This window comes from Polypterus senegalus, chromosome 8 (genome assembly GCF_016835505.1).
Source record: "Polypterus senegalus isolate Bchr_013 chromosome 8, ASM1683550v1, whole genome shotgun sequence".
NCBI classification, from domain to species: Eukaryota; Metazoa; Chordata; class Cladistia; order Polypteriformes; family Polypteridae; genus Polypterus; species Polypterus senegalus.
Window position 1 is genome coordinate 91,029,143 of NC_053161.1, and position 60,948 is coordinate 91,090,090.

At 37.5% G+C, this 60,948-nt stretch overlaps 1 protein-coding gene across 1 annotated transcript; it reads left to right on the forward strand.

Moving 5' to 3' along the window:
- Nucleotides 1-28,626: 28,626 nt before the first annotated feature.
- si:dkey-5i3.5 (uncharacterized protein LOC565091 homolog) lies at nucleotides 28,627-58,842 on the forward strand. Its single transcript, XM_039761448.1, has 3 exons — nucleotides 28,627-28,724; nucleotides 49,124-49,607; nucleotides 56,177-58,842. Exons 2-3 carry the CDS (start codon nucleotides 49,142-49,144, stop codon nucleotides 56,539-56,541), a joined length of 831 nt encoding a protein of 276 aa, XP_039617382.1. The 5' UTR covers nucleotides 28,627-28,724; nucleotides 49,124-49,141; the 3' UTR covers nucleotides 56,542-58,842.
- The last annotated feature ends 2,106 nt before the right edge of the window (nucleotides 58,843-60,948 follow it).

Sequence of the window (60,948 nt, forward strand, 5' to 3'; positions counted from 1 at the left end):
AAAGTAATCTTTCTCTTTCTCTCTACCAGCCATATGGGACATCACCATTCCTTTCAAAGTTACAGTAAATGCAATTTTCATTTTATTATACCGTATTTAAATATTTTATGTATTGTTTTCATGTTTTAATTTATTATTTAGGGCATTTAATTGTGTTATTTTGACCTTAAATTATGTGTATTTGATGTGTAATTTTATCAAAATGGGCACTGTTTAGGGTCTGGGAATGGATTCATTCACTTTCCATTATTTCTAATGGGGAAATTCAATTCAATTCAGAGTTCAAATGACCTCCTGAAACAAATTAAATTTGAAGTATGAGGTACCACTGTATATATATTTTTAAATGCTATTCCTCTTTTAAGAGAATATATGGATTATATATGGTTCTCTCCTGCCCTCTGGAGGAGAGGAAGAAAGGCATCTGGGTAGCAGCCTGTCAAATGCAGGACAAAATAAGCAGTAAAAGAGAGGGTCACAGAGCAATTAAATGGTGCTCTACAGAGGAGCTGCTCTTTTAATGCCATTCACCTCTGTTCATTGCTTTTGTGGAACAACCAAAGATTAGCCAAAAAACAATTAAAAAACAAAATCTCTGGGAGTAAACTTAGCCCTGTGCAATAACAGTCATGACAATGATTCTTGTTTGCTACATTTTACACTGTGGAATCATTCTAAATGTAAGGCAGGAAATCTAATTATATAAAGCCTGTTAGCTCATAATAAAGAAACTGATTGTTATGAAAGCCCACCACCTCTACAGGGTCTGGCATGACTACGTTAGGATGGTAATCTATGGCATTCCAATGTTTCCATCAGTATATGGTGTGAAGCCCAGAGCGGGTACAGCCACCCTTACCTGACACAGACAGGCATGACAGAAGTTTCACCACACAGCACATGATTTATTTACAGTTGGGGAAGCATGTCTTTTTCGCTTCCCCAAAGTACCGCACAGTCCAGACAGCACCACAGTCCTTTCTCTTTCCCAGTCCTTCCGCCTCCACACCTCCTCACGAGCTCCGTCCACTTCTTCCTGACTCAGGCTATTAAGTGGTGGTGACTGGCTCCTTTTAGAGGTCCTGGGAATGTTCCAGGTGGCTCATTAATCAGACCTGGAATCACTCCCAGGTGTGGTAGAAGTCCATTATAGGGCTCTGTAGCTTCCCCTGGCGGCCCCCACGGAACCCAGCAGGGCTTACTAAACTCCATCTCCCAGTGTGCCCTGCGGGAATCCATGGCGCCACACCCACCCAGGAGGGCAGCCCTCTAGTGTCCCAGTGGAAGTATTGCCTCATCGATGCTCTCTCCCCCCGTTCTTCCATTCTGTTGTCATCTCTGCCAGGAAATGACCATGGCTGCCTGTCACAATGGTTAACATATAAATATGAATAAGGAAAACTGTTCTCTCATTTTTTTTCTGTTTTTAGGACATTTACTTTCCAGTTGTATTCCATTTTTAAACATCTAGATAAGACTTTCATGTATCTGCTTCAGTTGCTGCTGTCAGTCACTCTGGCTGGTGGCTCAGTGGCTCAGCCTTGTGGCAGCACAGTTTGAAATGAGCAGATGCAGAAGGAAGAAAAAAATTACAAAGCCAGGTAATTAAAAATATTATAATATATTTACTAATATCCATAATCAAAAGGAAAAATCCAAAATCAGGTCAAAACATATGTAAGGCAAGCAGAACACTTGGCACTAGGATTAAGACAAAATCCAAGGAACAGGTATAAGGACAGAAACACTTAAAATCTCAGTTCAACTTCGGTATTACTAGACTAGAGAACTTTCACAGAGGTCTTCTGACACAATGTAACAGCATTACTTATTAGCAGTGCTCTCTTTCTATTTATCTTCCATCGCTCATCACATATCTGCTGCATGATTAGTTTTGCCTGGCAATATAAACAAATGGGTGGGACAGAAGAAAAGTGACTGCCTGCCACTGGCTGCTCCAAGCAAACACTCAGTGAATAGCTAATGGCATTCTGAGAAATCTAATTGGTGAAGGTTATTAGAAACTTAAGGAGTAAGAGAATGAAATCATCAAAAAGAAGGCATAATAAAATGAGATCATAAAATCAGGTTAATGACATGGGCATATCATTTATGCATAGCAGATGCCATAATAAATGGACAGTCATCTCGTCTGAGATGATGAATTAATACTTTTCGTGGCTGGGAGGCCATAAAGGAAGGACAGCATTGATAGGGTACACCCTAGTTAGGATGATGTCTATTTCTAATTCCAGTGGGGGACAAAGACTAATGGGTGGACTGAGGGAGTTCATATACCAAAGGCAATTCGTCCCTCAGTACAATAGGTGGCAGAATGTCTCTGGCCTGGTCCCAGGTTGGACATAAGAAGGGCTGCATGGGACCTGTAATTCTGAAGAGTAGCTGGGTTGGGGTCCCTGGGTGCCACCAGAGGGCACTAGCAGCAGAAGACCTAGAAGTGCTTCAGCAGTGCAATGCTATGGCATTGGAAGTATTCCTGAGTCCAACATACCTTGATCAGTGAGTCAGAGTCAGGAAGAAGTGAATGATATTCACTTGGTTTAGCAGGAGAGGGAAAAAAACAAGCATTGCTTGTAGTCATGTTTTGTAGCTATGCCTACTGAAAAAGGTAGTGTGTTGCAAATTAAAGAATGTTTATTTGAACTTGGAACTGTGTCAGGTCCAATTGTATCTGGATTTGGTGCTTAGCAGCTCCCCCATTATGGTTACAGCCAAATTAGCATAAAGGCTATTTCATCTAACTACACGAAAAGCAATAGGACAGAATTATTGTTGAAAAACACAATTACAAAAATATTCTATTAAAAGCCAAACTAAGAAAAATGAGTCAAAAGTCACAGATTACCTTGACACATATTGAAAAAGCAAAATTTAGTTTCAGACCTCTTTGTTGCCAATCTCTTTATTTAGATAAATTAATGACAAACACATCCACTTTTCCATAATAAAAAGTGTGTCATTTTTTGGTTTTATTTATTCATGGGTGTCATATTGATAATATAAACACTTAAGACTGAATAAATAAACAGGCTGTGGTTTTCAATTGAGTCAACCTTGTTGTTCTGAGGAAACTAAAAATAGCTGTGAATAGACATAAAATAATTGATGCTGTAGACTGTAAGCAGCTATAAAAGACTAAAAACACACAATCATAGTCAAAATTAGGCTTGGGTCTGAGAACCAAAAAGTCATCCAAACTGATTGTCAATGCCAAAACACTAACCAAAAATCAAAGTCAAAAATAATGCTACGAAAAGGCTTAATATCCACTTGTTTTCTTTTCCCCTAACCAGTTTAATTATTCAAAGAGTTTTTTAAAATTTGTTTTCCATTTCAGAAATGAATGCAGCACTACGGTAACAAGTTCCTGCACACCACCATGTTATATAGGAAGAGAATGATGTGATTTCTGTGTCATGTGACTGGTAACAAGTATAAAAATAATAAACAAAACTTTGCACAATGGCTGCCCCATAAAAACAACCAATTCCAAAGTAGCTCTGAGATGATATCACTACTAGAATTATGAAAGTCTTAAAAAATGTTAGACATTTTTCAAAAAATATATAATAATGCAATTTTCTGAGGAGCCATAATGAAATCCATCATATAAGCTGTCATTGAGGAATCAAATAATTAATACCAAAAGTCATAAGGATGAGAATTAATTTTTAATTTTTTATATTCAGAAACTCCATTCTTCTTTTTTTTTATAAAATACTTTTTCTTTTTTGCACGATTACATTTTGTGGATTAGTTTGCTTGTGTAATTGCGCACCATATAATTTATTCCCTGAACCTGTCTTATTTTAATTTACTTTATTAGTGTACTTTTTATTTTATTAGGATTCAATTATAAAATATTGTTTTTTTAGAAATTACAAAATAAAATGAAGTTGCTCCATTGATAGTGAGAGAAGTGAGGAAAGCATCTCGAAATATTTGCTTGCAACTAGGTTTACAGTGCCTATAAAATTTTTCAAACCTTTGGAATAATTGCAATCAATTACTTTTTGTTTTATATCCATCCATCCATTTATTTTCCTAACGTGATTATCCAGGGCTTGGTTATAGGGTAGCTGGAGTCTATCCCAGCAGTCATCGAACACAAGGCAGGATGAACACATGGACAGGGCTTGTGTTTTATATTTATAATTCATTTTCACCACTTTTCAGAGATCTGCGTTCACCTTCACATTCAAAAGTGATTTTTTGTTGATCAGTGTTGAAAAGCACAATTAAATGCGCTGTGATTCAATGTTGTATAACCAGAAAATGTAAAACCTCCCAAGGGCCTTCAAAGTAGCCTAATACACAGTATCTTTCATAGACACTATACAGTATATAAGGCACAATATTCTAGTCATAAAACACTGTTTTACGTGAAGTAAATTTTAATTAGCTGTTATTCAGAACTCCTCAGTGACCTTTAACAGGGACAAGTCAGCTTAAAAAATTATGCTACATTAGTGTCTGTTATTTATTCACGGATTAGGACACTTTTTTATTTTTTATATCAAAAGAAACATTGCACGCCAATTTTTAGCTTACCTTTTCTCTATTTATCTTTATTATTGCTTTTACTTAACATTAAAATAGCTGCTAATATGAAGAATATTATTTAGAACTATTCACAGTAAATAGTATAGATTAATAATATCGAGTGGCACAACCTCTGATCGGATACCTTCATTTTCCTGCTTTTATAAGTATTTATTTATTCTACTGCACATTTAGTAATATGATATTCTTCACACTTGAATTTCAATAAAGTGAATTTTAAATTCTGCTTTATCATCCACTGCCACCTCCAGTCAATCTCTCCAATTACAGTTAAAATGTGCCATCACACTTCTTAGTACAATTTATGTTTTCGACATATCAGTTATCTGTCTTATAATACTTTCAGATCTGATTTGCAGACTATTAGGCAATGGTAAGAAGTCTATGCATTTCATAATGAACTGAATAAAATCTGATTAGAAAAATCAGACATAAAATAAGGATTCTCATACCAACTTAATCCAGTTCATGATCCTATCCTGGCAAAACCTTGCATGAGGCAGAAACGAACCATTGACTAAACACCAGTCAAATGCAAGACACACTTTTAAATACATCCACACAGGTCCAATTTGAAATCAGCAGTTAGTCTAGCATGTGCAAATTTAAGAATATGGAAGGAAACCAACAGCAGACAAGTGGAGAACTCCACACAGACAAAAACTGCGAGCTGGATTTGAAGCAACAATGTTGGACCAATGAATCAGCAGCACTAGCCACTCTGCCACAATAACACAATGCATTTCAAATCTCTTGATAAACCAACAGTTATGTTAAGAGCACAGCCATCTCACACCTCCATGGACTGGCTATATGGAGTCTTCACATTATCTGTTTTAAATGATATAAAAAATTAATGGAGAATGACAAAGGTTTGGGCTTCAGTCGAAAACCCATTTATTGGCCAACAAGATGGCAGATGAAAATGTTTTAAAAGTCTCAAAACTGTTCTCAGCTGCTGGTATTCAGAATAATGCCTGCTTCCTGTCTGAAAATGCACACATAAAGACACAAATGATGAAAGCAATCAGGATAATAAAGAAAATGACATCTCAAGATAATCTAATTCTCTTGATAACCATGGAAACAGTACACCCTTCCCTAGGTTGCCATGATCACATCTTCTTCTGTTAATATTTATTAAACCTCCATGTGTTACCGTATTGATGCTTTTGTGAGCCTCTGTGCTAGTGTTCATTCACATGCTGAAATGGATTAAGTAGTTTTGATAAATGATAGATGGATAGATGGACTTCTAAGTACAAATATGTTTTTGTTATAGAATGTAGGTCTACATTTTGGATATTGCTTATTATAGCAGTCTTAAGTGCCCGTTTAAAAAGAGTGAAGTTTTTACATATTCAATATATCTCCAATCCTGAGGATCTTTGGTGATTGAATCCTTTTATATTTTCCCTGCAGAATAGGTTGGATATATACATCATATTTCATAATGTAGGTTTTTATGGATATATACAGTACAAATATCTATTGCTTTTAATTTGAATGAATGTCTGTCGGGCTAACTAGATCATCAACTGGGCTTAATAACCAGTTGGAGGAAACATGTAATCCACCTTGTAAGGAGAGGTACCACACAATAGGTTTGTAGGGTCATAATCATCATGAGTACAGAGAACAGTGAAAGTCTTACTTATGTATGAAAATAAATTAATAGGCAATACATCACCACTTTTTGGGACCATGATAAATGAGTAGAGCAACCTTACCTTGAAAATCTCAGAGACATTTGTCATTAGCAATGCAAATTAAACCCAACAAGACTCCCTTTACATTACATTATTTTATTTCCTACATGTAACAGCTTATTTGTAATTCATTAAATTAATGTACCACATATGTCACAATTTATCATCAGGAATTGGAAAATTTTAGTCCTGTTTAATATTTTTCATTTTTGGAATGTTTTATATTCTAAGGTACGGGTTCCTGACCTGGGGTGTCTGCACCCTTGGGGGTGCGAGATGGCATTTCCGGTGGTTGTGATTAAAAGGAAGGCTGCGTGTTGATTTGCCAAAACTGAGTGAGGTGCATCGTCCGACTTTATCGTGGTAGCGCTATTTGTGGGACATTTATTAGTTAGTGCTCCTGTTCTATGTTTGGAAAAGAATCAAGCATTTTGTACATAATTGTCACCAGTGAATAAGCCGTATAAATTCACATTCTCAGGGGTCCATTGCTGCAGGCGGAGGGTTTGTAAAGGTGAATAACATTTTTTAAGAGAAAAGAATTTAGACTTTGCAATGATCAGTAGGGAAGAACAAGGTCTATTATTGATCTCTGTGCACGCTCTAAATGTGAAACGTCACTGATTTTAAGGTTTGACTGACATTTTTGCTGGTGAGGTTAAGGGGGACTCAATTAGATGCAAAATGTGCTGCTTACACTCAGCTCATTTCTCCTGCTGGCGGCCTTTTCAGTAATGTGGTAATTTTAACTGTGCAGCACATCAGAACTGCAGCGCAAACACTAAACACCTGTTAATTGTTTTCAAGACATTTGCTTACAGACATTGAAATGTACATCTGGACTTACTTGCTAATGATGACATGTTGACAATTGATTTTACAAATTTCACACACTTTTAACTGCCAATTTAGTGTAATTGCTTTAGGCAACTATTTTCTAATTTAAAAAATCTCTCAACAGCTTTTATGAATTTGAAGGCATTTGAGCAGATGGTTTGAAGAAGTTAGATTTTTATTATGGACAAATAATTTCGGATTTCAGAATATAATTATCAGACATCGGATTGATATATTTTACACACACAGATCACACCTTTGGTTGCAAAAATATTTCACTTATTTAAGATGTGTTTTAGTAAATAACTAATATAATAGGCTGAGATCAGTGTAGTCAATAACTTTTTAATAGCAAACTATATAACACAGCAGCCTTATTCATTTCAAAATATAATCAGAGTAGTGAACATGTAGCAATAAAAATATGTTGACTTACTTTCATAAGTTTGAATCTCAGCGCAGAGACAGAGAATACCAGGCACTTTGCAATTTACTGTTTATTTGGATTTTGGTTTAAAAATGTAAATGTTTTCTTATGTTGAAATCCAGTACAAATCCATATACAAATAGATGGCACTGGATCCTTTTGTCATATTTGTTCTATGTTTTGAATTTTTTCCTTTAATTAGTCAAACTTTAATTGAAAATTTGATAGCTGTCGTTTTGCAGGTCAGGTTTTCTACTGAGTTCATCTACAGTACATGAAAACAATTTTTTAACAAAGTTGGTATCACTTTACATTATGTCCCTAAATATGCTGTACTTACCATGTAATTATAAATACATAGTAACTAGGTGTTATTACCTTGTACTTACTGTGTAACACAATGTACCGCTAAAATTAAGCACTTAATTGTAATTGTTATTCCCTAATTTATAAACATATGTACTTTGTTTTATATCCACATACAACAAATACAAACAGAGTGCCAAGGACGGTGTAAGCAAACAGGTAAGCCACCTGTCAGCTATAACTTTGCAAATTTAGAAAGTGCAGCAAGTGGCAGCTTCACATACAGAGTACAAAATACTATGCAATAGCTAACAACATACAGTATGGAGCAGTCAAAATGAGGTAGAATAAAGTGAAATTAAGTTGACAGTCTAAGATTCAGTAATAAAAAGAAAGTGCTGTGGCTGAATATGATGTAATGAATTATCACAGCAAAAGCATATAATGAAAATAAAATATTTACAAGACTATTTTTTTCATAATGACCATTCATACTATGGAAAGTTTAATGGGTTATCACCACCCTGACATAAAGAAATGCAAAAAGTGAAAGTCGTTTCTCTTTTCACTGCTTTCATCTCATGCTCTACTGTTCATTTTTGCTTTAAGATATTCAGTTAAAGTCTTCTTCTTCTTCTTCTTCTTTCGGCTGCTCACATTAGGGGTTGCCACAGCGGATCATCTTCTTCCATATCTTTCTGTCCTCTGCATCTTGTTCTGTTACACCCATCACCTGTATGTCCTTTCTCACCACATCCATAAACCTTCTCTTAGGCCTTCCTCTTTTTCTCTTCCCTGGCAGCTCTATCCTTAGCATCCTTCTCCCAATATACCCAGCATCTCTCCTCTGCACATGTCCAAACGTTCAACGCAATCTCGCCTCTCTGACTTTGTCTCTCAACTGTCCAACCAGAGCTGACCCTTTAATGTAGTCATTTCTAATCCTGTCCATCCTCGTCACACCCAGTGCAAATCTTAGCATCTTTGACTCTGCCACCTCCAGCTCTGTCTCCTTCTTTCTGGTCAGTGCCACTGTCTCCAACCCATATGTTAAAGGCACTTGTAAATAAAATCTAATTATAAATAACCAATGAACACACCAGCACCTCATGAAAATAATCATATCTGTCCATTTGAGCATAACAAATAAACTGGGGATGGGGATACAACAAATAAATGCCTGTTTAAGAAGTGTTTGTGCAATTAAATTATGTTGCATTTTGAAAGCAATATAATGCACATACACATACAGTGCAGCAATCATGGCCAAGCATTAGGGGAACATTCTCCTGACATTATTTGAGAGGTTATGTATGACTGGAGCAACATAGTTATAGTATCAGTGCTCTATTGTAATTAACAAGATAGTATTAATTCAATTAAAGAGATTCATAGCTTACTAAAGCAGCAACAAACCTAAACAATCAACTTTAGTTGAACAGAAATACTAATATATTTATTTTTATAAATAAAACTTTTTACATGGTGTAATCGTAAGCAGTTCAATATATCCATTTCAATGCAACTTATATTCTAATATATTGAACCCCCTTCATACATACATACATACATACTGTTTTCAGCATTGTGAGTATATTTATAATATAGTGACTACTGTATAATTTTTGCATAACTGTAGCTCATGTGAAGCTATTAATGTCACCTTTACTTGCCTTTTACCAGTGACGTGCGGTGAGGTTTATGGCTGGTGAGGTACTGACTCCTTCAAAGTCAGATTTACAAATATATGAACCCAAAAGAGTTGCTTATTCACTATTCATTTGACAGCTTGCACTTTGACTACTGGTTATGTTTCATATCTCATCAGCATTCTTTACACACACATAGGTAAGGCACATATTTGGTTAAGAAAGAACGTTGCATTTATAGTAGCTAGAGTGAGCGGAGGGAGCACATTTGTTCTGCACCCTCCATGTGTTCTAAATTTGCCGTTGCTGTTCCGCAATTCATACTCATTCAATACAAATGAAAGTATAGAGTGGTGTACAAAAAAACTGATTTCAATTTTGACCTTTATTGAAATATTTACTTGTTTTTAAAAGCTTTTAATTCTGATGTTTTAATCAATTTTAATACAGACTGTTCAATAAAAGGATAAGAAGAAAAACAAAAGAATATTTTAATTAAGGTCAAAATTTAGTTTTTAAATATTGGATTGTTTTTTTCTTATTCTGATCCCATTTTTAATAAAATTGAAAAACGTTTATTGTCTTATACTATACAGTGCAGTCCTCCTTTCTCCTCTGTATTTGAACACACAATGTGCAAATTCAGCAATTTTGACTATAAAATTGATCAAAATTATTGGAATCATACAGAAAACAAATTTATAGCACAGACCAGTGGAAAAATTTATTTTATGTTATCATTATTGTTTTTTTTACTTTTCATGATGACAGGTGATGTGCCTCCCCTGACTGCATGTCCCTGCCTTTTACTAGCTTGTCAATGACAACCACTGCTGGTGAACCTGAGTTAAGGTAATATACCAAGATGGTCAGACCATGTGTGATTTCCCTGAACAGGAGTATCAGTCTCCCTGCACTCATCCTGGGAACTGTTACATTTGTATAGGCTTCTTCTCCTGCTATCTGTAGTGCGTTTTGAACAGTCTTGGAGGCACTAAACAAAAGGATTGATTATTTCAGTATGAGGTGCATCAAAAAAATTTTACATAGCAGTAACATAAAAGAAAAATCAGACCAGGATGGTTTCAGGGTCATAAAAAACTCTAGCTGCAGTTGTTTGGCCACAATGCAGTACAGACCCTCAGGAGAACCCAAACACAGTTCTACAGTTAGCCAAGAAAAAAACCCTTCAGGGTTGAATGACATGGAGTCAAGTGAATTTAGGCTACACACAGAATTGGTGGTATCTCAGGATTGTGGATAAAGGATATAGTTTTGAGAAAAGCTTGCCATTGTAGATAAAGGTGGGGAGAATGAAGCAGAATATTCATTTGTATAAAAATTATATTTTTAATGTAGGCTATGGAAATGTAATCATAATAAAAAAGAATGACAACACAACAGCTGATAAAAAACAGAATAATAAATCACAGGCGATAAAACAAAGACTAGTAGACTTATGACCCATACTTCCCCCATTGGCTTCTATTGCAATTTCAAACAAATTATTAAATTACTTTTATACAGCACTTTTCTAACATACTCATAGTGCTTTACCTAAACAGAGGGGAACCACTTCAAGCACTGTCAGTGTGTAGTACCAATGCGTAGCATCAACCTGGACGTGTAGCATCAAGCCATTCTTGCGCCAATATGCTCACCACACATTAGCAATTAGGTTTTGGAGGGCTGAAACAGATAACCATTAAGGGACAATTGATGATTAACGGGCCAATGTGACCAGGAATGGTGGGCTGTTTAACCAGGACATCAGGAAACACCCTACTCCTTTCGAAAGATGCCCAGGAATCTGACCACAGAGAGTCAGAACATTGGTTTTACCTCACATCCAAAGTACAGTGCCAATTTGTATTGCACAGTGCCCCAGTCCTGTCACTAAACAGGGGCATTAGGATCTGCATTCAAATCAAAGGGTAAGCACCCCCGGTGTTCTCACCAACATCCCTTCCAGCAGAAACTCAAGCTTTTACCAAATGTTCTTCTATCTAAGTACTGGCCAGGCCCAATATGTTTAGCTTCAGGTGGATTGCATGTTCTGAAGTGCAGGTGGTATGACTGGAATTAAATCATGACTGGTTTGAAATTATTTTTTGCTCATCCAAGTCTGTTTCTTTTTTGAGGCCCACTTCATTTTAATGGATTATCGAAATGTTTTTCTTTAAATTAATCTAGAGTATTATGAGTCTCTCCCATCCTAGCACAGACATGTTAAATTTGAGGCTGCAACGAGCAGACTCCACAATTCTGCCTGCATCCCAAGTGGCAGCATTGTGGAGATTTTCAGCAGCCTGCAAGTTCATAAATTTGTAATGAAACAAGGGATCTTTTCTAAGCTGGATTGAATCATTTTCAGGAAAAAAGACTGGATGGAGGCAGATTTCTGTTTCAAAAGAGCTGTATTCTCAGCAGCTACAGGCACATGGCAGGGCCAAATTAAAACAGTAACAATCTTGCTTCCTGTCATATATCCTTCCAGATCTTGAATGCTAAACTTTATGAACAATACTTTGTAACACACTGAAGCTTAACAGGATAATGAACATTGCAAGTCTGAATGGAGATATTTTTTCATTCTAGTAAAATTAGCATTTATTTCTCCAATTTAACCTGTAAAATCCTCATTTCTATCATTGAAAATTTACAACCTAAAAAATACAGAAACACTTTAACAATGTTATATTTCCGAACCATTACAAAATCTTCAGAATGCTTTGGTGGAACAGATTGCACAGGAGAAAACACTTACTGTACTTATTTGTCCCAGATTCCAACTGGACAATTTGGTTATTGCTCAAAATGAGTCAAGTTCTCATTACCCAAATGAACATCTGCTTTCTATGGTATCTAAGTAGCTTGTATATAGAGCAGTGAGCCAGACAGTGAAGTCAAGTAACTTTCCATTATTAGGTCTCAGAATGATTGGCATATTGGCTGAAGCAGTGATAGAAGAGTATGTCTTCAGACAATTATAGTGAACAATGTGCAACTTGATAAGTTCTAAAAGGCATCTCTCATGAATGATGACACTCAAATCATCCATAGGAGAAACCATGCGTTCCAAAATTTTAAATGGTCCTTTCCAATGAGGGGACACTTTCTGACACTTTCTTACAATTGTGCGGCAATCATAAAAATGTTTCTGTTGTTCCAGAGACAACCGATTATTCCTAGCAACAATTTTGAAAGCTGCTTGGCATTTGTTATTTGAGTTGCATAATATTGTCCTTGAAGATAAACTAAAAGTTCACAGGAACTCAAGCCTCTCTACCATACGAAAGTAAGAAAGGTGTGTAGCTAGTGCTAAAATGTGTTCTGGTGTTGTATGCAAATGCCACCTGGTTCAGAAATGCATCCCATTCTCCTAAATGTTGCAGTAGGGTTTGTTTCAACTGCTCAATGAGAGTCTGCTTAAGTTGTTTTACTAGGCCATCTTCCTGGGAATGGTAAGGACAAGTTTTGACTCTTTTGACACCTAGTAATTGAAAAAGATAATGAATCAAGTCTGATTCAAACTGTTGACCCTAATCTGTGAGCAGAAGTTCTGGAATACCATGTTGAGTGATAAAGTTCTCAAAAAAATCATTGAACCACTTGTGAGGTTTCTGAACTCTTTTGGGACCTCCCCCACCACAATGGGACAACACGCCGAAGAGCATTCTGAAGCGTGATCGACCCTGGTCTGTGGAAGACAGCCTGTCAGTTGCTGGGGTAACTGCAGGCTCCCAGCACTGTAGCAGCTCACAGCGAAAACAAATCTGAAAATATCGTAGTTGTGCTATGAGCGCCAGCCGTCGATGGGTGATGCAAGGAACATTATAAATGGAGGGAACAGTATTACTTGGCCACTAACCTGGCCACAATCCTGCCTGACTGCTGTGTTTGTATATTGGAGAGTAGTAGATCCCGCTACAATAAATAACCATGCTGTTCAAGCTGGTTTTGCTAAAGTACTGAGACTCAGCCTAGTGTTTTGGGGTGAAAGACAGGGACTCACGAGTCACAAACTGTAGTAGCACATTGATCTTGTAAAGCATATAGAAGTTAATAAACGTTGTGAAATAGTCTTGTTTGACTAAAACATACAGTACCTACTGTATTACTACATGAGGTGACAGTTCTGAAATGTCTGTTGCTACAGTTTCAAAGAGTTTTGTAGAAGTCACTGTTTGCAGGAGTGCACAGTGGTGAGGGACAGGTGAACAGCATACTGCATAACTTCACTGCTCACACATTTTTCAAATGTCACAGGCCATATAAGGCCCATAACAAAGGCAACTTACTCTGTGTAAGGCTTTGTCAATGGCAAAATGCCCAGATACTTTGTTTCCACAAACAAATTCCAGAGCTTCTGTTACAAGTGATGGAGGGTGGAGACTACTTGGTATACAGGATCTCTTGCAGAAGAAAGGTGTTTTTTTTTATGGCAGAACAGGTTTTTATGGACAGTCAGGCAATTGAAATCTTGCCAAAATTTTTTTACTTCATGTGCTGCTTGTTTGATCTGTCAGTAAGTAGGCTGGTGGCCAACAGTCATTTATTTAATCACCTCTGATTGCGTAAGATCGCTTTGCTGGTGTTCATAGACAGTGTGTGATTAGAGAGTAGAATACAAGAGAACTCTGAAAATGACTCAGACTGTAACCCAAGTGGAAAAGTTATTAAAGGGCCAGGAGCACTCAATGGAAGATGGTAACTACATCCACAAACAGAATGATACACATGCATTTCAGCCTTTGTGTTATGGTGGGAGGACTCAATAACAGGTAAGAGCAAGGCACCTACATTCTCTAAATTGGTAAATGTACAAGTGACTGGCTGCATCAGCATTCTGATTAGCATTATCGTCTTGGTGTCTTATAACCCAGCCAAGGGTGTCAAGCTCAAGGGCCCATTAAGCATGTTGCACTGTTCTGTCCCCATCAATGGGTATTTACCACAAGCCAAGTAGTGCTTTGTGGCCCATTATAATAGTGAATGGCAGTTTGTAAAGGTACTGAAGGACCTGTCATACAGCCTAAACAATGACCCACAGCCCTCTGTCATACGTAGACCACTTTTTCTCATTCTTTGTTAGCACAAGGCTTACAGTCCAAGAAGCATCCATGTAAAGCAGGTTTAAAAAATCAGGGAATGAAACAACAGGAAGTTTATATAAGGAATTCTTCAAATACCAAAAGGCTTCCTGATAAGCAGGTGTCCATGTGAACACAGTGTGTTTTGCATTAAGGACATGAAGTGGTGCAGCACAGTATGCAAAGTTTTCTATGAGCTTCCTCTAATAAGAACAGAACCCAAGAAATACATGCACCTGAGCCTGTGAACCAGGAGTAGATTAGTCTCTTTCACTCTGGATATTTTTCAGGTCAGGTTCAATGCCTTATTGGGATATAACATTACCCAGAAATGCAATATGATCTGTTTCTGTTGGTCATCAAAGGAATGACTGAAAGTTAAAACATCATCCAAGTAAACTAAACACGTCTCCCATGGAAGACCACACAGTACCATTTCCATCAATGTCTGAAATGTTGCTAGAGGATTGGTAAATCCCATGGTCACCACTCTGAAATGATATAGTCCACATCCTGTTGTAAATGAGTTTTTTTCTGGTCACATTTACCCACTTCTACCTGCCAATAACTTTGTAGCATGTCCTGGGTGGAGAACTATTCTGAACCTACTAAGGCATTTAAAGCATCATCAACTCTAGGTAAGGGGTAGGAGTTTTTAATTGTGACCACATTGGGCTTATGGTAATCAAGGCAGAAACACCATGACCCATGTTTTTTATACACTACTACCACTGGCACAACCCAAGGACTGAAGCTTTCCTTAATAACATCAGCTTCTTATACTTTAACCTGCTGTTGTATTTCATCCTGTTGGTTAGGTGTCACCCGGTAAGCTCATTGTTTAACAGGTGGAGTGTTTGTACATCCCCAGTCCTACAGCCCTTCGTTAAACTCCTCCACATACTTTTCTAGTAAAATCTTGAGAGATTGTACTTAATTTTCACTTAATATTGTATATTCACTTAATATTTACTGAGGGTCTCTTTTTACACTGCACTGATTTTTGAACACTTTTAGTTTGGAGTTTAATAAAAGCACTGAACTCTTTTGCAACAACCCCTTGTTGACTGTATGTGTCCTCATTTGTCTGGCTCATCTTGGTTAATGACTATCGATGTTTCCAGGTTCAAGAGGCTCCTGGATGCCTCAGTTGTCCTCACTACTCTCTGCAGAATCTTGCACTCATGGGCTTTGCTTTATTCAGTTTGCCAGATGCACTCCACCATTCCTCTGTAAAAGTTGGTAAGAATGGGTTGTGTCAAGTCAATAACTTGGGACTGCACAGAAAATAAAGGTTTCTTCTTGGTGACAGTGTTAGTGTTGATAGTCCAGGTCATCAGAAATATCCACACAAAGAAACTTGTTGCTACTGACTCTCTCCACAGCAGAACCATTGATGAGCAGTGAGGAATAGTCAGGCGATGCTCTCCTGAAATCAGCAAGCATCTGTTTTGTCTTATCAACATTTAGAGAGAAATTATTTCCACTACGCCACTTCACCAGATGTTTAACCTGCTCTTTTAGGATGTGTCATCATTGTTGCCGTTGAGGCCTACTATGGATGTATCATCAATAAACACACAACAATTTCTAATTCCAGACTGGGTGCTGAATTGGAGCCTCAGATAGTCCATTTCATTTTATAGAGAGCATATGTTGGCCAGTAGCACTGATGGGAGAGCTGGACAGCTAGGCTTAGCCTTCGGCCTACAGGGAACTTCCAACCACTTACCAGGCTTCCGCTTTCTCTTGCATCGCTTGCAGTGCCCCTTAGCCCCAGCAGCTAAGTTACGTATTGCCATGGTGGACCTTTGTCTGCATAGAAGTCTAAGGTCACTTAGGTCTCTGTTACTGATGTAGAAATTGTTGCAATGTAACTACCTCCATGTGTGTTCTTTAAGCCAAAACCCATAAGAATATTGCGATTATAACTAAAACGAAAAGGATAAACATATTTGGAAAAACCAGGAAGGACATTAACCCAAACATTTGCACCATATGTGGAAGCCAAAGAGGCCACTGTGTCCATGTGTGCCAACACCAAAAAAGAGAAAGAATAAAATAGCCACTAAACTGGTCATCAAATGTAACAAGGCATCTTTTCTAAGGTGAATGGAATCCTTTTAAGAGTTAAAAAAATGGACAGAGGTAGATTTCGGTTACAAAAATGCTGTAGTCCTTGCAGCTCCTTGCACATGGCGGGGCCATATCAAAACAATCTTGAATGCTGACACTTCAAACTCATGTGCAAGTTTATTTTAACTGAGAATTGTGGAAAATTGAACGTCACAATATTTATAACCATTTGGAAATTGTCCTAGAAGGCACAACAGGGCTCAGAAGGGAAGCACATGTTGACCAATAAACGATGCAGCTGCCGAAATGTGAAATGACAAAATGCATGCCTCTGTGCAGAAACAGAAAGTCGCACAGATCATTTGTCTAGCTTTACAATAAACACTGACGCCTGAAAGGTACTACTGAACGCTTGTTGGCAGTTTATTTTACTGTATCCTTTCAATTGACTTATGAGCATGTGATCAAATGTGTAGCCCCTTCCCTCTTCGTCTTCATGTGGATTCTTATGTAACTCCTCCCTCAGGCACTCCTCTACATTGCAATTTATTATTGTTGTAGATGTGAGACAGAGGCCACACAATCATTTGTTCCCCTCTTCTGCAAGTTTATTTCTTTTGTTTGCAGCAGCCATCACAGAACTGATTAACCAAACTTTTAAAACACTGCATAAAAAGGATACCTGCAATACACAATACGAACAGCTTCTCATCACCTGAATACCCTGTAATACAGAATACATTTACTGTACATTTAAATAATAAAACTGAAACATTATACGAAAAGAAAACTTAAAAGAAATGAAAACCCTCACCTCACTTCAGCCATCACTGAACTGAGAGTGCACCTAATATCTCTTGATTTTCCTTTGGAAAGTCAAAGGCTTTTATTAGCCATTACAATGTAATAAAAATGAAACAAAAAAATATATATAGACTGGATTATCATAAATGAAATGTTAATTAACCTCCGTTACACTTAGAGTTACAAAATTATTTTTCAACCTGTGATATTCTGCACCCCTGTCATATTCTATCTAACCTGCTTTATCCAGAACAGGGGTAGGGGTTCTAGAGCCTATCCCGGCAAGCATTGAGTGCAAGGCAGTAACAATCCCAGGACACTCCTGGGGAAATTTAACAATGCAAATTGACCTAACTTGCATAAAACTGTAGGAAAAAACCTGGAGCCACACAAAAGAAGCGCACACAGCTATGGGAAGAACATGCAAAGTCCATGCAGGCAAACCCTGGTCTTGATTTGGAAAGCATTTTCTTTGTTTGTAGATTGTAGATGGTGAGTGTGTTTTCCTTTAAGTGAACTTGATACTAGGCACTCATCCATGACGTGCATGGTAATTTGTTAGGGGTACTACTTTGTGTCAGACATATGACTTTTTCACGTTGATCACACTGAATGCTAAAATGAATCGGCAAAATCTGGATTAGCAGTTAGAGCCTAGAGTGTACTATTACATATTGATGTTCCAGTAAAGACTGTGCTCTAAACCCCTTTTGAATTTTAAAATTAGTTAATATTATATTAATAGAGTAGTGGTAGCGCTGCTGCCTCATAGTAAGGAGAAACATGCAGTGAGTATCTGGCTTTATGTATGTCAGACATGAGAATGAGCTGCAGGCGCTATGTGTTTTGTGTTCCAATGTGATATCAAAGGTAGCCAACAAATGAGGTTGTTACTTAGAGACAGAATATGGTGAGTATGTGTCCAAACATTTACATTTTTTGTAAACAAACTTAGGGAATACCAGAGCAAAAGAACAAAATGTTAAACTGGCCTTTGAAGTGAATGAAATTTTTAAAGCTGTTGAAGTATTTTATTTACCATGTAGTGCAGCTTATTGTGAAGGCTGGAAAGCCTCATAAAATGCAAAAAATGGATTTTTCTCTGCTGTTAAATTTAGCTTCTTATGGACCTTCTCCCCTCGTATTACTTTCAGACAACACCATTCAACACAACTCACATGCTTGGAAGAGTGGGAGAGTTTTATGTGCTGCAACTGGATGAATCAATAGACACTGCAAACTCTTCCAGTCTTCTTGCATGTATTAGTTATGAACATAATGGGGAAGTGCACAAAGATTTCCTCTTCTGTAAACCTTTACCTATATATTCAACTGCGGCAACCAGACAGAATGGTCAAAATGGGCAAGATCGAATTTGTTTCTGGGGCAACACAGCAGGCCCATTATGTGTAACAGAGCTGTTGCTCAGCTATTGGCATCTGTATGCTGTAAGCCGATCTAAGAATTGTCTTGGATGATGCAGTTAAAACAGTCTACTTCATAAAGACCCAGCCCCTAAAGTTACGCTTATTCCAAGCGTTATGTGACATGTGAAGAAATGGGTAGAGATCATGTTCAACTTGTTTTGCACACCTCTAATGTGGCAGACTGGCTAGTGTGCTTGGGTATGAAAGGAAGCATCCCAGTATCAGTTGCCACATGTGTAATGGGTAAAGTTTCTGCACTTTTTGTTTGGAGATTCAGTGTGATTCCATAGCTACTAACAATGATCTCAAATCTATGGCATCCAGTTGAGGTCGGTGATAGGAATGGAGCATATTAAAGAAGCACTGGATTCAAAGTAAGAACAAGACTTGGGCAGGGTGTAAGTCCATAGAATGGCTCACTCAGACAAACATGCACTGCGCCAATTTAGAGTTGCCAGCTGAGCTAACATTCATGTACCTTCCGGGATTGTACTGTTGCTAAAGTGGACTCACACTTTTTGGATATAGTACTGTCTGCTGCTGATGGCTTTTTGTCAATACTTCCTTTTGGTGTCAGACAGCTGTGTACCTTTATGCTATTTACATCTTGAGCTATGTATTGACCGCAAAACATATATTCACTGAGAAAATTATTAGGAACACCTGTACATGTGCTTAACAATGCAATTATCTAAGCAGCCAATCATGTGGCTGAAGGTCAGGATCTTCTGTTAAGAAGAATGGAGAAAAAATGTGATCTCCATGGTTTCGACCATGGCATGATTTTTGGTGTTTGAAAGGCTGGTTTGAGTATTTATGTAACTCTCTTTTGATTTTCACTATCAACAATCTCTAGAGCAGGGTAGGTCACAATAGCTGCAGATTTTTACTCCAGCCTAGTTGCTTAATTTAAAAACAGTCCTTCTCAATAACAGATCTTATTTAATATTGTGGCTTGTTACTGTTTTTACTCTGAATTGTCAGGTCATTATTGTGTTATAGATTTTTTTCTCTCTAAGGATATCACCCAAATGATTTGAAGCTTAAAATTGATGAGTAATTTTCAGTCCTTCACTTTCCTTATCTAAATATTTTAATAAACCAAATAGGGAACGTTGAATGCACACAGGTGTAAATGGAAACAAGCTAGAATGAGAACTAGTTGTTCCTTTGCTATTTGCATCTTATAACTAATAAGAAGCTATTAAAAATTCAGAATGCAGCTGTTTAAGACTTGAAACCTTAACAAGCAAGACAACTGAAACAAAACAAAAATGTCAATTGAGCAATAAGTTCTTTATCAGCAGTAACTGACTTCTTATTAAGCAAATGGGTTGGAACAAAAAAAAGCTGCAGCTATTGCAGCCCTCCAGGACCAATGTTGCTCACCACTACTCTAGAGTTTACTCAGAATGGTACACAAATATCCTGTGAGTAGCGGTTCTGCTGGCAGAAATTCCTTATTGATGAGAAAGGTCACAACAGGATGGCCAGACAGGCTCATGCTGACAAAAAGACTAGGGGAACCCAGATAAACTTTACAGCCATGGAAAGCAGAAGAGCATCTCAGAAAGCACAACATATCGAACCTTGAGGTGGATTGGCTAAAACAGCAGAAGACCACGTCAGGTTCCACTCATGTCAACCAAGAACAGAAAGCTGAGAATACTCGAAAACTGGGCCATTGATAACAGGAAAAACATAGCATGTACTGATTAATGTTAATTTCTGTTGAGGCACACAGATGGTAGGATCAAAATGTGGTGTCGACAGCAAGAACCCATGCACCCAATCTGCCTTGTGTCAATGGACCAGTCTGGTAGTAGCGGAGGTGAAAGGTAAGAGGAACGTTTTCTTGGCACACATTGGGCCTGTTAATACCCTTTAATAATCACTTGAATGCCACAGTCTCTCTGAATTTTCTTGCTGACCATGTGTATCCCTTTATCGCTACTAGTTACCCATCTTCTGAAGGCTACTACCAGCAGCACAGAAGCAAAAGGCATCTCAGACTGGTTTCACTAATATGACAATGAGTTCAGTGTTCTTCAGTGGTCTTCCCAGTCACCAGATCTGAATCAAATAGAGCACCTTTGGAATGTGGTAGAATGGGAAAGTCAAAACATGAATGTGCAGCTGACGAATCGACAGAAATCTTGTGATGCAATCATGTCAACCTGGACCAGAATCTCAATGGCGTGTTCCAACATCTTGTGGAATCCATGCCACTGAGAGAAAAAGGAAGCCCTAGCCAGTATTAGTATTGTGCTTCAAAACGTTTTGCTCAAGGAGTGTATGTTTTAACCTGTGTTGTGAGAAGGTTAGCTGTTATCTTTTGTAAATATTGTAGGCCATAGTGTTTTAAGTTGTTTCATAGATGCATGAATTAAACTTGGATGTTCAGCAATGTTAAACCATAGGGAAAAGTGCATTGATATTATCCCTAATATCAGACTTTGCATATAAAGTTTTTCTCCTGGTTCTCACACTAAATTAAGATAGGATAAGATTCCTTTATTGTCATTACGTAACAAATACAATGAGATTCCGGTGCACCACCTGAAACGATGTTCAAAGCTATACTCACAAATACAGCTCACACATTACACAATTGTCAGCATATACAAGAAAATAAAAGTGTTTTTAAATATTGCACATATTGGACTTATATCTATTCCCTGTAGGGAAAAGTTCAAACAGTTCATGTGCTACGTGATACAAGTCCTTTATGATGTTGGATGTCTTCCACAGACATCAAGAGGTGATGATATCTTCCAAGGTAGGCAAAAGTGTGTTGGTAATTTTCTCTGCTGCTTTTATGGTTCACTGCAGAGACTTTTTTTGTCAGCCGCTAAGCTGTTGACATACCACATAAGTATCCCATAATTCAGAAAACTCTCAATGGAACAAAGAAAGATACCAGAAGCTTTTGTGACAGATCAACCTTCCTGAGATTTCTTAAGAAGTGAAGTCACTGTTGTGCTTTTATAACCAGTGATTTTGTGTTCGTTATCCATGTGAGATCTTCTGAGATGTAGGTACCCAATAAACTAAAACTACAGACTCTGTCCAATCTATCACTGTTTATATACAGTGGCCGATGCTCAGCCTGCTTCTTCCTGAAATCAATGACCAGTTCTTTAGCTTTTTTGATATTAAGTATAAAGTTATTCTCCACGCATCAGTCTGTCAGTCTCCTACCTGTAGGCAGACTCGTCTCCATCAGTGATCAGCCCCAATATAGTTGTATCGTCTGCAAATTTAATAATGGCATTGGTGTTGTGGGATGGTATGCATTCCTGTGTATACAGAGATTAAAGGAAAAAGATAAATTGTTTACTACATTGGTTACCCGTGTCATTTAGAATTGATTTTAAAATACTGCTTATGGTTTACAAAGCCTTAAATAATCTCACTCCATCCTATATCTCGGAATGCCTTTCATTTTACACTCCAAATTGTAATCTTAGATCTTCAAATGAGTGTCTACTCATAATTCCAAGAACTAAACTTAAAAGAAGTGGTAAGGCAGCCTTCTGCTGTTATGCATCTAAAATCAGGAGTAGTTTACCGAAATCCACGAGGCTAATATGGTGGAGCATTTTAAAAAACTGCTAAAAACTCATTACTTTAACATGGGTTTCTCATAGCTTCATTTTAGTGTAAACCTGATATTCTGTATATGCATTTAATTACAAATTTTTTCATGGATCCAAACTCCATACTAACCTCTACTTTCTCTGCTGTTCTCTTTCAAGTTTTCTGTAGTGACGATCTGCACCACCACCACCTGATCAAAGCACCGTGCTGTCCCTACATTAATTGATTGAAGGCTAGAGGTCCACATCACCATCATCGTCTAATTCTTCTACATGAAGCCTGAAAACCACAAGGATTGATTGAGATCATTTATGTTAGGTAGAATGCCTAGTGGCGGCTGCGGGTCTCATGGCCTTGGAACCCCTGCAGATTTTGTTTTTTCTCCAGCCCTCTGGAGTTATTTTTTTTGCTTGTTTTTCTGTTCTCCCTGGCCATCGAACCATGCTTTATACTTTGTTAATTGGTATTGCCTAATTTTTATATTTTATATTTTTTTATCTTTCTTCATCTTATAAAGCACTTTGAGCTACATCATTTGTATGAAAACATGCTATAGTACAAATAAATGTTGTTGTTGTTGTAAATACACAGCCTTGCAGTGCTCCTATGCTGAGTGACAAAGAGGGGAAGTAATGAGGGCCCATCCTGACTGACTGTGGACAGTTTGTTAAAAAGGTCTGTATCCACAGGCAGATGCTCCATGCTGGAGCCTAGGTTGGACATTTTGGAAAACAGTCTGCTGGGTATGATGGTATTAAAAACAGAACTGTAATCCACAAACAGCAGCCGTGTATAAGTTCCTCAATATTACAGGTAGAGCAGTACAGTGTGGAGGACAGCAGAAATGGCATAGTCTATTGACCTACTGGATCTATAGGCATATTGGTGAGGGTCTAGAGTGGGTGGAAGAGCAGCCTTGATGTACTTGAGGACTAGTCTTTCCAGACACTTCATGATTACTGGTGTTAATGCTACTGACCTATAATCAGGTTTCCTGCAGTCTGCTTTGGAATTGGTACTATGGTAGATGTGTTCAGGCAGGTATGGACAGTTCACCGTGAAATAGATTGATTGAAGATATTTGTTAAAACCTCTGCTAAATCCACAGCACAGTCTCTGAAAACCCATCCTGGGACACCTTCATACTGCCAGCATTCAAAGTTCCTACCCTTAGTTCCACTCTCTTTACCCTCCTCCTCTCCTCCTAGCCTCCAGACATGTCTCCCTCCTGTTCTGGCATACATGCAAGTATAGCTAGAAAATTTTACACTGAATTAGGCAGTCAATAATACTTTTTAAGTGGAAACATTGGCTTCATCTGTTGCTAAAATTGCTGCAGCTCACTCATTGTTCCCACAGCTTTCTGACAGGTACATGGCTGGCAGTGCACACATATGCCATCTTCTGATACTGATGCTGCCTTCCCACACCAAGCAAGCATGACTATTATTTACATTACATCAGTGATACCACATAAATTATGTGACCACAAACCATGTCACTCCATCTTTCCAGCTCAGGTGTACCAGTAAATTATTTGGTTTATATTTTCATCATATTACACAATGATTTCATGTTTTCTCCACACTTACAAGTTACCTACTGCTTTGCCACACAGTCTTAGCCTCATTCTGCTTCCATAGTTATCCACTTCTGGGCGTTAGACTTCTAGTCCTATCCTTGAAAGGTATTTGCCTACTTTGGTTTATAGAATTTGATGTCAAATTTTATTTTCCTAAAAATTTACAGCAATCCTAGAATTAGATGTGCCATTAATACTACAGTAGATTCAGGTTATCCTCCTAACTTGTTTATGTAATTAATGTGTTTTTGCAAGATTACTAAAGCAATTTTCCATGTTTGCAATGGCCTCTGAGGATTACATGTTAATAATCTATATATACGATCAATTTTTTAACCCTTTACAGTTCACATTGTATGGTGCAAACAATTATAATTGATTTTAGCTTTTTATCCTTCATATTACATTGCTCTGTATAATCTCCAAATTGTCACATGTTACATTTCCTGTAGAATCTAAAATGTTATTAAGCTTCACAAGTGAAAATGTCATTTTTCTTGTTCTCTTACTATGCATTTTTTTTAAATATCGAACAACAACAATTCACAAAGCTAAAAGATGTGAATTGTTTTGTAGACTAATAAGATTTAATCCTGTTTTAAAATACAAAAAACATATTTACAAAACAATTAGGCCATATGCATACTTTGTTTTTACACATTATGTACTAAGAGGATTAAGTTATTAAAAAAAAGGAATTTAATATGGATATGTTTCACAAAAAATAGATGCTCCATCTCAACTTAAGTTATTTGTGTGGCAGTATGGTATGGTTTTCAGTTCGCACAGAATGCTTAAATAATGTTGTAAATAAAATTTAAACAGTATGCAAACTATACCAGGTATTAAGATATTGTTGTCTTGCTCACCTCTCAACACCACTAACATGAGACAGTTGTGAAGGCAAGGGGCCACCAGAGAGAACCAAAATCCAACATGAACACACCAAGACAGTCCCGGGTTCAAATAAATGGGTGTTTATTTCACAAATATCTCACAAAAAAACAATTATGGTGCTGGGGCTGTTGCCCATTTGAACTACGTCTGGGTCACATGGAAGTCCCACATAACATGGAGAGCATCACCCTGCAATGCCTTCTTGTGGCACCCACGGACCCCAGCAGGGGTGCACTGCCAGACTACAATTCCCGGTATTCTCTGTTGTTTCCCGAATTGGAGCTGATATCAAAGGCCACTGCAATCCAGCGACTGGGGAAAATAAACACCCCCCCCCAAAGACAATCCTTCCCTGTCCTCTTTTATCCCAGCCGAGGAGGGTGCTACACACATGACTGGTCAGGATGCTTGTCCTTCCAGCCTGGGTAAGGAATCATCTTCTTTTCTGGCTGGGATGTCTGTCCATCTTTCCATTTGTGAAGACTTGTCCGTGTTTGACATCCTTCCTTCTCTCAGCCGGTATGCCTTTCTGTCCACTTAGGGCCTCTGGTTTGGGTAAGGTATCTTCCCATCTCCTTGTCAGGATGTACATTAATCCTGTGTGCTACCTACACAGTTAAATTCACTGTTTACTGTTTATTCTACTGTTTGTACAGCTAGCCTAGGAAATGCAAATATTAGGAATAAGAATTTGATCTATATGTCATTCTGAAACAAAACTGGAATCAAATGTAAGCTCTTAGTGCTGGAAAAAGGGAACCACTAATCCTTATGCCAAATTTGTTGCTCCTTTCCAAAATACTGTATTATTTGCTGTAAAACTAAATCTATTCCTTATAATGTGATTCTGGTTCTAGATTGCATTTGTATCCTTGCCTCAGCTCTTAAAGTAGCCTGTGTGTTTCAACTGCTATCAAAGGACTTTGGTAATTTTAGTATAATTCAGGGGTGGCATGGTGGCGCAGTGGGTAGCGCTGCTGCCTCGCAGTTAGAAGACCTGGGTTTGCTTCCCAGGTCCTCCCTGCGTGGAGTTTGCATGTTCTCCCCATGTCTGTGTGGGGTTCCTCCGGGTACTCCGGTTTCCTTCCACAGTCCAAAGACATGTAGGTTAGGTGCATTGGCGATTCTAAATTGTCCCTAGTGTATGCTTGGTGTGGGGGTGTGTGTGTGTGCGCCCTGCGGAGGGCCCTGCCTGGGGTTTGTTTCCTGCTTTGCACCCTGTGTTGGCTGGGATTGGCTCCAGCAGACCCCCATGACCCTGTAGTTAGGATATAGCGGGTCGGATAATGGATGGATGGATAGTACAATTCAAAATGCTACCCACCAGTAACCTTTCTTCGAATGCTGAAAGATATAGTGAAAACGGTTTGGAATACACTACACTTACAAAACTCCATCTCAAGACCTGAAATCAATACAAACAACTTTTTCAATTTCAAAGTGGATACTTTTTGAAATTTTTAAGGTTTTTGTTTTTTGTTTAGTAATTAGAACCTTACTAGTCCCGTAATTGGCTGCAATTGTAAGCATCTCAGGGAGATTCCTTTTATTTAATAATTGTGGATAAAGGTTAAGGTTCAGAGAGAAGCTTATCATTAGAGGGAGACAGAGGAAGAGAGTGAAGCAGAAAATTCATGCATATATAAATTATATTGTTATCCACAGGGTGGCTGGGCTCTCCTTTAGAGATAGGGTGAAAGGCGCAGACATCTGGGAGAGGCTCAGAGTAGAGCTGCTAACCCTCGGCGTCAAGAGGAGCCAATTAAGCTGGTTCAGACGTCTCATACGGATGCCTCCTGGACACCTCCCACTGGAGGTTTAATGGGCAAAACCACCTGGGAAGAGACCCCAGGAGAAGACCCTGGGAGGAGTATATCTCCCTGATGGCCTGGAAAGGCCTTGGGGTCCCACAGTATGAGTTGGCAAATGTGACTGTGGAAAAGGACGTTTGGGCCTCGCTGCTAAGACTGTTTCCCCTTTGACCCAGCTTCAGATAAGCGGTGGAAAATGAATGAATCAATGAATAAGAATATACAGTATGGCTGCTGTTGCCATCATTTTATGACTGGTCTAAAATATTTTTTTGCTACTCAACATTAAAATTACAAGTTACCTTTAAGGAAAGATGTAATTTTATATACCCTTCTCACTGATCCAGCATATAGTTTTGAACCCAAAACCTTCACATCTTTAGGAGTTTTTTCTTACGTATCCCTTTGTGTTAACTGAACTATCAACTCGAAACTGACTCTGGTATGAATATATACATTAGTACACTTTATGGCACCATGTCCACAACAGTCTCATGCTTTGTGCCCAGTGCTGCTTGCACGGGCACTGGACGCCCTATGACAATGAAATTAATTAAATGAGTCTTATTAGTGTTGTGCTAAAATACTATTTTACATAGTCAAATAAAGCAACAAATCTTCTATTTGAATTTAGTCTAGTCAATATGTAACATATATAAGAGAACATTTTGAAATCTTCTGAATTCAGGGAGCTAGAAGCCAGTCCAAGCAGCAAGATCAAACCCTGGACTGTGTGCCAGTCCTTATAGGGCTTGGTTTATGTACTTACGTAGCCTAAAAACCAGTTATTATTGGTGGTTCCCTAGGTGAATTGGTGATCCTAAATTGGCCCTAGTGTGTGCTTCGTGTGTGTATGTGGACTGCCACTCTGTCCTGGGTTTGTTCCCTGCCTTGTGCCCTATGCTAACTGGGGCAGACCCTCATGAACCTGTTCTGGACAAAGCAGATTAGAAAATGACTAACTAACTGACTGACAATACAACTTTAATCACAAAAAATACTTAATGAGACGAATTTTAGTCACAAGTTAGCTTTTGGAATACAGTATAGGGCAAAAGTTCCTGGAGAATGTGCACACTCCCAATACAGTAAGTAATTCAGCAGTAGATTAAAACTCAGGACTCTGGATCTTTTGGGCAGAAGTTCTAAGAAATGTGTCAGTGTAATTACACAAAAGAGAAATTTTCACCTAATGTCATCTGTATCAAAGTGGTAGATTCCAGTGCAACACTTTGTAATAAACAATGCTATCCGTATAACCAATACCCCTTTCAATATTGGCCACAACATTCTGTTACTCAGAAGAACTAAATAAACAGATGTATATTTTATGGATGTTTCTGGATAATGATTAATTGAGAAGAAATAACAGTCCTAAGTACAGTATCTTGTTTATTTTTTACTGATGTTGCCGCATTGATAATTGTGTACAGGAAGCTGTTTCTCTGCTCTTTACAAAGAATGTTAGATACGAAGCCGATTGTTAGATATTACACTAGATGTACATTAGCCTGTTTATCTTGATGTCATATTGTATTAAATTTGAATATAGGTCATTAATATAAATTAAAAATTATTCACCCGAAAACAGAATGAGAATGAAAATCCTCTCCGCACATCATCCAACCCCGGTCCAACGCTCTTTTGTTTTTAAGCTCCCGTTGTGCCACGATCATTTTAATGGACTATCGAAATGCTTTTCTTTAAATCAGTCTTACAGTTCGACGTAAATCCCTCACGGTTACACACACAAGTTAAACGTGAGGTTACAAAGATCGGACTCCTTATTTCTGCTTCTCAAGTTGCAACAATGTGGAGGCGAAGGGCGGGTCTTTGTGGCTTAACGTAAAGCCGTCCAACGGAAGTTTATCCGCCTGTCTTCATTCTTCACACGGTGCCAAGGGCTTACTTCTTTTAGCAAGGTAAGCAAAATGGATGTTCTGATGTTTTATTTCAGTACAACACAGACAAGTGGTCGAGAAGCTGTAGCGAATAACTGGAAGCGATTTCTGGCGTGGGATGTCTCACTACGATTTTCATTCAAGCTGACGCCGATCAGGGCGCTTTCAAGTTAAATTAGAACTCGACATTGTCAGTGACATTTCCAACTCACGTGCAAGTCTATTTTAACTGGGATTTGTGGAAAACTAAACGGCGTAATATTTACAATTGTTTGGAAATCGTCCTAGGCGGCACAGCGGGGCTCCGAAAGGAAGCACGCGATAAACAGTAACAAACAGTTGCGTAACCGAAATATAGAGAAAAGCCAAGCAAAATGACACCTTTTTGTTAACTAACTAAAAAGATTACAATAGGCAAGCTTTCGAGGCAACTCAGGCCCCTTCTTCAGGCAAGATGTAACCGAAATGTGAAAGACACGTACTAAATGATCATTAATAAAGATTTTAGCAGCGCATGCCTATGTGTTGAAAGAAGGTAATTAGAATTGTTTCTGTAGTTTACCAGTAAACAGTGAATACTACTGGCAGTTTATTTTACTGAATCCATTCGTTTCAATTGTACCCGGCTGCTGGACGCAGACGGCCTTCCACGCCCCCGGCACGCTCGTCCGTCCTCTGTCACATCGCTTTCGTTAACCCTGTAAATACTGTATATTAATATGCCTTCCTCCAGTCACGATACAAGAATCTGTGGTTCTCTTTATTGTATTACTGTCGTATTTCTTCTTAGAAACAAAAAACAGTTTTATAATTTATGATTCAGAATTCGATAGTTAAAAGAAAGGGGGCATAACATTTTTAGATTAAGGAAACACCATACTAAATATGAATGTGGTTGCTCTAACTGCTATTATAGTGAATTCTATTATTCAAAATATTTGAAATTATTTTTACATTATTCCTGGAACATCGTTCAATAAAAGGGAAAATTCCGTTAATGACATTAATTTATTATACTACAAAATAAATGATGATCAACAGGCATGGAAATGAAGTTCTATTGAGTTCTCAGTAAAAGAAACTTTTCAACTTGTGTGTATTATACAATTTTTAAATGATCCAGTTCATTACAGTACACGTGGACCATGATTTCCATTGTCTGTCTTGAATTGTGTTTTCTTAATTTTGTTCTGTGCCGCTGTTATAATGTTGATAAATTTCAAGTGAAGTTATTAAACTTTAAAACGTTTTCCTAGTTTTTAATTTTAATGCATAATTGTTTTCCCTGGGACCCTTACTTATAAGTATGTACTTATCAAAAAAGTGAGGCAAATCTTTTAAATTGCTTAACAGATATTATCGTTTGTTTTTCAGAAGGAATGTAAAAATGTGCATTATTGAAAGTTGCACCCTCAGTGCCTTACTTCCGTAAACCATCTTTCATTTATTTTGGGACTGAACTAACACATTGATTCAGATTGTAAACTTGATAGTTTACTTGATTGATAGATACAATAATTACAAATCAATTTTTTAGTGATTTCAAATCCTTTAATCAACATATATACTGTATTTTCTTGTATTAGGAATTTGTCATTTCTTGCATACCACAACTTACTCTACAAACTGAGATATATTTTTTTTGTAAATAAGATAACTGTTATTAGGTTATCGGTTTCACTGCCTGCTAAGGATTCACCTCTTCCCATAGTATGTTCAGCTGTCTTTGATCACCTTGAGCCTGTATTATTGTCTCTGTTGTCTGATTTAGTGCAATGCCTGAATCCTACAAATTTCTCCCTGGACAGTGTCCCCTCTCGATTAGTTAAGGGGTTTTTTGATTCTGTCAGACCAAGTATTGTTACCTAAATAAATTCTAGCTTGATTTCCGGTTGTGTTCCTGCTGTCTTGAAACACACTGTGGTGCAGAAACTTATTAAAAAAACAAAATAAGGACCCTCTAATGTGTACAATTTCAGGGCAATTCCTAAACTGCCTTCTTATCTAAAGTCTTAGAAAAAAATGTCCTAACTCAAACATTTCTGGATGAAAATAGTATTCTGGAAAAAATTCAGTCCAGATACAGATCTTTTTACAGTAGTGAAACATCCTTGTTAAAGGTCTACCTCTTCCCAACTATTGATGCTGGAGATTCTGCCTTTCCTGTACTGCTAGATCTTACCTCAGCTTTTGATACTGTGGATCTTACGATTCTTATATCCTGCCTAGAACAGTATATAGGCATCCAAGCTAATGCCCTTAAATGGTTTAAATCGTATCTAAGCAATAGGAACTTTTCTATTTATTTGGATGAGTTCTCAACCTCTGTAGTTCCTCTTTCTTTTAGGGTTCCACAGGGTTTCATTCTTGGACTGTTCTGTTTTTGATTTGCATGTTTAGGCTCCACTGTTAACAAATATGGCTTCTTCTTTCACTGCTATGCTGATGACACTCAAAACTATTTGCCACTAAAATCAAAGTGAGACAATACAGACCATCCATGCATGCTTGAATGATATTAAAATCTGGAATTTTCTTAAACTAAATGATAATAAAACTGTGATTATGGTGTCCAAAAGTTGCTCTTGGACCCCTTGCCATATACATATCATAAAGCTTTAGATAGGAACCTAGGTGTGATCTTTAACAGCTCATTCGAATATGACAAACAGATAAATTGTGAGGTTAAATGAAGCTTTTTCCAGCTGAGACTTTAAGGTTTTCTTTCTTTCAGCGATCTTGAAAATGCCATCCAAGCTTTTATAACATCTCTTTTGGACTATTGCAGTTTTTGTAGGTAGGTGTTGATTAGGTCTTGTGACACCTACAACTATTCCACAACTTTGCTGTTTGCTTATTGAATGGCTGTCATAAGTGTGGCCATATTTCACCAATACTGACCTTGCTTCATTGGCTTCTGGTCGATTTCAGAGTTGATTTTAAAATTCTCTTTCTCCTTGTTTTCAAATGTTTGAATGGATCAGCCCCATCTTGCCTCACGGAACCTGTTCACTTGTATGTGCCAACAAAAGCACTGGGGTGTACTAGCCAGATGCTGTTAGTTGTGTCGAGGCTAAAGCAAAGGAGGAATCTGGCGTTTGCAGTGGCTGCTCCTTTTCTCTGGAATGGCTCGCCTTATTATATTAGGTCTGCTCCAACACAGGCCATTTTTAAGTCATCATTAAAGTCTTTTTTCTTCTTGCTGCCATTGAACCCTGCAAGAGGTTGACATTGTTTGTATAAGTTGGCTCATGTACGTTCATGATTACTGTATAAATATGTATGTACAGTATGTATCAGTGTGGGTATTTTGAGTTTATCTTTTATGTAATGGTTGGTTATGCTTGCAGTTTTGTGATGTGTACATACGGTATATTTGAACTGCTTCTTTTACCCTTTCTTGTACAGCACTTTGGTTCAGTTCTGGCTGTTGTAAAGGTGTTTTGCAAATATAAATTGCCTTGCCCTGCCTTATTTTAGTACATAACATTGAGAAATTCAGATCTGAGACAATTGACTGAAAAGATGAAGTTGGGTTGCAACATTTATTACAAAAAAGTTAAACAATATATAAAATATAGAACAAGAATTGTAGGTTGTAACTGAACAATGAGAGACATGTATGTTTATGTTACATTTTCTTACAAAACACAGTTATTTTCCTTTTTCCTCTCACATTATCTAAAAACAGATGCATGTCTTCCATATGTGAAAAAAGGATGATGAAGGGTCTAAGGGTCTACATATTCCCTCTCCTCTTCTTCTGGAAATTCAGATACCAAATCAGATTTCTGAAGGGCCTCATCAGTGTTGTCTTTGTCCATTAACAGTAATGAAGGGAGTGAGACTTGCCCTCCTGAACACAGATTGATTCTCAAGTTCACCACTTCTCTGTCTCAGTAAAATGCTGAATGATTACGTGTTGCTGTAATCCATTTTATTAAAATAAAAAAGAAAATTCTTTAAATTGTCATCATAAAACTTATAGCCTTTTCCTCCACATTTACAGGGAATGTAAGAAAAAGGAAAGCAAAAAGATAATGTACAGTATATTCTTAATTTATTATACATTATTAACATTACTGCTTTCGATCACAGATTCTACAAGTCTTCAATGTTTCTTCCATCCATCCATTATCCAACCCGCTATATCCTAACACAGGGTCACGGGGGTCTGCTGAAACCAACACAGGGCACAAGGCAGGAAGAAATCCCTGGGCAGGGCGCCAGCCCACTGCAGTTCAATGTTTCTTACAATACACTATTATTAACACAGTACACAATGCATTTCAAATGTTTTAAATTGTTTAAGAGTTGTGTTTCTGTGTCAGAAGACGTAAAATATGCTTTTAGTTTTTTTGGGCTTTGACTCCTATTGATTAACGATTAACATTATGCATCGGAGACAAGCATTAAAAGTCTTTTCATATATTTTATTCACTGTACCATAGGCATTGTAACCCTACAAAATGTAATTCATTTTTCTTATGGAAGTTTATAAAATGATGTGTCTGTACCTGTTCATCATTGCCCTGTGCTGGATGTTGGAGAAGGGAGGCTGACGTTTCTTCTAAAAGAAAAGATCTGAAACCTGCATGAATGCAGTGCTATGAATAGAATAGCAAGACATTTTTTCACTTCAGATGTAGTGCAGGTCTTTACTCATCTTCTGTCTTTTCATTAATGGCTCAATAGAGTCTAAATCTGAAACCAGAAAAAATTTAATATACCTAAGGAAATGTTAAAAAAGAACCAAAAAATAAGCACAAAAAATGACCCTGTCCTGGATGTCCATTATTTATGTATTTTTGCTTGTTTCTTGGCCTTAATTTAGAAGGATGTTTGCTCGCACAGTCTGATGTGAGCAGTTGCTTCAGTGATATCAAAAAGAAGCACTAAGTTTATAATGGTAAACATTTTGAAGATTTCTCTTTGATTTACAACATGGCTACGTATATTTGCCACATTACCGCAGAACTAAATGAAAGTTATTAAAGGAAATTTAAATTTCATTTACCCCTTAGTGCTGGAGTTGTCAAGCAACATTCTGCACCAGCACTTCCTTAAAGCCAGCATGTCGTTCTAAAAGGGACTAAGCAGAGTCAAGTTGTTTAATGTTAGAAAAATATTTATGCAGACCATTATAAACATACATTTAAAATATGTGGATTTTGAAAGGTAGGTGTTTCTGGAACATCAAAATTACTACAGAGAGTATGCTAAAATTAAAAAAAAAATGCAATTAATAAAATATAATATAAAATATAATATAATAATATAAATATAATAAAATAAACATAACACAAATTGTAGAAATTGACAAAAATGGGAACTAACAACCAGATATAATCCTCCTTCCACAAATGCTACAATGAAAGAAGAGAGTACTAAAGTTGAGACATACCTTGTTAAAATTGAAGGGTACCTCGAGGACAAAATGCAGAGAAACCTCAAAATGGTCATTTGGAAACCTGGACACAATATTAAATACAGACATACACAAAAATATAGTTTAAATATGAAATGGTCATATCATCAACATGAAAATTCCACAGTCATGGCTATTCATCTGCCTTGGAAGGCCCTAATACAAGGAGTAAAAAATTAATAAAAAGAAAATGTTAAATACTAACATACAGTAAACTGTTGACAATGACTTTTAAACAAAAACAACAATGGAAATGGTCACTTGTTACACACCATGTGTTGCATCTGTAAATAGTAAAATGTGCCAAACAACGGAAAATACAAGATTAGCTCAGCTTTTTAAACTGTATTTAAAAAGTTCTAGTTCGGAAATCTAAACGTGAGTATTGTTTGCAAGTAAAGTATCCTAGTGTTATTTTTTATTAAAACACACATGCATACACTACTGGCATAATTACCTGCATACTTTACAGTGTGGGCTTCATGGCTCTGAAGACGAGGCAGCAGGATACTGTAGTCTCTTTGCTTTTTACAAAGAGGGCACTTGGATTCATTTTGATATTTAATCAATGTAATCAAAGTTGATTTTATATTCTCTGCCTTTATGGAGAAATATGGCTGTGGAAATCAAGACAAAAATAATATGCAATACTAATTTGCCAAAGAGCACTATCGTGCTTTTATAAATAGCTAACTTAACTAGAGAAAAATCAAAGATATTTAACAAATGTTAATGATGATGATAAACATACCTTTCATATTGTACACTAACATTGCAGATAAACTACATAACATCTCATGAATAAGTAAAAAAGTTAATATAGATGAAGTAATATGGCAAATATTAAAAAGAAATAATATAAGAGGTAAAAAATGATTAATTAAAATGATATGCTTAAAAATGTCAGAAATGATGATAAACACAGAACACTTGGATTCTCTATATATAATCTTAACATCTCATTAGTTTTGTTAAATGAATCTAAAGTTTCTTTAAATTTGCTGTGCTTTTTATTCTGTGAGTCCATACCTGATTCTGTTGTGCCATTGTTCCGTGTCAGAAAACATTTTCAGCTCTTTTTCGATTTGGAAAAACTGTACAGGTGCTCTTCTCCTTCTCTTTCTATGGACTGTGGAAGGCCTGGATTGTGGCAACTATAGGGGGATAACACTGCTCTCGGTACCGGGTAAGGTCCTTGCTAGGGTCGTCTTTAATGGGATCCATGATCACTTGCTTACCTACCAGCGGCAGGAACAATCTGGTTTTACACCTAAGAAGTCTACCATCGACCACATCCTGGCACTGAGGGCTCTCATGGAGCGCAGACGCGAATATTGGCAGAGTTTCTTTGCAGGCTTTGTTGATTTTCGTAAAGTATTCGACTCAGTAAAGGAGTGGATGGATGAGAACTACTTATCTTTAAATACATATAAAACAGAGATGTTAATTGTTGGAGGGAATGACGTTAATCACAATATTTTGTCAATATTTAACTCAGTTGGGATTCCCATTAATTTCACTGAATCAGCTTGATGATTCATGCATTTATTTCTAGTAGGATTGACTACTGCAATGCAGTGTTCACTGGATGTTCAAACTGTTCTTTATACAGCCTCCAGTTAATCCAAATGCTGCTGCAAGAATTATCACAAGAACAAGAAAACACGAACACATAACTCCAGTTCTTAAAGCCTTACACTGGCTCCCGGTTAAGTTTAGGGCAGATTTCTCTCCCGCAACAGCTACTAAACGTGCAGCCTTCTACAACATTAAACAGCGGTTACGGCAAGCCGATATCAAATACAGCCTCTTGTATCCTGGCAAACTGAAAGTGGAAATTCAAGGCCAATACTACTTCTACGCCAGCAAGGAAGAAGCAGAAAAGGAGTTAAGAAAGCTGATCCCGACAATATACTGAAACACAATAGTAAGTTGCATCCTGCCACTGCATGGCAAGGAGGTATCACCTGCTGTCTGATCCATTTGTAATGATACGGGTATTATAATTATACATCATTTTCATTACTCGGACACTGTTTATGTTTTAATTACAGTTATAGACGTGTGTGTGGAAGAAATTAACCCTTTTTTATTTATTTATTTTTTTCTACTACCCTAAAAGAGACTGTTTAACATCATACCCTTGGTTTATGCATTAAGACTTACTATGCTTATACTGGACCACTTTCTAACACCATTCCCCGGGTTTATTATCTTAATAGTTTAAGATTGCTGAAGATTATATTTTAAGTATATAGTTTGTTAATGAGTATATTTTAGGCATATAGTATCTAGACTATATTGGCAATAGATATCTCTACTTTTTAATCCTAAAACGCCGCTGCGTGGGGGCTTGTTTTGCTTTGGATGTCTCTAGGTATGTCAGAGGACCGGGACTTTATGAAGTGGGGTCTAGCCTCGCGTGGGGAGGCAAAATGGGAGGGTGGGGGGATAAGGGGGGAAGAGAAAGAGAGCAGGCTATATCTATATCTAATCTATCCTTTTAATCCTTATAATTATATAAACGTAACAATAGGCTGCATGGCAATAACTCTTGGGGAAATAGGAAATTAAGGTTAAAGCTGTCTCACTTCCAGTTAAGACTATAAAATTACATCAAAAATTCAGAATCAATGTCTCCATGATGGGACAGTTAACTTTGTGAGCTGGAATGTTAAAGGCCTGAATAACAAATTAAAGAGAAAGAAAGTATTCTCTCACCTAACAGGTTTAAACGCTAAAATAGTATTTTTACAGGAGACCCAGTTACTAAGCAAGGATCAGTTCCGGCTGCAAAAGGACTGGACTGGCCAAATGTTCCATTCTAGCTTTACAAAGATAACTAGAGGTGTTGGAATTCTTATACATAGAACAGTCTCATTTGTAGCATCAGATGTAGTATCGGATCCTGAAGGGAGATATGTGATGGTCATGGGCAGCTTATTTAACTGTAAAATGATTTTGATGAATGTTTATGCACCTAATGTCGATGATAAGGAATTCATACAAAATTTATTTGCATCCATTCCCAATGTGAACACTCATAAAATTATACAAAAATTACAACCCCAGTTCCAGTGAAGTTGGGACGTTGTGTAAAACGTAAATAAAAACAGAATACAATGATTTGCAAATCCTTTTCAACCTATATTCAATTGAATACACTATGAAGAGAAGATATCTAATGTTCAAACTGATAAAATTTATTGTTGTTTTGCAAATCTTCACTCATTTTGAATTTGATGCCTGCAACACGTCCCCTGAGACAGGGGCAGCAAAAGACTGGGAAAGTTGAAGAATGTTCAAATAACACCTGTTTTGAACATTCCACAGGTGAACAGTTTCATTATTCACAAGCAAGAATGGGGAGAGGTTCACCACTTTGTGAACAACTGCATGGGCAAATAGTCCAGCAGTTTAAGAACAATGTTTCTCAACGTACAATTGCAAGGAATCTAGGGAATTCATCATCTACTGTCCATAATATCATCAAAAGATTCAGAGAATCTGTAGAAATCTTTGCACATAAGCAGCAAGGCTGAATACCAACACTGGATGCCCGTGAGCTTCGATCCCTCAGGTGGCACTGCATTAAAAACCAACATCATTCTGTAAAGGATATTACCACGTGGGCTCAGGAATACTTCAGAAAACCATTGTCAGTTAACACAGTTCATTGCTACATCTATAAGTGCAAGTTAAAACTCTACCATACAAAGTGAAAGCCATATATCAACAACACCCAGAAATGCCGCTGGCTTCTCTGGGCCCGAGCTCATCTGAGATGGACTGACGCAAAGTGGAAAATTGTGCTGTGGTCTGACAAGTCCACATTTCAAATTGTTTTTGGAAATCATGGACGTCGTGTCCCCAGGGCCAAAGAGGAAAAGGACCATCCGGATTGTTATCGGCGCAAAGTTCAAAAGCCATCATCTGTGACGGTATGGGGGTGTGTTAGTGCCCATGGCATGGGTAACTTGCACATCTGTGAAGGCACCATTAATGCTGAAAGGTACATACAGGTTTTGGAGCAACATATACTGCCATCCAGGCGACGTCTTTTTAAAGATGTCCCTGCTTATTTCAGCAGGACAATGCTGAATTCTGCATGTTACAACAGCGTGGCTTCATAGTAAAAGAGTGCGGGTACTAGACTGGCCTGCCTGCAGTCCAGACCTGTCTCCCATTGAAAATGTGTGGCGCATTATGTAGCGCAAAATATGACAACGGAGACCCTGGACTGTTGAGCAACTGAAGTTGTACATCAAGCAAGAATGGGAAAGAATTCCACCTACACAGCTTCAACAATTAGTGTCCTCAGTTCCCAAATGCTTATTGAGTGTTGTTAAAAGGAAAGGTGATATAACACAGTGGTAAACATGCTCCTGTCCCAGCTTTTTTGGAACGTGTTGCAGGCATCAAATTCAAAATGAGTGAAGATTTGCAAAACAACAATAAAGTTTATTAGTTTGAACATTGGATATCTTGTCTTTGTAGTGTATTCAATTGAATATAGGTTGAAAAGGATTTGCAAATCATTGTATTCTGTTTTTATTTACGTTTTAAACAATGTCCCAACTGGGCGGCACGGTGGCGCAGTGGTAGCGCTGCTGCCTCGCAGTTAGGAGACCCGGGTTCGCTTCCGGGTCCTCCCTGCGTGGAGTTTGCATGTTCTCCCCGTGTCTGCATGGGTTTCCTCCGGGCGCTCCGGTTTCCTCCCACAATCCAAAGACATGCAGGTTAGGTGGATTGGCGATTCTGAATTGGCCATAGTGTGTGCTTGGTGTGTGGGTGTGTTTGTGTGTGTCCTGCGGTGGGTTGGCACCCTGCCCAGGATTGGTTCCTGCCTTGTGCCCTGTGTTGGCTGGGATTGGCTCCGGCAGACCCCCGTGACCCTGTTCGGATTCAGCGGGTTAGAAAATGGATGGATGGACAATGTCCCAACTTCATTGGAATTGGGGTTATAGGTGGGGACTTTAATTGTGTTTTAAATCCACTCTTAGATAGGACTTCAATCACAGGGGGGAACGACATCTAACACTGTAAAAATAATTACAAAGTTTATAACTGACCACAACTTATCAGACCCCTGGAGGTTTCTAAACCCAAACTCAAGAACATATTCTTTCTACTCACCAGTACATCATTGCTACTCAAGAATTGATTATTTCTTTATAGATAATAATTTCTTGCCTACAATTAAATCTTGCAGGTACGATGCTATTGTTATTTCTGACCATGCACCTCTGATCCTGGAGCTAAAGTCACTATGCCCCACACACTCGCCTCGCAGATGGCGTTTAAACCTGTGTCTATTAGCAGACGAGAATTGTACAGAATTTATATCCAAACAAATCAGTTTCTTCCTAGAGACAAATACATCCTCCAGAGGTTTCTGCACGAATACTATGGGAAACTCTAAAGGCCTTCTTAAGAGGACAGATTATTTCATATCTTTTCCACAGAGATAAATTAGAAACCAAGAAAGTATCTGAGCTAAAAAGCGAAATCACTAGAATAGATGAAGAACATAGCAGGCTTCCAAGCGTGGCTCTACATAGGAAAAGGTAGGCTCTGCATTCAGAACTCAACCTTTTGACAACTAAAGAAACTGAACAACTAATTAATAAATCCAGACATCATTACTATGAACACAAAGAGAAAGCTAATAAGCTTTTAGCTCAACAAATGCACAAGCAAGATATTCGCAACGCAATCCCAGTAATCACCAATATGAACAGAGACGAAATCATCGACCATAAAAATATAATGCACACATTTAGAGACTACTATAAATCCTTATATTCTACTGAGTTTAAAGAAGACAACACACAATCTAATACATTTCTGGATACAGTCTTAACAGCACTTACATAATTTCAAAAGATCACTTTATTAATTAATCTGAATAAAAGTGTACTCTTTCCAGTGAATTCTCAAGCATATACTGTAATATTAGATTAGACACCCTACCTTTTATTATTGCAGAACAGTTTAAATACCTATGAGTAAACATCACAAGTAAACCTAAAGCTCTTTATCAACAAAATTTTGCCGTCTGTATGGAAAAAATTAAGCAAAACTTGCATAGATGGTCAACCCTTCATCTTACTCTAGCTGGAAGAATTAACACTGTTAAGATGAATATTCTTCCTAAGCTTACTTTTTTATTTCAAAACATTCCAATATACATCAGTAATTTTTTAAGCAATTAGATTCAACCATAACCTCATTTATTTGGAACTCAAAACATCCACATATCCAAAGAGCAACCCAACAAAGACCTAAGGCAGAAGGTGGCATGGCTCTACCCAATTTTCAGTTTTATTACTGTGCAGCAAACATACAAGCTATAAAAACCTGGACACAAATAGATGAACATACGCAGGCCTGGTCCGCAATAGAAGTAAAATCCTGAAGTACTTCTTTATATTCCCTGCTTTGTGCCCCAATAAATGCAAGTTATCGGCAATATACTAATAACCCAATCATGCTTCACTCAATCAGAATATGGAAGAAATGTAGAAAGCATTTTACGATGGAGAAACTTTTATCTGTGGCACCTCTGCAAGAGAACCACCTCTTTCAACCTTCACAAACATATGCATCTGGAAAAAATTTAGGATTAACTTGCTTAGAGATCTTTATATAGACAACATCTTTGCATCCTATGAGCAATTGCATTCCAAATTTAACATTCCAGCTACATATTTCTTACACTATCTTCAAATTTGGAACTTTGTTAAGCTGAACCTGCCAGATTTTCCTAATCTTGCACCCTCATCCATGCTGGAAAAAATATTGCTCAATTTCAAGGACTTAGACACCATCTCTGCAATATATAAAATTATTTTATAGTCCCTCCCTTTCAAAGATCTAAGAGGACACTGGGAAAAAGATCTCTCGCTCAACATATCAGAAAAGGAGTGGAAAGTAGCAATGCAGAGAATTCACTCGAGCCCCATATGCGCAAAGCATACAATTATTTAACTCAAAATTATATATCTAGCACATCTGTCTCGACTAAAACTCTCCAAAATGTTTCCAGGGCAGGATCCAACCTGCGAACGCTACAATCAAGTCCCAGCCTCACTGGGTCACATGTTTTGGCCCTGCACCAAATTAACATCATTCTGGACCAAAATTTTTAATTACCTTTCAGACAGCCTTGGTGTCACAATACTTCCTAACCCATTAACAGCTGTGTTCGGTGTTCTTCCAGATGGGTGTAAAGTGGAGAAGGACAAACAAACTGTGATTGCATTCACTACACTCTTGGCACACAGACTTATTTTGCTCTGGAAGAATCCTAACTCTCCTCTTTTAAGTCAGTGGGAAACTGATGTTTTATACTAGTTGAAATTGGATAAAACCAAATACTCAGAGGATCTGTACAGATTTTTTTCAAAACATGGCAGGATCTAATCAATAATATTTTAAAATAAGCTCTCAAAGCACCGAGGAAGCAATTATTTCTGTATTTCTTTTTCTTCTCCATTCATCTCTATTGGCCTATCAAACTCATCAATTTAGGTATGCTTACAAGCCTTAAGCTTTACCCCGTTGGCCATGCTCTCTCTCTCTCAGGGGTGGGGGTTGACTTGTTCTCAATCCTATTTTTTGTAAAAATTGATCGATTTGTATGAAATGATTACAATAAAATTAATAAAAAAAAAAAAAAAGTTTAGGGCAGATTTCAAATTCCTCCTTTTAATATATAAAGCATTAAATGGCCAAGGTGCGGCTTACTTGTCTGACCTTATCATGACTTACAAACCAGAGCGCACATTAAGATCTCAAGATGCTTAGGATTCCAAGAATTAATAAAATAACAGTGGGATGTCGAGCTTTTAGTTACAGGGCCGCTAAACTGTGGAATGGTCTGCCTGCTACTAGAAGAGATGCCCCTTTGGTCTCAGCTTTTAAATCCCGGCTGAAGACTCACTACTTCAATTTAGCATATCCTGACTAGAGCTGCTGATTAAATGTACATACTGCATCTCTGATGTTAGTCATTAGCACTAAAACATAAGTAACAAGACAGTTATAATTGGATACTAACCCTCGCCTATTCTGTTTCTCTTCTCGGAACTCAAATGTGACACTTGGTGCCATGTTCCACCTGCCAAGTTGTTTTGCCTGCCTAAGGTAAAGTCATCTCTGATGGAGGATCGCAGGAATCGTGGGAAAGAGGGGTCCTTTCGTCGGATTGGCTGGCCCAGTACTGTTTCAGCCATGGAATTGCCAAATGGGGGAGGCAGCTTGATGGATGAGGTCTCTAGGACTCTAAACAAATCCAAATCATATTATCTGATATCATCTACTGTTAAATTCTGCTACGTACTTCTAAAATTTTTATTTGTATACTGTATTGAGGATTTGTTCTGTGTATTGTATTGTATTGTATTATAATTTATTGACCCCCTTCTTTTTGACACCCACTGCACGCCCAGCCTACCTGGAAGGGGGTCTCTCTTTGAACTGCCTTTCCCAAGGTTTCTTCCATTTTTTCCCAACTGGGGTTTTTTGGGAGTTTTTTCTTGTCTTTTTAGAGAGTCAAGACTGGGGGGCTGTCAAGAGGCAGGGCCTGTTAAAGCCCATTGCAGCACTCCTTGTGTGATTTTTGGCTATACAAAAATAAATTGTATTGTATTGTAGTTGATTGAGCTGCCCTGTTGGACATTCTGAGACTTCGCGGGATCCCCGTAAGATTGCTGGATATTATGACCAGCCTGTACACTGGTACTTTAAGTGCTGTGCAGAGCGGAGGTAGAACCTCTGTGTTTTTCCAGTTGATTCTGGGGTTCGTCAGGGGTGTGTTCTTGCTCTTTCTGTGTTCAGTGCTTGCATGGATGGGTGTTGGGCAAGGTCGTGTGGTCCAGTGGCTTTGGGGCATCTGTTGGTGAAGAAAGATTCATGGATCTTGACTTTGCTGACGATGCTGTTATCTCTGCAGAGTCAATTGAGGCTGTGATTGGGGCTTTTGAGAGACTGAGCAAGAAGTCTGAGGCTTTCGAGTAACCTGGATAAAAACCAAGATCCAGGCCTTTAATAACATCTTAGGCACAGTCATCAGCAGTGTGTCTGTCTGCGGAGAGAGTGTTGACTTTGTTGAGAGGTTTACTTACCTCTGCAGTGACATTCATGTCTCTGGTGACTCTTCTTATGAAGTCAGTAGAGAGCATGGGGAGTCATGAGGTCACTGGAAAGGGGTCTGTGGCACTCACAATATCTATGCATAAGGACAAACGTCCAAGTCTTTAGAGTTATGGTGGTTCCTGTCTTGCTATATGGTTGCGAGACATGGACACTATCCAGTGACCTGAGATGAAGATTGGACTACTTTGGTATTGTGTCTCTTCAGAGAATCCTTGGGTACTTCTGATTTGACTTTGTGTCGAATTAGTGGTTGCTCATGGAGTCCCGGATGCGGCACATTACCGGCATTGTGAGGGAGGTCAGTTACAGCACTATGGTCATGTGGGCCGATTCCCAGAGGGTGATCTGGCTCACAGGATCCTTACTGTTGAGGACCCGAGTGGCTGGCCAAGGGGACACCCACGTAACACCTGGCTGCGGAAAATAGAGGGTCATTTCCGGAGGGTGGGAGTGGACTGCGTGTTTGCCTGGGGGGGTTGCCAACCATGATCCCAAACTGTTGTGTCGTATGGTGGGTGCGGCAATGCGGTCTAACATTTCATGTTCCCTGACCTGACCTGTGGTCTTCGGGATCATTTCTAGGCTTGTTTCAAATGCGCTTGTCACATGATTTGGAGGGACACTAGCACCATGATGTCACTGGCATCTCCCCAGTCAGAAGCACTATTGGTCAAAACTTTCACCAGTCTTGTTTGGCTCATCCAGTAAATATACTGGGTTTTCTCCATTTGCACAGTGCTCTGACATGAGCTTGAATCTTGCCGTAGGTAGGACTTGCATGTGGTGCAATGTCAGAGCAAGTATGAACACCTTTTAAAAACAGTTATGTATTACTTACTCATAAGTTTATAAATATGTTTAAGAGACATTATAAAAAATTCACACGGGATACCAGGTTTTTTATGTGGAGTCTCGTATACATTAATTGATTAGCATATTTGCCGTAAGGTACCATGCTTATTTCAAACAGTCCAGCTTCTGTGCTACCCCATGTCGATCATGTCAGAGATGGTTAGAGACGCTTCACGTTTGAGTTTACAAAACTGACAAGGTCATCACAATAGTACAGTATACGTGCAAGACACCCCTCATTATACGTTTTTAGTATTTGATTTTCAGATCTGTAGCTGATATGTATTGTTGATTTCCAGAATACAATGTGAGTAAATGCGTGTGCTGCATAGCTAATTACAAAAGTTTTCAAAACAGAATCAGTGGCAGTGACAGTGTCTTTTGCAATTTGTGCGAGCTTTGGGACTTGAGTTAATGAGACAAAAAAGTTGTCAAGTAACTTTGCAAATTCAATCTTAAGGTGGACATAAAGATCACTCCAGTACTGGCAAGAAGGAGCAGTTTGGATAAGCATATCTGGACCCACACTTTCAAAACAGCACCTGACTTTGTCAGCAACATCCGTCCATTGTGAATGCATCTTGTCAAAGGCTGGCGAGTGATCAGTAAATAAGAAGTCATCCTTCTGCAGCACAGCAGAATAAATCATTTATGTAAATATAATTATTAAAGACTGAGCTTCTGTCCTTTTCTGTATTCTTAAACCACCTTCCAGTTATGAAATCCAAGTCACTGACACATTTAACGTTTCCCTTTTCTTTTTCTTATCCTGTTACCCAAAGCAGGCATCTGCTGTGACTTCATTTAAGGCTTTACTGTCCTTGAATATTGAATATTAAATGTGTGTGTTTTGGACATTTGGTGTTGTGTCTGTCTGTGTTAAGGGGCTAAACTTCCACAATATATACTTTTTTTATTTTTTAGACATCAGACTCCAGTGTCTGTCAAACCCTTCTCTTATTTAAAAAGTTTTAGAAGCAAAGTAATAAACGTTTAACAGTTGTCAATGAGGGTGGCATGGTAGTGCAGCGGTAGCGCTGCTGCCTCGCAGTAAGGAGACCTGGGTTCGCTTCTTGGGTCCTCCCTGCGTGGAGTTTGCATGCTCTCCCTGTGTTTCCTCCCTCAGTCCAAAGACATGCAGGTTAGGTGCATTGGCAATCCTAAATTGTCCCTAGTGTGTTCTTTTGTGTGTGTATGTGTGTGTGCGCCCTGCGGTGGGCTGGCATCCTGCCCAGGGATTTGTTCCTGCCTTGTGCCCTGTGTTGGTTGGGATTGGCTCTAGCAGAACCCCGTGACCCTGTGTTAGGATATAGCGGGTTGGATGATGATGATGACTGACTGACTGACAGATGTCATTGAACTAGACCATAACTTTTTGTAACATTAATGCAAATGCTCAGCAGATGTCACTAGAGAGGTGAATGTCAAATTCTTCTAAGCTTCGACAACATTTCCGAAACAATTGTTTCAAATGTTTCTTTTTTTTCTTTTTTTTTTAAGTTTTATTCATTTTATTGTAATCCATAATTGTTTCAAATGTTTTAATGTTTCATGAGGATTCACTCTGCCCATCACTAACGATACCATATCTTAACCATATCACTGTTATATGAGTCGTATTAATCTTTGTCTTGAGAAAATACATCCAAATAGACAATGTTTTTAGTGAAAACTTCAAACCTTGCCCTCCGTTGCTGAGGTGTTTAACTTGCATGTTGCTGAGTCATAGTTTTTGCTTCTTTTCAATGTTGTGTCTCTTCATCTGTGTCATTAGCACAATTTTGTTGTTTTGTTGGTCCATCTACAAACAAAGAAAGTGCTTCGATATTGGATATCCCAAAACCCAAATCAAGAAAGAGAAAATGCAGCAGTGAGTATCTGGCCTTACGTGTGTCAAGCCTGAGAATGAGCCATGGGTGCAATAAAACAAAGCCTTTGACAAATTATGTCAACACCTGAACACAAAACACAGTGAACATATTTACTAACATATACATTTTTTTGTAAACAAACTTAGAGAATACCAGAGCAAGAGAAAAAAATCATGACTTTGCTTTTGCATTAAACAAAAATGCTAATGCATTTGAATCATCTTACTATGCAGCACAGCATATAAGACTGGAAAGCCTCATAAAATGCAAAAAATTTTGATTTTGCCTGCTGCAAAAGAGATGGCAGCTGTTAAATTTTAGGGGAGATGGCTCGCAGGCAGCTAAATCTCATATCACTTTCATAAAACGTCATTCAATGAAGGATTAATGAAATGGCACATAACGTAACTTGGTAGCTGCTAGGAAGAGTGCATGACAGCCTTTTTTATATGCTGCAACTGGATTGATCAATAGACCTTTCCAATAGACCAAACCTTTAAAATCTTATTGCATGTGTTAGTCATAAACATAATCTGGACATGCACAAAGACTTACTCTTCTGTAAGCCTTTACCTATATATTCAATTGCTGCAGCCGGATAGAATGGTCAAAATGGGCTAGAGCGAATGTGTGTTATTATGTGCTGGAGAGCTGTTGTTCAGCTTATGATATCTGTAGGCTTCTGTTTACACAGGCAGGCACCAGCTGGCAAAAAAATGTAAGTAGATCACAAGAATGTCTTGGATGAGGCAGTTAAAATAATTAACTTCGTGAAGAACCTGCCTCTACTGTTATACTTATTCCAAGCAGCATGTACGATATAAAGAAATGGGTAGAATTCACGTTCAACTTGTTTTTTCATAATGCTAGGATGGAAGACTGGCTACTGTGCATTAGGTATGAAAGGAAGTATCAGCTGTCACATGTGTAATGGGTATGTTCTAAACTTTATTTTTTGAGATTCAGTGTGATTTCATAGCTAATAACAATTTCAAATCTGTGTCATCCAGTTGAGGCTGGTGATAGGAATGGAGCCTAGAAAAGGATTCAAAGTAAGAGCAAGACTTGGGCATGGTGCATGTCCACTGTATGGCCCACTCAGAAAAACTTACACTGGGCCAATTTAGAATTACCAGTCAAGCTAACGTGCATGCCATTGTGGATGTTGGACTGTACCATTACTAAAGTGGATTCACACTTTGTAAATATAGTGCTGTCTGTGGCTGATGTCTTTTTCTCAATACATCTATCCAGTGTCACAATGCTCTGTACCTTTATGATTTTTATATTTTTATGAGTTATGAACTGACCTTTAAACACATTGACCGAACAAATTATTCAGAACACCTGTACACCTGCATAACCAGGTAATTATCTAATCTACCACTCATGTGGCAGAAGCACAATGCATAAAATCCTGCAGATACAGGTCAAGAGCTTCTGTTAATGTTCACATCCAACTCCAGAATGGGGAAAAATTGTGATCTCAGTGGTTTCGACCATGGCATGATTGTTGGTGACAGACAGGATGGTTAAAATATTTGTGCAACTGCTGATCTCCTGGGCTTTTCACTGTCAACAATTTCTAGAGTTTACTCAGAATAGTATAAAAAACACTTTGTAATTTCTGTTTTGTTGATGAAGGAGGTCAGAGGAGAATGGTTATAACAGGTTTGAGCTGGCAGAATGGTTATCTGAGTTACAATATCCTTTCTGTACAAGTGTGGACAGTAGAACAGCATTTCAGAATGCACAACACATTGAACATTTGAAGCATATCGGCTACAACAGCAGAAGACCACATAGGGTTCCACTTCTGTCAGCCAAGAACTGAAGTGAACAGAAGCACACCAAAACTGGACAGCTGAGTACCAGAAGAAACATAGCTTGGTCTGATGAGTCTTAAATTCTGCTGAGACACACTGATGGTGGGGTCAAATTTTTGGCAGAAACAGCAAGAATCGATGCACCAGATCTGCCTTGTGTCAACTGTCCAGGCTGCTAATGGCTACTTCCAACATGATAATGCAACATGTCACAAAGCAAAAGTCATCTCAAACTGGTTTCATGAACATGACAATGAGTTTAAGTGTTCTTCAGTGGTCTTCCGAGTCACCAGGTCTGAATCAAATAGAGTACCTTTGGAATGTGATAGAAGGTCACAACACAAATGTGCAGCTGACGAATCTGCAGAAATTGTGTGATGCAATTATGTCAACATGGACCAGATTCTCAAAGGAATGTTTCCAACATCTTGTGGAGTCCATGCCATTGAGAGTAAAAGTCCTAAACGATACTAGTATAGTGCTCCTAAACATTGGCTCCATTAGTATATCTTCTTATATAATACGCTAAATGGCTGTTCATTTGTTTGTCCGGGATTTTAAATCACCTGTAGCTATCAAACCGTTTCACCTATTGACTTGAAATTTGGTACACATATACTACGTGACATCTACTGTCCGCTTTCGGGGGTGATGAATTTTATTACTTTTGTTATTTTATTGTAGAATCAACTCTCAGCAGCATGCAGCAGGGCAGCCGTGCGGTGCATGCATATGGGCACCATTCTCATTCCCTACCACATTCGTTAATCATTCTTGAGGCAGATTGAAGACTTAAGTGCCAGCTTAAGTGAAAAATTAAAGAAAATGTACTAAAGTAATTGCAACACAAAAACTAAATTGGTTTTAACACGAAAGAAGAGAAGCAGCTGGCCGCTAGGGTGGAGAAAAGAAGAGCTACTCAGGAAGCAGCAAGCGCATCAACCTCTGAGCAAACGAATGCTTAACGTACAGAGAAAGAGGATGAAAACTAAGAATGCTCAAGTCAAGTGTATTCACTGCATGTTATCGTGCAGTACGCCGTTACTGGTGTTTGAATAAATGTGATAAAGTTAGCTGTCTTTACGTGGTAGCTTTTTCTGCTGGTTCTGTGGTTTATCTCGCACATCTTAAAAATGCACACACTAGATGTTGTGTATTGTATATTGTTTTATCTTTTCAACATTATATTCTTTGCATCATCCCATTTTGTATTTGCTTTCTTTCTCAAATTTCAAATGTTACTTTGCCATTTTATTAAAACTTTTTTTTTCTTTTTTTTTTTAGGAACGGTGATAGAACATTATGCAAAGAGCAGCAATCAACACTGGAGTCAAAATCCAGAAAATTTCAAAAACCATCACGTTTTACAAAAATGAATATAAAATAACATCAGCAACTTCTGATCTGTCTAAGCCCCTTCTTTTGCTTCTGCCCTGGTTGGGCTCTCAGTCTAAAGCTGTGGAAAAGTATCGTGAAATTTATTTCAAGCATGGCTATGATATTCTTACTGTGGAGAGTGAAGTCCGCCACTTCCTTTGGCCTAAGTGGGGCTTGGAGTATGGTGCCCAAGTCCTGGGTGTGCTTCAGAGTGAAAGCTTTGTATCCCGTCCCCTTTTAATCCATGCATTTTCTATAGGAGGATACACTTTTGCACAGATGCTGCTAAATGCTTCCCAGACGCCCAAGCTGCAGGAAAGTTTAACAAAAAGGGTCTATGGTCAGATTTATGATAGCCTTGTAGTAGGCACACTAGAGCATATGGCAGCAGGTAAGAGAACTGAAATTTCATATTTGTAAAAGTGCATGTTTTATTTTTATTCTCATCCTGGTGTTGTTACTACAGTTCATACTGTATTTTTGGCTGTTTCTACAGTGGAGTAGAACATTTCACAGGTATTTGACATATTGCCTTATGTAAAAATGAAAGGTATTAATTGACTGTAATATTCATATTCCTGCAGTTGGAGACAAGCATGGCTACATTTTCCTAAGCACACAGCTTTCATTGCATTAGCATAACAATGACTTTCTACATGGAACTATTAGAAGCAAAGCATTAAAGTTTTCCTGGCAGTACTTAACCAGCCAATAAAAGTGTGCTTGGTGGCTTCATTGCCTGTAGCATGGATGTATATGAAGCTATTGAAATAATGGACAGAAAGTATTCATTTATTTATTTACCATTTCCAGGTGCTAGTGAGTGTTTATCACTGTTTGTGTAAGTCTGTGCATGCTTTTTCATAATTCAGAATCTTAAAAAAAAATAATATTAATTTAAAAAATCTGCTTTGTAAGTGCATGTGTAATTAGAAACTTTTACACTGAATGAGGTAATTGAGAATTCTTTATAGGTGGATTGCCTGCAATGTAGAAAAATATGAAAAAAGTAAATTGTCTGCATACTGTCTGAATTCACTGTACATCTCACCATTACTGCTGTTTTATTCTGTCTTTTTTTATGCATTAGAAAGAGCTTTTCTAGTCTCCTGGGTCTTGTTCAGTTTCTGGGTTGGTGATCCTACTGATTTTCTACTTATTTGCCCCATTTTCTTAGTTGAAACATATTTGAACACCACACCTTTAATCAGTGTATTTTGTGGTTAGATGGTAAGCCTGCCTTATAAATTGTTAAGTTACATAATTATGTCTGCAGGTATGGCTTCATAAAACTTAAAGCATGTTGGTAAGTCATGGTCTCTCTGCCATAATGGGGATTATCTGCTGATACATCCATTCTGAATTGCATCTTTGTCTTTAGTAATTGTTCACTTTTCCTATCATGCAAGTAAACTTAACTGGCTTATTATTACCAGAGTCATTCTTCGCACTTGTGTGTATATATAATTGTGTTTTTGGAAAATTACTGTCTTATCCTATATTCTTCAAAGACCTGGGAAATTGCTTAAGAATTTGTATATATGATCAGTATGTTTTTGAAGCCTCTAGGGTTCACATTGTATGTTTCAGATAATTTTTCTTGTTTTTAGCTTTTTTTTATCATTTTATCACATGGCTCTATATAATATACAAATTGGTATTTGTTACATTTCCTGTAACATCTAATATGTTATTGATCTTCAAAAGTGAAAATGTCAGAAACTATAAGCATCTTTGCTATTTCTTTATTTTGTTTCACTCTTACCAAAATGCAGGACTACAAATTTTCTCACATATAATTTTACCCAAAGACTAGAAGACTAGAACACTACATTATACTTTTCCAGTATGTGTTACCATATTATCTCCATAAGTAAAAGGGATAAGAACATACACCTGTTATTTCCTTTGCTTATGTGGGTTTTGCCCAGGTAGGGTCATGTGTGCAGCTGGTTGAAATAAGAAGACACCCACAACAGCATGAGTACAGTGAAAATCAGGTTTGAGGGGGAAAGAATACCTTGAAAGGTTTTCTAGCTATTTACTGTTTGTACAGCTGGAGTAGAAAATGTAAATATTAGGAAGAAGCATTAATAATACAGTATATATATTTGTACGTTATCGTGCAGTATGCCACATTACTGGTATATATATATATATATATATATATATATATATATATATATATATATATATATATATATACCAGTAACGGTGTACTGCACAATGACGTGCAGTGAATACACTTGATTCACAGTTTTCAGACTCTTTCTCTGTACTTTACCATTTGTTTGCTCAAAGATTGATGTGTTTGCTGCTCCTGAGCAGCTCTTCTTTTCTTAACCCTAGCGGCTCGCTTCTCTTCTTTCGATGGCATATTTTCACATTAAAATTGATTGTTAGTGCTTTTTTTGTTGCAATTACTTAGTATGTTTTTCTTAATTGTTCACTTAAGCTGGCACTTAAGTCTTCAATCTGCCTTAAGAATAATTTAAGATGAAGAGGTAGGGGAAGTCACGGCGAAAGTGGTAGGGAATGAGAACGGCACCTGTATGCGCTGCATGGGCGCCCTGCTGGCTGCTGCTGAGAGTTAATTCTACAATAAAATAAAAATAGGAATAACTGTGGAGGTCAATCATCACCCTGAAAGTGGATACTAGAGGTCACGCAGTACATGTGTACCAAAGTTCAAGTCAATAGGTCAAACGGTTTGCGATCTACCTGTGATTTAAAATCCTGGACAGACAAATGAACAGCCACGGTAGCATATTATATAAGAAGATATAGATATATATCTCCCCGGGTCCTCCCTGCATGGAGTTTGCATGTTCTCCCTGTGTCTGCGTGGGTTTCCTCTGGGTGCTCCGGTTTTCTCCCACAGTCCAAAGACATGCAGGTTAGGTGCATTGGCGATCCTAAATTGTCCCTAGTCTGTGCTTGGTGTGTGGGTATGTGTGTCTGTGCCCTGCCCGGGGTTTGTTTCCTGCCTTGCGCCGTGTGCTGGCTGGGATTGGCTCCACCAGAACCCCATGACCCTGTAGTTAGGATATAGCTGTTTGGATAATGGATAGATGGATGGATCTTTCCCATGCTGAAAGTGCTTCACAGAGTGTCAGAAAGAAAAGCAGGATATAAATAGGATACAAATATTTTTTGCATAGCATACTAAAACAGATAAATACAGGATATAAGAAGCATTAAATAGAATAAAAGACAATACATCAGAGTAAAAAAGTAAATTCAATGCTAGAAGAAAAGCCAGAAAAAATAACATAATTTGTGATATAACACACATCGATTACCCTGAGCATCCGGACAAAGAGGAAAACTGAAAGAAGGGACAGAATGTTAGGTTAAGTTGAAAGCCTTCCTGAGCAGATCAGTAATTTATTATGTTTTTTTTTTTCTAAAAGAATGAATGGAGTCAACTGATCTAATTAATTAGGGAGTTCATTCCAAAGTCTGGGCTCTATACAGCTGAAGGCCCTGTCACTCATAGTGTGCAGGTTAGCGTGAGCCGCAACAAGATTGCAAGAATCAGAGGAGCACAGTGATGGAGTAGTTCAACGATGTAGTCCAGTGCCAGGCCATTTCAAATTTTTACAATTTATTAAGAAAATTTTGTATTCAATCTGGTAAGACACAGGGAGTCAGTGAAGGCGAAGCAGGATGGGTATGATGTACTTGCTGCTGCTGGTCCATGTAAGGATTCTTTCAGCAGAGTTTTGAATTAACTGGAGCTGTGATAGAAGATCTGAAGGGGCACCTGCCAGTAGGGGAGTTACAGTAATCAATGTGGGATGAGATAAAGCCATTGACAAGATTCTCAGGATTAGAAAAAGGAGAGGAATAAGTGAACACGGGATATGTTACAGAGGTCGAAGTAAGAAAATTTCTTAATGTTGTTTATGTGAGTGGAAAAAGAAAGGGAGGAATCAAAAATGACACCAACATTCCCTGCATTAGAAGAGGGTCTAATGAGATCACTTTGAAGAGTGACTGAAAAGGAGCTTATTTTTGCGCTTTAGTGCCAATTTGCAGGAGTTCAGTTTTGTTTAAAGGAGTTCAATTTAAGTTTAAAGAGTTCTGCTCCATTCAGGTTTTAATTTCAATGAGGCAAAATATAAGATGAGAAAGCTCTGATGAAGTTTCAGTTGTATCATTGAAATAAAATGAGTATAATTTGCATAAAATGAGGACTAGTGATAACTAAATATTAGGAATGGGCATTTGATTGATATGCCAGTCTGTAAATAAATTGGAATTAAATGTGAGCGCCTGGTGTTGGGTAACATAACCACTATCCCTTGTGCCAAACTTGTTGCTCTTTTTCGAAATATTATCTGCTCTGAAAATAAATTTATACTTTATAATGTAATTCTGATCCTTGATTGCATTTGTATCTTTGTCTCAGTTCTTATATTAGCGTGTGTGTTTCAACTGCTATCAAAGGACTTTGGTAATTTTAGTGTTCAAGATGCTACCTGCCAGTAATCTTTCCCCTAGAGGTGAAAGGTATTACATATGTAGAGAAGGAATGAAGTGAAACATGTTTGGATACACCATACTTACAAAATATGTGTATCATCTGACGATTGCCTGAAGAAGGGGCCTGAGTTGCCTCAAAAGCTTCCATATTGTAATCTTTTTAGTTAGCCAATAAAAGGTGTCATTTTGCTTAACTTACTTCTAAAGCGTTGAAATCAATTTGAAGAACATTCTCCATTTCAAAGTGGAAATTTTCTGCAATTTTTAAGGCATTTGTTTTATGTTTAGTAATTAGGATCCTTATTAATTCTCTGATTGGCAACAATTGTAAGCCACTTGGGAAGACAGATTTTGCTAATAAAATTTATAAATACATCTTTAAAGCAAATATCGGGGGCATATGAAAGTATACCACAGTGACTCTGTTGGGTCTAAAAGAATAGTAACTGTGTTAATATATATTGTAACACGCTTATTGTACTTTAACAGATATTGGCTGTTTAGTTTTCAGGTATAACATTTCTTTTAAACATACTGTTGTATAAAGTACCTTCTATAAAAGGTGAAGTGTATGCTTTTGGGACTTTGCCCTTGTAAAGTACCTCAGTGTTACTTGACCTTGTTAATAATTCTTTCAGTGGCTTTTCAGTCTGGAATGCAAAAGGGAGAAGCACTAACATTATAATCTGAATCACATGTTCGTTATGGAGTAGTGGTGACGACCTGATTTACTAGCATTCTGTTTCTCCTACAAAAGCTAATTTAAACACTATTGAATGAAGACCTAGCCTAGAAGTCATTTTTATTGAGACTTTGATCTGTAATTGAAATTTAAGCAAGGTGAGCTGTACAGTGGTACTGCAGTTCACTAATGGTAGCATTTTTATTTGTCTGGTTTTGTGGAAATTAAACAATGACGACATCTGTTTCTTTTTGTTAATTTCAAATATTGGTTTATCTTTCATCCTACAAAAATGAAAAATGTAATAATCAATAATGTTTTTGATTAACTTGGTAATTTTGCTCCTAAGCAGCAGAGTCTGTGAAATGTAATTCACAGATCTTCTGTAACAGATAACAAAATGCTTTTTTATGTTTTATAAAACAGCATCAGTTACATATAAAGTGGCTACAGACAAAAAAACTATGTTACACTGATTTCTTTTTGTTCATCTTGGATTTTTATCTTACTGCAACATTAATGACAAGATACAAATAATAGTGTTTCTTCATGAGTATATTGTAAAAACAATGGGGGCCTGTGCAGACTGCTTTGTAATGTACTGACTCAAGAAAAGACATTAAGGATTTTTTTTTTAATGAAAAGAATCAAGATGTGAAACATAGTCGGAGAGTGAGCCAATCTTAAAACTGAAAGTAAAGCAAATATGTTCTTCTTCTTTTCGGCTGCTTCAGTTAGGGGTTGCCACAGCAGATCATCTTCTTCCATATCTTTCTTTCATCTGCATCACCTGCATGTCCTCTCTAACCACATCCATAAACATTCTCTTTCTCTTTCAGCATCACTCCTTTGCATATGACAAAACCAACGCAATCTCGCCTCTCTGACTTTGTCTCCCAACTGAGCTGACCCTCTAATGTACTCATTTCTAATCCTATCCATCCTCGTCACACCCAATACAAATCTTAGCATCTTTAACCCTGCCACCTCCAGTTGTTAACAAGTTTAAATCATTAGTTAAAAATGTGAGATATGTAAGACAAAATCAAAGTTCTAAACCCAGGAAGTATTTTACCAAAGGATTCACATGACATAAGAGATTTATCTGTAGACTCTGGTGGTCTACAAATGCCTGCCCAGACCTTTACATGGTCATTCTGGTGACATCACAAGTGCAACACCTCTCGGTAATATTGTCAATGAAGTTCCCAATGCAAATCTCTGAAGTGGCAGCATCCATAATATATGACCCTGATACCACAATTATTTTTTCTAAAGCTGTTCCATTTGGCATGCATTTGGAAAAAAGTAGTGGAAATAAAACAGGTGGCTTAGCATGGTTGTCTTTGGTCCTTGGCACTGATGGAGAAGTCTAGGAAGTCTCATTCAGTCAAATTGTTAACCAATGTATGAAAATTAATAAAAATCAATTGGAGTATGGAGAAGTAAACAATCTAAAGAAAACATTGCATTGTGCCCCTCATGTTATGTTATTAGAAGTATACAATAAAATGAAAAAATAATTTTCAGTTGAGTTGTAGAAAATATTGTCAAGTTGCTGTGTACCAGAAATGTCGATGAGCTCTAAGGAATGGTGTGTTGCAGGGCACAGGAAAATCTGTTTTCACAGAACCTTTCTTGATGTTCTGCAGACAGTTCAACTCTTACAAACATTGTAGCATCTCTTGCCACTTGCCTATATTTTTAAATATTACTTGCATATATTTTTAAATATTACCCATTCTATGTAAATATAATTATAACAAAGTTTTATTTGTTTTTTTTTTTAGGGATTGCAAAAGTTTTGTTTCCCAAAGTCGAAGCATTAGTTGAGAAGACCACAATGCTGTATTTTAACCTTCTAAAAGGTTATACTGTGGATTATTACAACAATGCAATAGATACGTTCTATGATACACCTGTTGCATCACCTGCCCTCTTTTTCTACTGTGAGAATGACCCACTGAGTGACCACAAGGCGGTTGAGAAACTGATGCAATTGTGGCTTGAAAAGCAGAAGATCACTGTAGTAGGGAAATGCTGGAAAAACTCTGTACATGCAGGACATCTGCGCCAGCATCCCAAGGAATACCTTGATACTCTTCATAGCTTTCTTCTCACTCATGGAAAGATGCTACCAAAAGCCAAGCTGTGAAAGAAATATTCCAGGTGCCTAATTATGTTATAGTAACAAAAGGTTAAGTAATAGTAGTGTTTATTAATATTTTTAAATGTTAATGTTATTACATGGGTATTATTTCTGCAGGGTTTTCTAAAAATATTACATTTTTCTGAAAGCCACATCTGATTCAATTTTAAAAAATTAACTTTTATACTACATTTAAATTTGGGAGAAGCTGAAAGATGTACAAAGAGTTAAAATTTTTACATTTAAAATAGATATATAGTAGGTGTCATGGTTAGTTTAAGCAAATCCTTTTAATACTTTCACACTGGTCATGCGTCATATCTGACTTGATTAGTTTGGTTTATTTTTATACTGAGAAATGCAAATTGCTTGGTGAATCAGGTATTCTGTGCTGGCGGTGGAGCATACCGACAAGCTGAAAAAAGTAGAGACCATGAAAATACATGGCGTGGACTTCTGTAGGAACCCTGTTTTTATTTTTTTCATAAATATTACTGAACATAAACTGATAAGATGTTTTCCATATCCTACATCACAGTAGTCAGATGGAAATTAATGATGGAATACAAAATGTAAACTGCATGCCGCTTTAATTGCTGTTTGTATGCTGTTGCAGTGCCCCTGTGCATTATCAGTTTCTTGGCAATCCATTGCACATATGTAAATGGTAATGTTTTTGTTTTTTTCCTTGTTATTGATATATTAACAGGTGAGTATACTTGAGCTAAACTGGAATCACTACCTTTGAAGAATAAAAAGCACTGAGCGTTCGTTCACGTGTGTTTTTTTTTGGAAGACAGATTTACTTGTAACTGAACTCTGAGAACACAATAATGTATTCTAGAGATTAACTCTTTTTTATAGCAGGTAGCTGTTAACTTTGCGCATACTGTTAATTCCACAGCACTGCCACCTTTGACCCAGAGAATGAAAACTGTTCTGTAAAGATATTTTGCTGGCTATAAAACCACCTTGTGCTAGTTATGCCAGTCCAAAATAAACTAATATACAAACTGTTACTTCTAATCAGGGTTTAGAGATTTATGATCTCTTTTAATAAAGGCACAGAAAAAGACAAAGGAAACTTAGTAGCCACCTATCTTTGTTCTAGAATGAACAACTTTAGAAGTGCATATACAGCACCTTTAAATTCCTGGCAGTTTGGATTAACAAAAACATAATAAATATTTTGTCTTGAGTAGGATTTAACACGGAGACCAATACTAGGCTAGAGAGAGAATGTATATTATGCACAGAATACTAAATACTGTATGTAATATTATACAAACATTTTTTTTATAACTGCAAGTTGAAATACCAGAATGATTGTCATGGATAATAAAGAGATAGAAAACATTGTGTATTAGCAAGTTTGAAGAAGAGGTCAGAAATAACTGTAATAAACTCTACTAGATATTCATCAAGGGGTAGCCATAATTGAAAAATCAGTGCTGTGTCCAATTAAGAAAATGATCATTGAAGCATGCATTAGGCACATTTGATGTTCTTTTGTTAACAGGTCAGAATGAAGTACTGTAACTGTTTACTGTTTAATCTCTCTTAAATGTCTTAATATGCCCTATATAATTCAGTGAGCAAGAAAAAGCAACAAGTGGTCATCTAAGAAATTTTAATTGGCTACATTTTGAACTAGTTTGCAAATATGCCACACTTATAGCCTACTTATCATTGGTATTCTTGCTTAGTGTCTATGCCAATATATAGATCTAAGAATTCAAAGCAGAGCAGTTATTTTGCAAGAATAAACATTTGTTTCATTTAAATTACAACTAACTTGTCTGTTGCTTAAGTAGCTTAGAGGTTACAGCGAAATCCTGCCAAGCCAATGAAATAGTAAGATTTTAAGGCTTAAAGATGCTCTAAAGCTAATTTATGAGCTGAATGGAGTGTTTATTGGAGAGATAACTGTTTGTTTTTTGTGTTAAGTGTTATTATGTTAATATTTGTTCTGTTACCTATGTAACCATAGTTTTTTTTTTTAATGAATGTAAATTATACACACAGGAAACATCTATATATTGATAACAGAATTGCAGATATTTCTATAAAAATATAATAATTGAAATGCATAGTCTTTTAATATGTATTACAAACATTAATAAAAAATAGTCTGACAACTTTGATGCAATACTTAGCATCAAAGTGAAAGTTTGGCATCAAAGATTTTACTGTGCGGTAAATGAAACATATCAATGCAAAACACTTTACCTCAAACACTGTTAAAACAGTGTAAAAATTTCATTTTTTATTAAATCATTTTATCTAATAAACTGAATATTGTTTTACTATTAAGAGTTTTGGAATTATTTATCATTTGTGTGTCTCTGTGTTTTGATTCCTCATTTCTTAACATTTTTCAACTTTAGGCGATCCTAAATTGCCCTTAGTGTGTGCTTGGTGTGTTTGTGTGAGCCCTGCAGTGGGTTGGCGCCCTGCCTGGGAATTGTTCTTGCCTTGCGCCCTATGTTGACTGGGATTGGCTCCAGCAGACCCCCTTGACCCTGTAGTTAGGATATAGCGGGTTGGATAATGGATGGATGTAAATATGAAGGATACTAAAAATCTAATTCAAGCATTTTTTTAATAGAATTGACAATTGTAATGCTATATTTACATGCTATTTAAAATGTTCTAATGCAGCTTTTGGTTATTTAAAAATGTTGTTATAGGAATGATTATTATAACTGGAAATTACAATTGCATAACTCCTGTCCTTAATTCTTTAAACTGACTTCCAGTTAAGCTTAAGGCTGATTTCAAGCCGTCCTTTTTCTTTAATTTAAAGTTTTTGATGGCTTATGTATGACATTTATCAGAACTTGTACATACAGTACCAGATGTTCATTATAGTTTCAACATGCTGGTATAATAAAGGTTGTAAAGATTAAGAAAATAACAATGGGTTGTTATCCCAAGTTTTTATCTCCAGGGCACCAAATCTGTAAATGATCTGCCTGATTATATAAGAGATGTTCCTTTAGTCTCAGCTTTTAAATCCAGGCTTAAGAGTTGCTACTTTAGTTTAGCATACCCTGACTAGAACTGCTGACTAGCTATGCATTTCAGTTTCTTAAGTATAAAAATTGGCAATAATTATAAGCTGTTACTATTCCTCAACTGTTCTGTTTCTTACCTTGATATATGCTGTGACACTTGATGTTACTGTCAGACTGTATGCCCATGTGAAAAAACATGAGACATACTAGGAGCCTTGGAAGCTCTTTGAAATGGTCTACTCTTCTTTTTAGTCTGCTCAGCATATATTTTATCATTTTGTACAGTGTCCAGGAGTGGAATGAGCAGCCAGATGGCCTAATCACCAGAACTGTCGCAGAGGGTTATTTTGTCTAGGAAATCTTCTGACTGGAGTCTTTTTGGTTTTCTCTCCTCCCATTAAGATATGGTGAATTGACAATTAAAATATTAATGAACCTTTATTGACAAAATGAGTTTATGTTTGTCAGTTTAAAATTGTTCTGAGTATGTGTTTAACCTTTATTTTAGCTGTAAGCTGAGCCAGAATTCTGTAAAGAGTGGCATACAAAAACAAGTTCAGCTGAACTGATTTTTTTATTTTTAACCCAACACAGTGGATTTTGTTAAGTGTTTGAAAATGTTTTCATTGTTTTAGACAAATGTGTGAAAGTGAAAACCTGCAAAATCTTGTTAAAATATTATTTACCTTATGTGGATGAGCAACAGATCTGAAGGTGCTCAAAAGTAAGTTGGGGTGACACCCAAGCCACTCCATTTAATATAGATACAGAAAACTTGCCGAATGTGCCTCAAAAGGCTCAGTAGAGCAAGTCTGGCTTTGGAGAATTCTGTCCTCTGACGGCTCAAGTCAAAAATGTGATGCCTTTTTCCAGAGATGTATGGTTTTATACTGCCCTGAGCAGAAGTGACAGAGCTTCTCAGGATCATTTGCAATCACTGGGTGTCTTCTCAGCACTGTAGAGAGAAAAAGAGACTGTACCATTAGTGACAGTGCCTCCACTCATCCAGCAGTGGTATTGCATACCTCAGGTGAGTCTGGGAGACAATTCTCCAACACCCATGCATTATACCTGTCATACACCGCAATGCAGAAGCACATTTGACAGCAATTGTAATTGTAAATTGTCCTTTGCAAATATTTATGAGAAACACTGTGTTGACGGGAGATGCACTGTGATGTGGACTTAACACTACTGGCTTCTGTCCAGCCATTTTCCTATAATGGAATCAATAAGGTACTTAATTCTGTCAGGAGGTTTTCACTAAGAGTCATCTCTTAATCAAATGCTGCCTCTATTAAAGTCAAGGTTTAATGAACTTCTTATTTACTAGCATCTGTACTATCTCATTGTGGGGTACTTGGCATCAGTCCTGGTGGGCTGTAGTGCCTGCAGA

Excerpts from the sequence above, each read along its gene's own strand:
- si:dkey-5i3.5 (XM_039761448.1), top strand. The coding sequence starts at position 49,142 with ATGCAAAGAGCAGCAATCAACACTGGAGTCAAAATCCAGAAAATTTCA. Across the intron at positions 49,608-56,176 it reads ACTAGAGCATATGGCAGCAG|GGATTGCAAAAGTTTTGTTT; the intron begins GTAAGAGAACTG and ends TTTTTTTTTTAG.